The following is a 69,927-nucleotide window of genomic DNA, read 5'->3' as shown; positions in this document are numbered from 1 at the left end:
CGATAACGAGAGTAGACTTGAATTGGATGTGTACTTGTGATAAGGCACGTATGAGATCTTGATTATGATTTATTTGAGGTAACGAAGTTATGCAAGATTTGATACAACTTATGGTGTTTGTGATCTTCATAGCATATTCATTTACATTCATTGAACTGATTCCTCATTCCTGCATTCATACATTCATATATGATGAAAATGGTCTGGAAATGATTGATGCAAGACTTAGTGGTGAGGGGTACTTGCTATATGTGGAAGTAAAGGGTGTCATAGACTCTTATGTTGATCGAGAGAAATTGTATGATTCATTCCGGGGATGAGTTGATTATTCTATGTCTTGATATAGTTATGGCATTGCGACTTGCTCTTTAATTGGTATTGGATTTCATTGATTGATCATGCTTACTTTGAGTTGACATCTCATCTTGAGGTTCTAGACTTGAACCATATTTTGAATACTCATTTTGCATACAACATATGTATAAAGGCACATCTAACAAGGGGTGAAGATGTGGCCTATCCTGATATATGTATATAAGGCACATTTGATAGGGGGTGAGGATATGGCCTGTTTGTGAACTCGTGATCCGAGGTCTGTTCCGAATCGAGGGGTACATGGACTTCGCGGGTCCCCCATGGGTCATGACTATTGGGCAAACAATTCCATTAGCATGTGTGTACAGGTTTGAGGTATTTGGCCAGTGCATTGCATTTCATTGCACATCATTACCTTTTATTTGCATCATCATATAGCTCTTATTTCTGATTTGGTATGGTCTGTTAGTACCATTGTGGTGGCATGGATCGGATTATGGACTAGCTCAGATTGCGGAGTAGTGACTCTGCCCAGGTTCAGGACTTGTATTCGCGATTATCGATTGAGATTATGGAGACTCAACAGACTTGTGGTTAGAGGCTTCCTCTTAGGTTGTGATTTAGCTATAGGATATTTGTGACCTTGGATTGAGTATTATGTGCCTATCTGCTTATCTTGTTGATTTTATGGTTGTATGCGTGGACTAATCTTAGTCGGCCTATGATGCTTAGTACGTGTTGTTTGTACTGATGCTACTCCTGTTGTACTCTTCTTTTGAGTGCAGAGTTTGTTACTAGTTCCGGCTCCTATCGTCGAGAGTGATCCGAGTCTACTTGATAAAGATTCCAGGGTGAGCTTTGGCTAGATCCACAACTCGGAGACTCTTCCTTTGTATATAACTGTCTATTTTGTATTCTTGAGAGAGTATTGTTATACTTGAGATTTTTACTTAATATCAGACTTGTATCTCGAAATAGTGACTCTTGTACTAGTCCAGACCATATTTTGGGGTTATTAGTACTTCCGCACTTATCATTTATATAATTTGAACCTATTAGCTTAATTATTGTTTATTTCCGCTTAATTCTTATAAATGACTAAAATGATTTGGGAATGGTTCGCCTACTTGGGGGGACAGCGTATGTACCATCACGATTCGCGAATTGGGTTGTGACAGTAAGCCTATTCTATGCATCTCAAGTGAATTCTAACATATATTCATGAATATTAAGTACGAGTTCATCATTCCTAACTTAGGGTTTTTCAAGAAAACTCATCTACATGATTCAAGACTAAAGCTTTTGGATTTCTTCTTCAAGTTCAGACATTTTTACAAGTTTTGGAGCGTTAACAGGTATGTAGGGTTTTTATCTACGTGTGGGAACATCATTGTTCTTCCCCACGCCACGTTCTTCCATGATTATACGAAGTTCACCGAAAACTAGGGTTCTAGACATGTTTATGATAACCCGAAGCTCATGCACCATGATATACCATGTGTGTATTGATAATTCGTTATTGTATTCTTGATATTCCATTTTGGTTATTGAGAATCTGTCTGTAATTCATGAAAACCCATACTTTGCATTCCATGGGTTTTTACATGCAAGATATCAACTATTATGCATATTTTCATGAAAATTCTACATGTCTCCATGTTTTCATACAAGTTATATTATGTATCCAAGTTCATGTTAAACTATAATTATATACCATGTTACAAGTCATGTTTATGAGACTCACGGGCTTCTAAGCCAACTATATCCATATTCATATTTTGGGAGTAGTACAGATTACCGAGAAAGCTCAGACAGCCTGAAATTACATTTGCCAGCGTAGGATAAGGATCGCTCCGCCTAGTTAGGACGATACCTTCATGTTTACCCATTGCGAGTTATTGGATCAATTCATGTTCATGTTCATGTCTTGTACCCCGACAAGGTACATAATGGCTTAGCTGGTCGGCCAGAGATCAGACGCCACGTATATACGTGGTGGTTACATGTCAGTTATACTAAGGCTCTCCCTTTTAAAATGATTTACTCATGTGTATACCCTCGTTCATCCTCGAGCCGTACGCTTTAGTTTCGCTCTATCATTTCATGTGCCATGCTTTATTTTATTTAGTTGCTTTACATACCAGTGCAATTCAAGTGTACTGAAGTCCCCCTTTTATTTGCCCGGGGGCATGCATTTCATGATGCAGATTTACAAGACGACAGATGAGCTCGTTTGGACATTGCACGTATCAGCTTTTGGTGAGCCCCATTCTATTTGGGGTGTTATCTCTATTTATGTTTATTTTAGTCATGCAGTTAAGGTATGCCGGGGGTCTTATCCCTGTTAACAGTTTAGCAGTCAGACTCATGTCAGAGAGTTTTATAGACTAGTCAGTCATGTTATGTCAGATGTTTAGAGTCGTATAACTAGCATTGGCTCAGTATTTATTATTATATTTTCAGACTACTTCCGCATCATGTTTAAACAGTATGTTTAGTATTACTATGATGCCATATGTTTTATTCAGATTATCCATGGTTTATATCATATTCTGCATCAGCTCATGCCCCATGTTGATTCAGCAAGCCATGTGGTTCGCTCGGTCACATACAGCAAGACACCGAGTGTCGTGTTATGCCCAGGCCATGGTCCGAGGCGTGACACATATGATGAAAGTAAGACAACGTAGACTTTTGAACATGGGCCTATAGTACACCGATATTAATTTAGATGCAATTTTTGAAGCAAATATATATATTGTGTATGTGCTCACATGTGTTATGTTTTTTATGTGCTTAGAAATTTTTAGAAATGGCTTCAAAGTCTATCATTACTGAATTGAATAAGGGTGAGAAACTGAATGCTAACAATTATGACATTTGGCACCGTAAAATTCAATACGTCCTTGAAGAGCAGGACGTTTTGGAGACTCTTAACGATGACATGGTTGAGCCGTCTAGTGGAAACACAGAGCCGCATAAGAATGAGAAAAAAAAAGACTTTTCAAGCCTGGAAGAAAAAGAATAGTATTGCTCGAATAACGTTGCTGAGCAGTATGGCTGATGATCTGATGTGTGAATTTGAATCGTATCCAACGGTTCAAGCAATGTGGATAGCATTGAAAGATAAGTTTGGTGGCACTTCTACCACAAAACTTAGGAGGTTGACCATAAAGTTTGACACCTATAGATTGCGCCCTAACACATCGATGGGGCAGCACTTAAGAGCTATGTCAAACATGATAAAAGAGCTAAAATCAGTTGGTCACAATCTTTCTGATGAACAACAAGTGCAAGCTGTTATTATATCTTTTCCTGCTAGTTAGGAATATATGAAAGTTCATATGACCCACAATGAAAGCATCAAGTCTTTTGAAGACATTGAACACCATCTTGTTCTTGAAGATGAATGTCGTGACGCTTTTAAAATAAATGAACAATCTTTTCTAGCTGAATCTGCTGGTGCTTCTAATCCTAAGCAAAATAATACGAACAAGAAAGCTTGGAAGAAGAAGGGATCTGGTACGCCAAATCAGAAGGGTAAACCTCAATTTAAGAAGAGAGGAAAATGTGGTGGTAAAAAGGTTGATATGACCAAAGTGGAGTGCTATTCCTGCCACAAGATAAGTCATTTTGCGCGGGATTGCCCGGAGAAACATAAGGTAACACCATATGCTGAAAATCCTCAATTTATTTATGTCTTTAGTACAACATTAATGGCTGATGCTAATTCTTTGTGGACTATAGACTCAGGTGCCACAGACCACATAGCCAGAGACAGAGGGTCGTTTGTTGAGTACCATCGGCTACCTTCAGGAAGTAGATGGATTTATGTAGGAAATAATGCTTCAGTTGAAGTAAAAGGGATTGGTAAATGCAAATTAGATTTGCGTGACGATCGAACCCTACTTCTACATGATGTCTTATATGTTCCAAATATTAAGGAACTTAGTTTCCGCTTGTTTCTTCTTAAATTAGATTTCAGTTTAAATTTTCACAATAATTCCATTGAGATTGTTCATGGCACTAATTATTATGGTTCTCATTATTCATCTGATGGTGTTATTGTATTGGACACAATTTGTGATTTTAATTATATATTTAATAATCGTGGTTGTTTTGCTTTAACAACAACCCCTATTTTAGATGTAAATACTTGGCATGCTAGACTTGGACATATAGGTCATGAAAGAATGAATAGATCAGCAAAAGAAGGATTGTTAGGGTCCTTAACTAAAATTGAAATGCCAATTTGTGAGCATTGTCTAGCAGGAAAAACAACTAGAAAATCATTTGGAAAGGGAACCAGAGCTGAGTTTCCATTGCAACTCATTCATTTTGATACATGTGGTCCTATGAGTGTGAGGGAAAGGCATGGAGCCTCATATTTCATTACATTCATAGATGATTATACATGTTACGGTCATGTTTATTTGATCTCCCATAAGTCAGAAGCATTGGAAAGTTTTAGACAATTTATGAATTTGGTTGAGAATTAATTAAACCTAAGAATAAAATCATTAAGAACTGACCGTTGACGTGAGTATCTATTAGATCAATTTAAGGATCTATGTGATAAAAAAGGAATTTTAAGACAACTAACAACTCCATACACTCCTCAACAAAACGGAGTAGCCGAGCGAAGAAATAGGACTTTGATTGAAATAGTTAGGTCAATGATGGTGCAGGCTAGCTTGCCAAGTTCCTTTTGGGGAGATGCATTGATGTCTGCAGCTTTTGTGCTTAACTGTGTGCCCTCTAAGTCTGTTGCTTCCACACCCTATGAATTATGGACAATTAGAAAACCTGACTTAAATATATTGTGACCTTGGAGGTCTGCAGCATACGTGCATGATTCTTCTTGTAAATATGGGAAGTTAGGCCCGAGGGGCAAGACATACATCTTCATTGGCTATTCAAAGCAATAAAATTATTATATCTTCATAGAAGAAAGTGAAGATGGAAGCATAACAGAACTTGAGTCAGGAGATGCCACATTTATAGAGACATAATTTCCTAGTAAGGGTGATATTGATAGAATTGTATCATTTTATGAAGTTGTGGATCAGAAAGAGAATCTTCAAGACCAAAGAAATGAGGAACACGAAGTTGCACTTTCTCCTGTTGATCCAAGTGGGAGCATTTAGAGCATATTCCCCAAGAGACACAATTACGCAGGAGTACACGAGGAACTATTCCCCAGCATCGCTTTGAGATCGGAGGGGAAGCATTAATTGTTACTCTGTAAGATGATGAAGAGCCTAATTCAGTTCAAGAGGCCCTTTCTGGACTTGCTAAGGATAAGTTGATGAAAGCAATGGAAGAGGAAATGGAGTCTATGAGGACAAACCATGTTTGGGATTTGGTTAATCTTCTGCCAAGCCGAAAGGCAATTGGGAGCAAATGGGTTCTCAAAATTAAAAGAAAGGCGGATGGCTCTATTGAACGCTACAAAGCCCGTTTAGTGGCCAAGGGGTACACACAACAAGAGGGTATTGATTATGAAAATACCTTCTCTCCAGTTGTGAGATTCAATTCTATTAGACTAATTCTAGCTATAGTTGCAAGCATGAACTTGGAGTTACATCAAATAGATGGAAAGACCGCATTTTTCAATAGAGAACTAGATGAAGAAATTTTTATGGAACAACCATTAGGTTTCATCCAAAATGGTCAAGAGCGCAAAATTTGCAAACTCAAAAGGTCCATTTACGGACTTAAACAATCATCTAGGCAATGGTATTTGAGATTTCATCGAACTATTACATCTTATGACTTTAATATGATTGATGAAGATCATTGTATGTATATGAAATGATCTGAAAGTAATTTTGTAATATCATCCCTTTATGTGGATGATATACTCTTAGCTGGAAATAGCCTTAATTTCGTAAACAATATAAAGAGTTGGTTGTCCCTCAATTTTGAAATGAAGGATATGGGTGAAGCAGATTACATCCTTAGGGTTAAAATCCATAGAGATCGCTCAAAGAATCTAATAGTTCTATCACAAGAGTCATATATAGAAAAGGTTCTTGAGCGGTTTAGGATGAAAGACCGCAAACCAATAGACATCTTTCGTAGCTAAAGGTGAAAGTTTGAGCCTTGAAATGTGTCCCACAACTCAAAGTGAAAAAGAAGCCATGAAGAGGGTCCCATATTCAAGTGCAACTGGGAGTATAATATACGCAATGTTGTGTACCACGTCCCAACATTTGTTTTGCAGTTAGTCTTGTAAGCCGTTATCTGTCTAATCCAGGACAAACACATTGGAAAGCTGTTAAGAGAATCTTGAGAGGCACTATTGATTTTAAATTATGTTACCAAGGTAGTGACTTGCAATTGGTAGGCTACTTTGATGCTGACTGGGGCGGAGACTTAAATGAACAAAAGTCCACTTCTGGCTATATATTCTTGCTTAATAATGGTACCATTTCGTGGACTAGCAAGAAACAAACATGCATAGCTTTGTCAACTATGAAAGCAGAGTTTGTCGCATGTTCTGCAGTAGTACAAGAATCCATGTGGCTAAAGAGATTCATCGAACATTTAGGGATCGTTGACAAGCCAATGGATCCAGTGAAACTCTTTCGTGATAGCTAAGCAGCCATAGCTTATATAAAAGATCTTAAGTATCATAGTAAGACTAAGCACATAGATACAAAGTATAACTTTGTTAGATACATCATAGCTTTGTTAGAGACATCATAACACATAAGAAAATCACTCTATAGTACATTTCAACACACAAAATGGTGGTTGATCCCTCGACGAAGTCAATACCTAGGGATGTGTTTATTGAGCATGTGAAATTTCTAGGCTTGCACAAATTGTAGAGTGTTGTATTTCCTAATTCGAATATTTTGAATACAATACCTGAATATTTCTTTTTGGAAGAATATGCATATTTGTTTGTTTCATGAATATTCCAATAATATTTGTTAATTGACACATTCATACAATATGATAAGGTTGGCTTTATCATACGAGCAACCGCCTTGAGTGCTTATGGGGAGCGAGCCAAGATGAGACACTCGTGTTTCTTATAGCTAAAACAATTAACAAACGTTATATTGCCAATAAGAACACATCATTTAATGTCGCCTTAGTGGATGACTAGGATGAGATCCTAAAGAAATGTTAAACAGAAGGATCGAATTATGGATTCCTACCATCCATAATACTAGTAGCCAGATAAGAGATCTCTTCTAGAGGCCATAAGAAGCTAGCAGAGTGGTAGAACTTCGGTAAGGTAAACGGTTTACCTGGACCAAGATCTATACAGTGTAAGCAAAGAAAATCGACATACGCTATGGAAATCAGAGGTACACTCTAGCAGGCATTTCATACTGCATGTGCTTTATAACAACAAATTGGGAGGTAAGTGAATAAACCCTGGTTCACTACTGTGTGAGACCCAGAAAGGAATATACCTTTCATTGGTTTCCTTATGACTTTGACAATATCATGAAGTGATGGGTTAGTGTATGCTACTTTAGTATGCATCCAAAGGTTATGATAATACGACCTAAAGGAGTAATGCTAAGTAAGCAGCTAATCTTGATCTTAATGATATGTGGGCGAAAGGAAGATATGTCAAATGTATACACATTATGCTTGTGTCTTAGACTGGTCCATTATGAAGCCTATTTTAGATGGCTTCATAATTTTGGACACAAGACATATTTGAAATGAGAACGGCATGAGGGTTAGAGAAGCCGTATGTATATAGACATGCCTAGGGCATCTGAGACACTTTATATAACATGATATGATATCATAAGAGATAAAAGGGTTGTAGACTCTTATATTGATCCCGAAAAGAATTTCTAGTTTAAGAGCTCTCAAAATTAGTGTCCAAGCGGTCAGGACAACACACTATGTATGGAAATCTAAAAAGATGTTTACGGAAATCTAAAAAGATGTTTACTTTCGAAAAAAGGTTTATGTGATTTATCCCATTATGTGTGAGTGGGAGATGATAGAATCGGTACACCCAATATATGATGAACATAACTTATCTTCATTCATGATGTTACATTATGACGCCACCACATAACTCCGTATAGTAAAGGAACAATAGTTATGAAACTCTTAATGGAATTGGAGTTATGTCACATTGAGGGAATGTATCTCTTGAACGAAAAAGTTAGCAGATCACATTTTCTTACCTATAAAAGGGAGTGTTTTAGTCATTCTCTAGACACAACAAAAGAAGAGAGAAAACATCGTTTAAAATAGAGTGTGATTGTTGTGAATAATTTACAAGACTCCACAAGTGATTTTGTAAGAAACCGTTTGTCAATTGATGGTATAGTAACACACATCGATCCTAGAGAAAAAGGTATGTATTATTCCGCATAAATCTCTGAGTTCAATTCCTCCAAACAAAAATTATTGAGTTCTCATAGACCTGTAAGTTATACTCTAGATCCTCACTAATTAAAATATTTATTTACTAGAGAAAAACATCAAATTAAAATCTAGAAAATGTAACAATTTAGTGAATTTGAATTTTTAGGAGTTGCTTCCGTTTGGCCATAGATTTTGAAGTTGAAACTTGAAACTTGAAACTTGAAAATTTGAGTTTTTGAAGTTGTGATTTTTTGAATTTGAAGTTCTGTTTGTACATGCATTTTACTTTTAAAAAATTGAATTTTTGTGAGTGGAAGTCCCAAAAATCCCAAAAACTCGTCGAGTCTAGTTTTTAGAACTTGAAAATTTTTTGAAGACAGATTTTCAAAATCTGATCCAAAATCTATAACCAAACAAATATTTAAAAATATAAATTTTCAAAACCTGATCCAAAATCTAGCTACGTATATTTTGAAAAGACTAGATATAGTGTACGCGCTTTGCGTGTGACCAAAGCTTGTACCACAGTTGACAACAGACACTATAAAACAAAAATAGACTTAGCTATGATCGTCGTTTATCCCTTTAGTTGGCTAAATCTATGTACGTGCGTTGCACTTCCTTATCGAATGTTAAAATTTTTATATAAAAGTGATGCTTGTAGACCTAGTGTTTAAATTTAAAATACTTGAATAAATGTTGAATATCCTTTATTTTATAACTCTTTCATATTCGTCCTAACTAATTCGTATTCTTGTCACGTAAGGCACGTTAAAGGGGAAGAGCTCCCATCAAAATATTTTTCATTCCCATAAAGGAATCCATGAATAGTTAACTTAAATTAATTAGATATTTATTGTTTTCACTTCATATTTTAAACGATTTTGAAAATATGAGATCTCATGCGACGGAAATTAAAATTTACATATTTAAAAACTATATGAAAGTTACTATAAGTTCCAATTCTTTTCATGTCCATACGATAAAAAAATTATATTTAAAAATATTGGTCAAAGTTCACAAAGTCTTAATGTCAATAAGCGAAAAGTGTCACATAAATTGAGATAGGGGAAATACATACCTTTCAAAGCTAAATTTTCGTTCGCCCGAGTAACAGTAAAATCCTAAGAAAATAGTGAAATCCCAATTATTAATAAGAAAATAGAAGTACCATAGGATCAATCACCTTTTTGACTTAACAGACCACCAAAGAGATAAAGAAACAATATGAAAGGAGAAAGTGCTCTATAAAATAATTACTCAAGAAGAGACAGCAATCACATGTCTTTCAATGTCGTCACAAAAAATTACATCAAAAGTCTAATTTTAAAGCATTAACTTTAAACATGCTTATACCGACAATAAATTGTAAAATATGACATAAGTATACAATCAACTTTGAAGTTTATTATGTAAATTACGTGTCAGTTTAAAACTTACGCGACAAGAGGTTTTTGCGGCTTTACACACCTAGAAACAACAAAACAGTTACCTAGAACCTAAGCAAACAACAAAAATTCATTAAATAGTTCAAACGCTACGCTATTAAATAATTCAAACGCTACACAACACACTATTAAACCCTAGAAATTTATCATCAAAACATTACTATGTAATGATCATAAATTCTGTAAATATTTATTTAAAAAAAACCACAAAAAACCGCAATAAGTACGATACAAAGAGTTTCAATCAGAAGATTTAATTGAAAACCTTAATAAGAAACCTGAAGTTTCTCCACAGTAACAGGTGTAAGACGATAACAGAGTTATCATCGTTGACAGCCTCGTGTACAATGAGCCTATTCACAGCTTCTTCCGCTTCAGAATCACCGATGAAAAATCCCCCTTAGCATTTTTTCTGCAAAAAGGAAAAAAAAAAAAAAGAGTTAAAAATTGTGAATCGAGTTGCAAATTGATACAAAATTAAAAGCTAAAACAACATGAATAGCATAATTGAGCAAACAAATAGCAAGGCAAGATAAAGCAGTGGATGAGTAGGCAAATAGCTAGGCAGTACGTTTGACCAAAAACAATAATATTAATACTATGTTGGTCTTTACTTCGATTTTATATAGTTCATATATAGTAAGGCTAAGTAAGCATTGATATTTATTTACTTAATATACCTCTATTCGTATGCTCTAAAACTCTAAACCTATAAGGAATCCTAATTGTTAGCAAGAATCCCAAATAAGAAAAACTGAAAGAATCCTAAACCTTTTTTCTTTTCTTTCGTTCCTTTTTTCTAAACCTAAAACATGCACACAACATTTATAATTTCCACACAAAAAGTACTCCTTTTAAACTTCAATGTAATTTTCCTTTGTTATTACTTCTTTTTACAAATATACTATACTGAATAAATCTAAGGAAAGATTTAATAACCGGATTTTTAGTTGATTTCAAAATCCTAAATATTAGAAGAATTATTGAATGACTATTAAAATATTGCCAAAGTTAAAAAGGACTCCAAAATAACGGGTTTTTTTTTACTTTTTTTTAAAAAAATTATAAAAATAATTAGTAATAATTTGAGGAAAATAATAAATGACATTTTTATCTATTGTAGAGTCTTTTAATGAAGGGCAAAGAGTTCAATCAAAAAACCTATAATGAATCCTAATTGGTAACAAGTATCCCAAATAAGAAAAATTGAAAGAATCCTAAACTTTTTTTTTTCTTTCTTTCCTTTTTTCTAAACCTAAAACATGCACACGACATTTATAATTTCCACACAAAAAGTACTCCTTTTAAACTTCAATGTAATTTTCCTTTGTTATTACTTCTTTTTACAAATATACTATACTGAATAAATCAAATACAGAAAGATTTAATAACCTGGTTTGTAGTTGATTTCAAAATCCTAAATATTAGAAGAATTATTGAATGACTATTAAAATATTGCCAAAGTTAAAAAGGACTTCAAAAATAACAGGTTTTTTTTTAAAATATTATAAAAATAATTAATAATAATTTGAGGAAAATAGTAAATGACATTTTTATCTATTGTAAAATTTTTTAATAAATGAAAAAAGTTTAACCAACATTTTTAAGATCCGTCGCGCTTTTAATATATTATAGATTAAACTAAAAAGTGACACATAGGAGTACAATTTATTAGGAAAGAGAAAAAGGAGTTAGTATGTTATATTTTAGTTTTTGTGAATTCAGGCGAACTCAAGAGACAGACAATCTGTAACCCCCAAGAAAAGGTAGGATGGCAACGCCAACGTCGACCGGCAAAGGCGTCAGCAGCAACAGCAGTAGAGATGGGTCAGCGAAAACAATGGTGTCTGATCAAATCTCTCAGTCTATTCAGTCCACTTCCAATCTCCTTCATCTCATGCTTCAATCTTCCCCTTCCCAGGCACTTCCTTTCTCTTTTTCACATCATTCAGTTGTTTGTTTATGGTCTTGTAGCTACTGGTTTAACAGCTAAATTCTCTACATCAATATTGCCCAAAATGCTGAATACACCCCCATACAGAAAAAAGATTAGATTTTTCCCTAATTGGGGGGGGGGGGGGGGGGTTTATTACTTTGGAGAAAAGAAATTCTTGGTTGAAGTTTCATTTAGAAGGGTAGTGAGGAATGTTAAAAATTGCAAAAAAGATTTCTTTACCTGCTTCAGTTTCTAGTGTTAACAATAATTGTAATTAGTATAAGTGAACTTCAAGGCAGTAAGCTGCTATTTTTAGGGATTTTTGCTGAATCACTTCCAGCTTTGCTCTGTGTATCAATGTACATTTTACCTATATTGTATTGCCTCATCCATTTCAATTTGTATGACACTCTTTCCATTTCGAGACGTTCCAAAATGTGTGATACCATTCAACTAATAATATTGTTCTGTACAAATTTTACAACTTTAATGTTTCAAAATTATTAACGTTGATGTGATGTTGTCCCTATCAACTACTGCTTTAATAATTTCATAAGTCAAATTCCAGTTGTAAACTGCTTGCCCCATCCAAATTGCATGTCCAAACAAAACTTCAACTTCAAATCAACCTGATTTCAAATCATTTCCAAACGGGGCCTAAATTTATAATGTTGCTAACGTTGTTTCATGTATTGCTGACACATTTATCAATATGGTTCAGGCCGAACTGATGAAGCTACCAAAGAGTCTTTTTGCTAAGACACCTACTATCAAGAATACTGAGTTGGTATAAAGGTCCTCCTATAGTTATAATTTATGAATTTCAATTAAGATGACCCTGGAGGAAGCCTCATTCGTAATTCTATTGCTTTGATTTTGGTCCTTGCAGGTATTGGAGCAGCTGCCTCGGGTAATTTCAGCACTGGATGCTCATATGGATAACGGGTTACAGAGGTTAGTCCTTTCCCCCATTCTTGGTTTTACAAACTAATGGTTGATGAAATTACCTTGTACTTTACTTTTTTCTTTCAACGTGAACTTCTAATATGCAACTTGATGTTTGGAAACTGTGTCAAAGCTTAAAAGATCCGAGAAATGATAAAAATTAGGATGCTGATCATCTATCTGAATAACACACAGAAAATTATCTTCCGCTAAAATGTATATACTGTCTTTACTTCAGGAAAAGAAGGTAGCTTCGGAGTATGGTTCTAGGTATAAAAGCTCTAATGAAAAATTGTACATCAATCAGCTCTCTTTATAGAGCAAGAGAAAGCGAAAGGAGGAAATATTTGCATCATGTGTAAAAGAAAACGTGGTCGTAATATAAATAAGCATTTATAGTCTTTACTCTTTAGAGTTGCATAGCACCATGAAATTGTGATTTAGAATTTTCTTTCAATAAATTACTCCAAACTTGCGTGGATTTTCACAAGTTTGAGCATTAATGTTAGTGATTAATGAAGCAAAGAATTAGGATAGAGTTGTTGTAGCTTGAAAAGAAATTCAAGACTATTCAATAGATGATCAATTATAAGTCTAATCTAAGATCTGACTTTGACAATTGCAACGGAAGTTGCTTCATTTGAGATTTTAGAATCATTCTATTACTCCTTTTTCAACTGCTCTCACATCAAAGTTAACGTTTGCAGTGTCCCTCAGCTGAAAACTGTAATGCAGCTGCTCTCAAACATAGAAAACTGCCAGCTCAAGCCCTTATCCAGGTCTCAAGCTATTCAACAAGAGGTTATCCTCCCTCTCCTGCAATTCATCATTCAAATATTTATGGGATTTATTTAGTTGCCTTTACAACTGAAAAACTTCCTAGAGTCAACATGATAGTTTCAGCAATACTAACTTTTAGTTTAGAGTCTTTAGAGCATTACTGGCACCTTTTTAGTGATAATTTACTAGGGTGCAAAATCTCATCAACTTAATTTCTTTCAAATTCTTTGTTTAGTGGTTGTGACTTGTGACAATTCTTAACTTCCCAATTGCATGATTATATTTTTATTTGTGATCAGTGCATGACAATAAATTTTCAGTGACAGAAATTGCATATACCATGTAAGTGAGGTCCTTCCAACATTGTAAATTATTATTTTGAAAGTTACATTGCCCGCCTTCTTTTATTCATGACCTATGAGGAACATTTTTTCCACCCTTTTAGTTTGTTTTTACTCTTCTTTTTGTCTTTCCTGTTCTTTTGGAGACCCTTATGGGGATTATATAGTTTCTCAGATATCCTTTTGGGGAGTGGTTCTGTTTAATATTGTATTTTTCTATTTTGGGATTAAGCTTACTTCAGATATTGTCTCTCAAGCATATTCTCTTTAGATGATTTATTTAGAACTAGGACGGTGACTAACTTATCTATCCCACCTATATTTTCAGGAGACTGAATCAGTAGAGCAATCTCCAGAAGCCGGCTAACCTTCTTGGGACAATGCAATAAAATCCCAGAATGCTGGGCAAGGTTATAATCATGGCATCCTAATACTTAACTATCTGATATAAATATAGAATTGGTTAATATCTTTCACTGGAAAGCAAAAGGACTCTTAATGCTTCAGCTCCAGTGATGGTTTGCTTTTAACTTAGAGCTAGAATCGTGTGTATTACAATATAATCCTAGAGTTGAACTGAAATTCACTTGCCTTTAACATGTTGCAAGTAGCCAACTCTTACTTTTTGATTGTAAGCACTGATTATCTACAGTCAGGTTGGGAGACATTGGTTATTTGCTCGTGTATATTCTTGGTGCTACAGATGATTATATAAGAAAAAATAACTTGACTTTCTGTTCGGATAGTAGTTTCTTTAGTTCTTGTCATTCTTTCTTCTCTAAAATGACTTCTCTTACTTGTAATCTATGATTCCTAAATAATTTTGTTTCGCCGTGCTTGTTGTGATCAATGTTTGCTAAGAAGTGACTAGTTTTCTCCTTGGCTTAATGACCGGCATTGAAATTGCTGCATCATTTTTTCTTATATCGGTAATGTCCAACTCAGCTTGTGCTCATTTCAACTATTCCAACGAGTATCTTGAAATCCTCACATCATTGAGACATAAGATCCCATACTACTGTTGGATCAAGCAGAAAAAGATCTTAGCACTGAAATTCCAGCTTAACATTTGATTTTAGAGTTGCATACATGAGATCTTGGCTGTTTATTCTTAATGGTTGAGATAATTGCAGAAGCAAGATCGCTAGCATATTATGGTAGATGAATAAAGTTCTGCATTACCAAAAGGGGAAGATGTAAAGATTGTATCACCACCTTGATTATTTTTATGAGCCAGTGACAAGTTTTTCTGTACCTGGTTGATTTAAAGGAAGCCTTAGTAGGCATTTGGTCATACAATTTGGAGTTAAATTTGAAGTTTTGATCTAAAATCAACGTTTATTTATGATATTAGAACAAAACTTCAACTTCAATTTCAAATCATGATTTTAAATCTCAAATTCTCCTAAAAGTAGCGTTTCAATTCCAAGTGTGTGATTTCAATTTTAAAAAAATTAAAACTTGAACCATAAGTTAATATTATGTAAAAGAAGTAAAAAAGAAGATTCATTTTAAATTTTTTAAATGAAGAGATTTGCATGTGGGAAGATTATTTTAAAAAATGACTATTTACTACATGTAATTGCAAGCATTTATTTATAAAAGGAACATGGAGATATGTGATTTATTAATGCAACGCCTTAGGATATTTCAATACGTGCTTTATGTATTATGATTTGCTCAATTTGAAAAATTGTATAAGAGATAGAGAAATTTTTATAGTTTTCACAAATTATAGGGTTTTCTTGTTTACGAGAAAAGTACAACTTTTGAAATTTAGGTTGCATATCCAAATAAAATTTCAACTTCAAATTAACATGATTTCAGGGCCGTTTGGCCCGTAGCCATTCAGGTTAATTAGATTATGAACCAAAAGAACGTGTTTACCTGATGATGACTTCTTAGAGACGTCTCACTTGCTATTGGTTTGACCGTGTCACATTAAGTCCGACTATTTAGTGTTTATTAGAGATCAGTTGGTGTTTATTTTAACTTTTGAAAAAATCGAGTTTGGATTTTTTTTTTTTCCAGGTTTTTGCAAAAACTGTGTTTGATGGAGTATTTGAAATGGGTAATGCTTTGGGGGAGTTTTTGAGTTTCTTACATGATTTGAAGAATTGAGTTTGGACCCAAATACATCAATTGTCTTATAAGAATGCCAATTTCAATATTGATTAGTCAATTTTGACATCTAAATATTGCTGGACAAAGTTGTGCAGTATTCATGATGAAGGGTAATGGTTAAACAAAGTAATTTAATATTTGTGATGGAGGGAAGTATTAGATATACGAGTCCAAGTTTTACGATGTTGAAAACTGAAAAGTTGGAGGAATCGAATAGATTAGTGGAGGTGAATATAAATTGGTCCCTACACCACCTTTACTTATTAAAAAAAACTCAAATTTTTTAGTAGTAATTAGTATCAGTATTTGCAAATGGGTTATTTTTTTAACGAATAGGTTCTCCCACGAACTGCAAACCCTTGTCTTTGTTGTGGAACATTTGGAAATTGGGCCCCCAAAGTAAATTTTTATTCCACAAAAATGGAATTTGGCTTTGGAATTTGGGGAAGAGGTGACTTCTTTTCCTACAAAGTGACAAACTGAGGTAGTTGAAACTTACCAGTAATGCCACAAATGGATGCGGCGAAACACCTCGTAATATTCCGAAAAAAGAACACGTACTATTGGAGAAAAAAGGGCAAAAACACATTACAATTTTTTGTATTTTTCCGTTGTCTAACTAAATATTTATAACCTTTAATTAACTGAAACCTACACTTTTAATTTCTTAGCTAATGAATATTTATAAATATATCATAATTTTTAACCATTCAATTATCTTGTATTGTTAATTCATATTTAACGATAATATGATTCTAAAATAGTTCAAATATAATATGCTTTCATACATAAATAGATGAAAAAAAAACATCTCAATTAATTAAAAGATCTCACCTTCTATATGGGATAATAATCGCATCATTTGTAGATAAATAATCTTGAGATCAGCTAATATCCCAAACCAAATATGGAATAAAGTTAATCTCAAATTTTATCTCGAGATTATTATTCTTATTTCACGACCCTTAAATACATTTTTTCAAATATTATAAAAATTAAAATCAGAATTTATGTAATCTATGAATTAAAATAAAATTGTTTTAATCCCATTCTTTTTTCCCCCCTACAAGAACCAACATGTAACATGACCCTATTTAGCCACCTGCCCAAGTGACCTAGGAAACAAAATCCTCTGACACAACTAGAAGCCCCACACAAATATATGTACTAGGAGAAGTGAAAACTTTGCCATCATCTTCTACTACTGTGTACTTGCCGACCCATTCTTGATTTTGATGGCTTCTTTGACTTTGCCTTCCTCTTCTTCTACTAAAAACAGTCGTCTTTCTTCTCAAAACAGTCGTCTTTCTTCTCGTTTTTATTCTTCTTGCTCGTCCCTCAGTTGCAGAAACTTCGTTCCTAAACAAACACGGGGTCCCAACTACATCGTAAGTAAATACATTCCTTTCTTTTCTCTCTTTTGTTTGAGTAGTTTCATTCATGTTGCAAAAGTATTGTGGGTTCAAGAATCAAGGGTGGTGGAAGATTGTTATAGGTTGATGATCAGTTGTAAAAATAAATACAAGCTTTGTAAAAGCAGAACTTTAAGGACCACTTTTAGTTGAATTTATTTGGGTTGTATTCTTTAGAATGGAGGAGATGTAATGAAATAACTCTATGTTTTTATCCCTTTTCTCTGCTCTACTCATTCTTTTCGAAAAGAATTAGGGCCTGTTTGGCCATGAAAATGGTGAGTATTTGCAAAAAAGTAGTTACTGTTTTCAAAATGAAAAAAGGTATTTGGAAATTGGAGTTGTGTTGCGACTGATTTGGAGTAAAAAAAAAAAAGTGAAAACAACTTTTTGATGTTTTTCAAATTCCGGAATTTTACGTAATTTTATGGCCAAACATGATTTCCGAAATTCAACTCCGGAAAAAAGTAAAAAATATTCATGGCCAAACGGCCACTTATACTATCAGTCTATCACTACTCTACTTGAAATGTCCAGCATTTTTTCTCTTGTATAGAGAACATTTACCTAAATTGTACCTTTTTATGGAATTTTTAAGTACCTAAAAATATTTCTGATGAATTATGATATACTAATAATTAAATTTCAATGATTTTGTATCTGAATGATTTTACTGAATTGTTCATAGTTATTCACCGTTGTGGAATAAGAGACAAGAGGGCTATCTCTTTGAAAGGAAAAAGACATTCTTTTTCGTCTCTTTTGTTCATGGTCTGTGTTTTTGTTGTCTGAGGTGAAAGAGAAAATCTTTAAAAAAAAGGAGCCCAGGAAAAATGGATTCTTTATCCTAATTATGTATATATTTTCACATCTGGGAATTAGAATTTGCAATATTTTCATTTACTTTTGGAGCCAGTTTCACGAATTCAAACTCTTGTCAAAAGTCCTATTTGGTTGGTTCAAGTTCTTTGGAGCTTTTGCAAAGTTGTTTGTTTTATTAATGCATGTCTATTTCTTGTCTTAGAATTGTGAAATCAATGAACCAGCGAATGAGAAGCCTATTGTGCCAATCATTAATGATGAGACACTTCCAACATTCTTGCAAGCCAAACGCCTACAGAATGCAGTCGACAGAAACTATAACAAGCTGAATCCAAAGCTGAAGATATTTTCTGGAACCGCAAATCCTTCACTTTCTCAGGTAAATACTTCTATATATGAGGACGTGGGGATGCCTAGTTATAAGTACTGTCCTATACTAACATTGTCTGGAATGCCACTGAGGTCTTTCCTTCTATCTTTTGTGATGTCCAGTTTTAATTTTGTGTACCAATCCCTATTCTCTTGGGATCCTCTTTATGTTCTCTGTACACATTCCGAATGATGAAAGGTTGACACTTATGCTCTATATTTAGCAAGATTCTAACTTGATACTTTGATGCATAGTTGATACTCTGATACATAGTTTGGTGGCTTTTACCATTTAGTATTAGTACTCCAACCTCTTCCCCTCCCAAAGAATTGGATATATCATGTGCTGTGACGCTGGAAGTTCTTAAGCACAAGGGTGAAATTATAACACTCACCCCGTTACATTTTATGTGAAGATGTTTGATAGGTCATGTAATTTCACTTATAATAAATTGCTGATGATTGTTGGGACTCCGTGACTACCCACATAACGTTCGTAGTCATATAACAAGAATAAAGTAAAGAAGTAAGGACACTGAGTATTTTTACGTGGAAAACCTTTTTAAACTAAGGGAAAAACCACGACTTAAAAGGAGCAACTAATATCACCGTAGCAAGGAATTTACACTTTGCACTCTCAAGTTAAATACTCAAAGACCACTACACCCTCAAAAGAAAGAATCTTCACTGGGTTATTCCAGTTCATTACAATATCGCTCAGACTCTCTATTTTTCCTCACTGACTATTTCCTTACACTGTCTATAATTTGCTGTCTGCAACTGCTGTGTTGCTTCTCTTGGTCTGTGGTGTCTTCCAACTGAGGAAGAGCCGCCCTATTTATACTTTATGGTGTTAGAGTACCCTACCGATGTCATGAGTGACATAAGGAAAGATAGAAATTTCAAATGTTGTAATATGAAGAGATCTATTGGCCGGTTGGCCAAATCTCATTTACTGCAGTGTTGGCCTGACTTTTTATGCCAAAGGAAAACTTTCTTCCTTTCATCATGGGCTAGACCCCACAATTCTCCCCCTCCAGTCCCATGCACCTGAAAGGGGTATCATTACTTTGTCAGATCGAGCTCATGCTGACAACTTCTTCACATAGCTCAAACTTGTCTCTCGGTATCACCTTAGTCAACATATTTGCAGGATTTCACTCATGTGAATCTTCTTGACCAGCAAAGATTCACTCTCCACTTGATCACGAATGGAATGATACCTGACATGATGTGCTCTGTTTAGTTTATTGCACTTTGGCTGTCACAATAGACAACACATCCTGTTTGCTGCAATCCAAGTTCTTGAAGAAATAGCTTGACCCATATCATCTCCTTGTCTGTCTGCCTGCTTCAGTGGTATTAATGTACTCCGCTTCAGTTGTTCAAAGTGCGATGCAGTTTTGCAACGTAGACTGCCATGATATAGCTCCCCCTGAAAGTGTAAAAGGCTCACTAGTCAGATTTGGGCTTTCTAAATCCCTTTTAAAATCGCAATCGAGTGCCCACTTATTGTATAACAGATTAATCCGTAATTAGAACTAAACTTATGGGTGTCCACCCCTTCATTATAGTGTATTCTTTCTTCTTCATTGTGCTGTCTAGACCCCAGCGCCTTCTCTGTGGTCCTAATTTCCTGGACTCCTATATATTTGGGTGATTGAATTACAAAAAGTAATAGGAATAGTTAAGGTGCGTAAGCTGGTGGGAGGTAGCAGGTACCTGGTGGGATAGTTTAGGTTGCGTGTAAGTTGGCCTGGATACTACATGCATAAAAAAAAATAAAAAAAATAAGTAGCTACAGTATATGATTATTCAAGCTGTGAAATCCATTGAACTTCTGCCCTCTTTTAAGTTATGCTTCTTTTCTCAAAGTGCAGTTCTTTTTCTTTATTCCTTAGGAAATTGCTTGGAACATGGGGCTTGAACTGGGAAAGGTCAAGATCAAGCGCTTTGCTGATGGTGAGATTTATATCCAGTTGCAAGAGAGTGTTCGAGGATGTGATGTTTTCTTGATTCAGCCCACTTGCCCTCCAGCCAATGAAAACCTCATGGAGCTTTTGGTGATGGTAGATGCATGCCGAAGGGCTTCAGCCAAAAATATCACTGCGGTGATTCCATATTTTGGATATGCCAGAGCTGATAGGAAGGTAAGTTTTCCTGCTGTGCAAATTTTACGTTCTGTGCCTTAAGTTTCCATATTTTTTGACTATTCACAAGTTGACAACACAAGGCCATAGGGGTGAGTGACAAGATGATAAAAGCAGACTGGATAAATCTAAGATAATGAGGAAAGTCGTCTCAAAAACTCTTATCTCAGAATCAATGCGGGTTTAACTAACAACAAGACGCAATTGAAGCAAATAATTCATATGGGTGACACCAAGTTGAGATTAAAGCTTGGTTGTTTGTTGTCAACTTATAGTAGTGTCTGCATGTTGTTTAGAGTCTGTCCATTCTGGTCTAAGTTACTCGGACTCTCCTAAAATGTAGTCAGGTCGTGTCGGATCCTTCAAAAGTAGTATAACTTTGAGCCCGTTTGGATTGGCTTATAAGTTGTCTATGTTTCCGTTTTTTTTTTTTTTGAGTGTTTGGTGGCCCGAACTTAAAGCCATTTTGTGCATAAAATAAGCCCAAAAAAATAATTGGGCCCTTTTGGCTTAACTTATCTAAAGCAGTTTATAAGCTGAAAACAGCTTATAAGCCAAAAAAAAATAAGTTAGCCTACCCCAACTTATTTTTTTTTGGCTTATAAGTTGTTTCCAGCTTATAAGCTGCTTATTTTAAGCCCATCCAAACAGGCTCTTTGGAGGATCCGAAACGGGTGTGGCAAAACTTTTGAAGAGTGCGAGTAACTTAGATTCTGGTTAAGACTTGTATATACGTGTTTAAGAATAAATATGAGAGCTAGAGAGCCTCTTTGTTTCATAATGCTCCTAATTCATCTTAAAAGGCAAATGATTTAGTACTGGAATGGGATGGATCTCAATAGAGCCCAATGGATACAAAGGATTCATCTAACCTACCCCAACTAATTTTGGATTGAAATATAGTTGATGGGTTTATTCATAAATTGAGACCAACTTTTTTTAATCTTCTTTCTTGTTGTTCCACAATTTTATGCTCTTTTCTCTTGAGCGTTACTGCAGTAAACTAGGTTTAACTTGGATGCACCTGTCCTATTTATCCTTTTCTCTTGTTCACTTTTCTTGTCGGTCAGGATTTATGTGGTTAACTCCAAGGAGTTATCACTCGATGAGAATTTTTACAGAAAGAATGAGAAAAACAATGTCTCCAACTACTGTTCTTGGACCTAAAGAAATAAGTAATTATAAAAGGACATTTTTGGGTAGGTTTTTATTTATCATATTTTATATCTTTTCTCAGACCCAAAGTCGTCAATCCATTGCTGCCAAATTGGTTGGGAACATTATAACAGAAGCAGGTGCAGATCGTGTTCTAGCTTGTGATCTCCACTCTGGGCAATCCATGGGTTATTTTGACATTCCAGTGGACCATGTATACTGTCAGGTAATCTAGTAAGTGTGTGTGTATCATTAAGAACTGCAAATTTATTAAGCTGATTGGCAGTTTGCCTTCTTGTACATGCCAGCCTGTTATCCTTGATTACCTTGCTAGCAAGAAGATTTCTTCCAATGATCTAGTGGTGGTCTCTCCTGATGTTGGGGGAGTTGCTAGAGCACGTGCTTTTGCAAAAAAGTTAGCTGCACCTTTAGCCATTGTCGATAAAAGACGCCAGGAGCATAATATTGCTGAGGTAGTTTCAGAGCTGTTTTGATTTTTTTTTTTTTAATTTCACACTTAATACAGTTTTATACCCTGTTGCCTTTTACTCAAAAGTATGTAAAGTAGATTCATCCTTGTTAGACTGTCTGCTTGGTATTCCTTTTCCAGGTAAGTATGCGAAAACTTTGGTCTAAAAATAGGTGAGATAAAACCTTTTCTCAGTTCTGATTCGGCTTGAGAAGTTCCACCGGTATATCATCCTTTAGACCCTGGCATCGACCTAGCCCAAGATATGGATGAGCCAAGCAAGTTTCTTTGGGTGGAATTCCTAAGTTGTTCTTGAAGCCCTTTTACACTTAGGGTATTTGGTTGAAAGGAAAATGTTTTCTTGGAAAACAACTGGATTATGTATAGCTTGCCTCTATTTGGGTCTATCTTTTTAAATATGGTTTGCTCATGTGGTGAACCATCCCCCAGATTGCTATTTATATTTTACCACTTTCACCTTCATGAATGACTATCCATGTAAATAGGCAGAAAACCGGTAGCACACATGCTCACACTCTATGAATACAAAAGAACAATGCGAAGAGTTTTTATAGTATTTCACTAAGCAATAAGTTCTACGTTCTGGGAGCAGGTTCCAGCTTTTATTTTTGGGTTGCATTTCATGCATTCTACTTTGTCATTGATTCCATACTTTTGTTGTTGCCTGCAGGTCATGAACCTGATTGGTGATGTTAAAGGAAAAGTTGCAGTCATGGTGGATGACATGATTGACACAGCAGGTGAGCTGAATTGCATATATCAGATACTCATGGCAAGCCAAAAACTGGAAATTTCTGATTTTTTCCCTCCCTTTTCAAAGAGATGAGCATCCATCTTTATTCGTTCCATGGAAATGTCTACATTATGAAGTGTCTCAACGAGTACTTAAATTTCCTTCTTATATTTATGTTGTCCGTGGTCAGCTCCGTTCTTTTGTTATGGGGAGATCAGTTTTGGATAGCATTAGTTAACTTCTTGCTGATGGGTCTTAGGGACTATTTCCAAAGGTGCAGCACTTTTGCACGAGGAGGGAGCAAGGGAAATTTATGCATGTTGTACACATGGTGTTTTCAGGTAACATGTCTATGCATTCTACAAATATGCAAAAGTCTTTATATTTTTGGAGTAAGCATTCAGTTGCATTATATCTGGGTGAATATGGATCCCTTTTTACTCACTTGATTTTTTTTTTTCTTAACGTGCAAAGAGATTATCCAGATTCCAGCTATAGCTAATACAAGAGAAAAACTGGTGTAGCAGGCTTTTTTAGTTTCGAAGAATAGACAAAATGGTTTCTAGATGTAGAGAAGTCCACTTGTGTGTAAAATTCAAATCATCATGTGAATATCTCTTCCTCTCTAGAACATCATCTATTCCACCTTTTCTCCACCATTGGCCCGAAAATTTTAGCTCGTCGAAATTGGATGTTAGGGGAGTTTTGTTCTGTATTAGACTTGTATGAGATCGATGTCAAGTTTATTTCATGCAACTGTTATTGCTCTCTTTCTCTTTACTGTACCTATATGGATTAGCATTTTAGTCATAATGCATATTGCTTGTTGTTGGCTTTATTAATCAAGTGCTGATATCTCGCGATGACAGCCCCCCTGCAGTTGAAAGGTTGTCAAGTGGCCTATTTCAAGAGGTTATCACCACAAACACAATTCCAGTGATGGACAAAAATTATTTCCCTCAGCTGACAGTTCTTTCAGTTGCAAACCTTCTTGGTGAAACAATTTGGCGCGTACATGGTGCTTGTTCTGTGAGTAGCATTTTTCAGTAGGTAGGAGTAAATTTTTCTATGGTATTTTCGACAGGTGTTTTTCCTTATAGCTAAATAGAAACTATAACATTTTCACAGCATTTTACTCTTTAAGTTAAATTAGTAGGATTAAGGTAGCCATGTGCTTGGGACTTGACGTCCTCATTTTGCTGTGTTTTTTTCTTTTAGTGCATGCAAAGAAATTGATCAAATGGGACCAGATAGGTAAGTATTGGGAGAAGATGTTAATGGGACGTGCAATGAATACATTTCAGGAAATTGTTTCTGTTTTTTTTTTTTTTTTGGGTAAACTGGCGCTTTTTTATTACTTTATCCTTCTGCAAATACAGCAACAAAGACATCTAACAAAAACATAACTCAGAACTTCCTATGTATCTCTTCCTTCTTCCTATGCCTCTCCTATTTTATGCTATTCATTTTAAGTATCGTCCTCCCTATACAGATTGACCATCCAATCTTTCCCTTTGTTTGATCTCCCATTTGCCACATTTTCCATAACTTTGATGCTGCATTCCTGTTGTGCCTTTTCAATCAATTTCTGTGCTAGAGTTACTTTATTGTCCCATAGGGCTTCATTTCTAGCTTTCCAGATGTCATATACTAGTGCTGTTAGAACTGCCATGATGAACTCCCTGCATTTTCTACCTTGTGCTTTCCTTATCATCCTCTTCCATAACCCCACTCCTTCCCTGTTGTGTATATTGATCTTCATCCATTGTAGGATCCCATCCAGGCAAGTGCTTGAGAGGTGACATTCAAAAAACAAGTGAGCAGTTGTCTCTACAGCATTGCCACATACTACACAGAGGTAATCTTGGGAGATGCCAAATCTGAACAATCTTTCTTTGATCTGCAGCCTTTGATGGATTGCTAGCCAAGCAGCTATGTTTTGGTATATTCAGCTTACTCCATATCCATCTCCTCCATGCCTGTTCCTCTAGTGTTTTCCTGGGCCATTTGTATCCACTATCTACTGTGTATTTCCCAGCTGCTTCTAACCATCCATTTTGCACGTATCCAGCATTCATCTTGTCCCTTATTGCACAGATCTTCTTCCAATACCAACTGCAGTCTGTAGGGGGTATGTATTCTCTCCATGGTGTCTCTTTCAGATAAATGTGGTTGATCCACTTAACCCATAGGTTATCAGCTTTCATTGCAATATTCCACACGTGCTTGCCTACAGCACCATCATTCCATGTCAATCCATCCAAAATTCCTAGACCACCTCCTTACCTTGTTCTACACACTAGGTCCCATGCTACTAGAGGAACCTTGTTTGTATTTTCTGTACCTCCCCATAAGAAACTTCTACATATGGCATTGATACTCTTCATCACTTTCCTTGGTAGTATGAACATGGAAGCCCAGTATGAATGCATGTGCATCTACACTGAGTTTATCAGCTACACCCTGCCTGCATATGATAAATTCCTTGTGCCCCATGATTTGATCATGATGCTCAGTTTCTGTATTAAAACTTCACAGTCTATGGCATTTAGTTTCTTTGAAGAGATGGGCACTCCTAGGTACTTAAATGGCAAGCTGCCTCTTTTGTAGCCAGTTAAGTCACACAGGTCCTGCACGTCCTGCTGGGTCATGTTTGCAGTATATATATTAGACTCTGAGGCAATTGTAGCTAGTCCTGATGCATTTGTTAATGATTTTGACCCTCTTAACATCCATATCACAGCATTCATCTCCCCTTTACAGAATAGTAACACATCATCAGCAAAAATAGGTGGTTCAACTTGAGGCTCCTACATTTTGTGTGCAATGCAAATCCCTCCTGTTGTGCTACTAATGACATTATCCTGGAAAAATACTTCATACAAACTACAAATATTAATGGAGATACTGGATCTCCTTGCCTCAACCCCCTCTGACCCTTTATTGATCCATGCATTCCCCCATTCTCTGTTGCTATGTAGGCTATGTGCAATTCTTTAATCAGTAATCAGCTTTTGTGTTCGCAAGATAAACTAGAGAATTATCTTTTCAAAATGATTATCAATGCAGGCAAAACTCCCATAAATTTGTGCTTTATATGTTGTACTTCATCAAAAAATGAAATTGAGACCTAACTTAACCCCAGAAGATAGTAAAGTGAGGATTGTTCAAAATCATATAAGGAGATAATTCATTTCCTCAACCAATGTGGGACGTTCTTACATCATCAGCACATCAATGCCAGATATTGTAGCTAAGCAATATAATGTATGGTCCCCAACATTGGGTAAATCAAGCATAGGTTTGGATCTGCTTAAAGAAAATAAAACTCAAGTTTAAATTCAATTCCAAAATTAGATCATGAGGTAAGGATAATCCAAAATCTTTTAAGACAATGGTCCCTGCCCTAAAAACCCTCACATGTAAAAATATATGTTTACAATAGATACATTCATGATCTCATGGTAGTCTAGATTACACAAACAAGCAAAACAAGGGAATCTATTACCAGCACGTAAGATTAGCGGAAGGCATCATTGGTAGGTAAACACAGGTTTTTGGAGGGTCAGCACGAAATATTCAAGTATTGAATAACTCCAATTACACAAACTGACAATTTCTTGTCATCCTGGGCCAAAGTTCTTTTACTCGTAAGTCATAACAATTATTAACACATCCTGTTATCGAGGACAGACTATGACTTGTGCCCTTATCTCGGTGTCGGTACTCGGTTTGGCGTGACTGTGAATTCATGCTGGAAAGTCCCATTTTGAGGGTTAAGTGTTTTCTAGTTTCTACAAAAGACGACTTTATTTTCAAGGCCTGAACTTGAATCTTTTGCTAACGATGAAGGGATACTTACAACCATCACAACCTTTGAAGGTGAATACCAAACACTTCTCCTTCAATGAACTATTTAAAGGTGAATACGAAACACTTCCCCTTAGTGAAAATTATTTGATTTGGACAATTAGAGTCAAACTTGATAAGTTTCTATATGTCTTTTCTACAAAATTGAGAGCTATTACTCGCCAGAAGATTATTGTGAATGTTATGTAAACTATTTGGATGGTTGTCCAACATGTGTATACTTAGAAGCTTCCGTTGTTTATGTACTAATAAGGGGTCGTTTAGGCGAAGGTTTGAAGAACTAATTCCATCATGATATGTCACAAGAGATGCTATAGTGTTTGATTGGTTGCATAAGAAAAAAAATGAGCATTGTATAACCAATCAATGTTTGGTTAGTGCTACTGAAATAATAATTGCATTATGTATAATGCAAGAATTGATATATTATTTTATGTGGGATAGAATGTGAAATAAGCATACATATATTAGCAACAAATAAATTAAGCTTTATTTAAAACATAATTACCTTTTAAAGTAAGTAGTTCATACATAAAAATCTTCTCGTTATTCGCCGCATAACAATTCAGTCATTATTAATTTCCACATAAACAATCTTGGTGTAATAATTTCCGTAGAACTATTACACATAAACCAAACCAGCCTGGAAAAAATTGATAGCTGCACTCCAAATCATGTCTGTCAAGAAAAATTCCTATTGGTCCCCAAAGTTACTCTTCTTTTGTTCTCATCTCAATCCGAACCCACCCACCCTGCCTTTTTAGCACTCAATTAAAGTATTTACTTTTTATGGGATGGCTAAATGTCCAAATTCGAAATTGATGGGTTCTTTTTCTTCTTTTTTCCGAATTATTGAAAAGATGTACTCCCAGAATATAGCCCCACAATAACACTTCCCAAAAATTAACCCAATCCATTATTTCGAACCAAAAGCAAATCAATAATGTCCCAAATCGAGCTGAAAAGGTGAACCTATTCTTCCGTATCTACTACTCCATCCGTTTCAATTTTTTTTTTTTTTTTGGTTGCAATTCTTTAGTTTCAATTTTTCACGTGACATGTTTAAGAACACAAGATTAAAAGGTAATCCGATATATTTTGCATATCTTTCATTTAAGACCATAGCATTCAAAAGTTTTCTCTATTTTCTTAAGGGTGAAAACCCCCAATTTTACTTTAAAAATCAAATTCCCCCCACAAGTATAAACAATAGACATTCTTTCCCCTTTATCCTATGCAATGTCTATTTTACCCTTGACATTTTCAATCCTTCATCTATATAATACCTTTTTATATTATATAATTTTTTTTAACCTAGGTATTTATAGATTTTTATTTAAATTCATATTATAAGTAAAATAATCTTTTTATGAATTTATCACAAAATCTAATGTTACTTTTTATGATTGATATTTTAATATACATACACAAACACACACACACTCACATATTATATATTATATATATATATATATATATATATATATATATATATTTCACTTTTCTCTTATTCTCCATTGTCAATATATAAACAAATTTTAGTTGTCATTAATGAAATATTTTAAATTATAATTTAAAATCCATTTATAATATAAATAGATAATCTTTTAATAATTTGTTATAGAATATACCTTTATTTTTATTAATAATTTTTTCTTACCTGCATTGAAAGATATTTATAAAGTTATTCTTACCTACTAAATTTACTAGTATAAATAGATATCAGAATTTTAATTATTATTAATAAAAAATATATTTTTCCTCTCATTTATGTTGAACAACATTAAGTTATATACTCAAATTAGTATTTTTCACTTTTCTTTTTCTGTCTCGAAAGTAATATTTTTATTTTATAGAAAATTTGTTAGATTAAAAAAATCATGATTTTAAAGAAGTAAAAGTTAAAAAAAAACAAGTTGATAATATAAGGTTAAAATGAAAATTTTAAAAAGTTAATTAGGATAAAAGGGGAGAATGACTATGTTCAAAGTTGAGGGAGGAGTTTAATTTTTAAAGCAAACTTGAAGAGCGAAAATGATTTTCACTCATTTTCTTAAATTTCCTGTCAAGTCAAAACCTGGCAAATATTTCGAAAAGAATATTTACACAGAAAAAAAAAAAACACACAATTCCGCCATTCAACCAAAGACATACACGTGGCTGATTCTGTGCCGCACCAACAGAAAGGAACAGCACACGAACAAGACCTTATGGGAGCAGTATAGGATCTACTTTTTTGTTCTGTGTCAGGTCAAGTCATCGCCACGCGCTTAGTAAATATGCGCCTCCATGTGTGGGACTCAGAGAGGCAATTGCCGTGTCAGTTGGGGCGACGAGAACCGTTGATGTGTGGAGGGACGGTGGAGATGCCTTGTTTGGATAGCGCGTCGAGAACACTCTCCGTTGAAGGAGGCGTTAAGCCCAAAGGCAGAGGCAACCATGGTTTGTTTATTGCTTCCTTCACTACTTTATCTATCACCTCCTCTGCCTGCAAAACCCCACATAACATTTTAGACAATTGGACAATAAAAAAAAAACAAAAGAAAAAAAGAAAACTTCCACATATCATAATAGTGTGTGAAAATATTCAGCACTACTACGTCAAAATTTAATTTGTGGTGTATATTGAAGAATATGCGCAAAGTACTCATCCACTTGTCACATTCGCTTAACACGGTAATACTTTAATTGCATCGGATTTTTACACCAAATCATATCAAATTAAGTGATTTGATGAAGTGAACTTATATATTAGCTGGGACAAACTTACCGGACGAAGATCAACTGATTTCTCTAATATGCTATATCTACTCTGTATTCCCTCAGCTCTGTGAAATCCAGCTGCATTCTGCATTATACAACCAATGTACAGTAATGAACATGGTCCAATTGTGCATTCGCATAGAATTTATAATGCTGAATTGAATATAAACATTCAAAGTAGATAGTAGCACTGATGAATTTTACTTGAGGGTAGGGTAGACATGATCCTAAAGATGGAGGCGTAACGGGGCAACCCCATACATCAGCATACAACTGCAAATCATCAAATAACAGATTCTTTTAATTCTTTGAACTCCGAATTCAGTGGAACACTTAATGTATGTTCTTTCAGCTAAAAAGAAGAGTAATTTAGTCTAAGGACATAAATATTACCCCTGGATGAGGATTCCAGTGCCAAGTCTCAGGCGGTTGCCATCCAGGATAATAAGGCGAACCCCACATATGTGCACCATTCGGGTAACTGCCTGGTGGTATCCAGGCAGGATAGAATTGACCAGCCGTGGGTGCATGATTAGAATGATATGTTGGAAAGGGCATGACAGGTTTATGTGGATAATAGCCCCTCTGTACTGAATCTCTAGGTTGAGGACGAGGCCATCTTTTTTCGTGTTCCTTTGGCAAAATTTGCCTCCGCTGCATCCTGAATTTCTGCCAGGAAAATGGAAATTAAAAAGGGTTGTTGTTTAAGCTGAGCAATATAATAGTCTATTCGTGTTTGCACAACTTGCTTTATAATGTCTTTACTCAATTTAGGTGGTTCGTTGACGATCCTTATTAAATTTACTGCCGGATGATGTTAAGTATCATGCTCCCATTTGTTTTTTCACGTATTGAAATAACTTCAATTGGAAACAAGACTAATAATTATCAAAAAGCAGAAAAAAACTCGACTAACCTGGAGATGGCTAGCGATATTATGTCTCGTCAAGCCTTCTACTTTCATCAGCTCTAGTATTCGAGAAGGAATGGCTTGATCTATACCGAGTTGCTCCACTGCTTTAACAAATTTCTTGTGTAGTTCAGGTGTCCAGTCTACCTGGATCCCAAGTAGAGACAAAAACTTACTCCCACAAATCAGTGATTCAAAAAATGCAAAAGATTCTTCGATCTATGCTGAGTTACGTACATAATACTAAAAAGCACAAGCAAACTCTATTTAGAACCTATTACGATTGTCAAAAATCATCTATTTATTGGTCAAGACATAATCTCATCTACCATTTTGCATGTTGAGCAAAAAAACCAAATGAAAGCTTAATTTCACCTCAAAGTCCACAGGTATGAAAAATTGCTCTCTCTTAAGCAATCGTCCAGAGTGAGAGTCCACCATAATTGATAATGATGGAGCAACAATGGCAAAGATTGTGTTCCATGGATAATGATTGAATATATAAATGGACTAAGTGTTCATAAGGTTAAGTAAAAATACATGCACATTTGACATACTTTCCCATATTACAGAAAGATCCATTAGCTAAAAACAACAATTTATCCAAGAATTAGACAAGTATACTATAAGCTTATTTTTCAGGCCTACACACATAAGATTGGCCAAGGAACTTATGCAACCAGGAAAAAGGTGAACTTAGGCCAGAATGCAACGGTGTTGAAACTATGATGATTTCGGCTTTTAACACTAGCAGTTATGGAAACTCAATATGTTATAAATATTGCCAGTCATTGAATTAGTCAGCACTTGTTCCTTCTTACCTTCATTTTCTTCTTATTAGCTTTTGTCCCACTTGAACTATGGAGACCAGAAGCTTTATTAGTGTCAGCAGAATGAGTACTGTCATTGCCTGGGCAGTCATTACTTTGTGAACAAGTAGCAAGACGACCCTCCATCTTTTGATCAGCAGTAGAATCATGATCCTCTTTTGTGATAGCCTCTTGTAGTTGCCCGGTAGTCTCAGCAAGAGAATTGCAACAAGTAGTTTCGACAGATTTTGTGTCCCCTTCATGCGCCCCACTATCTTGTTCATTTGACAACGTAGTATGATCTTGGAAATCACCATCATCCACTGACCTCACTCCTTGTTTCTGTTGTGGGGTTGAAGGAGCTGGATATTTATCGGAGCACAGTGGTGATTCTTTTTGGTTTTCCACCACTGAGGTCAAGGGTTCAGCTCCATTAGAATTTTCATTATCTGCTTCGCACTTTACTGATTGGAGCTCTAGCATGGATGAAAGAGATTCTTTAACCGGCATAAGAGACTCACAGTCATTCTTTCCTCCAGAATGAAATGCCTATGTTCCGACAAATAAAAGTCAGATTTTCCTCTACATATAATAAGCTCAACAGTCTAAAAGAACATATTTAACCCAGTGAAGTTTAAGTGAAAAAACCTTGTGGACCACATGCTGCCATATATTTCTCAGTTTATCATCTGATAATGGTTTCTGAAGGAACTCAACTGCACCAAGCTGCAAAAAAATTATATAGAGAATTGGTATCGTTCAGCAATATTTCACTTATGAAATTACATCAAATGAAAATTGATCCCCGAGATCTTACCGCTATACACTTCATCATGGTGCTAAAAGAGTGAATGTTTGACACCACTGGAAAAAGGAAGGGATAAAGAAGTTCTATCAGAAATATGTCACTTAGCGAGCAAGATTTCCAAGTTTTATTGTTTCTATGATGTGTCTTAGCAGAGAGTGCTTTTCACAATATTGATAATCTGAATCTAGAATCACTTCAAAAACAAGAAGGAAGGAAGTTAGCACTAGATCGAACTTAATGAAGCAAGTATCAATTCCAGGAACAAGATTTAATTTATGGCAAAGATGTAACTTTACTTATTAACGGTTAGTAACCACAAGGCTAATTAGCAAATCTAGGAGTTTAGCACTTCTGAGTATGCGTCTAATTACAATACGGAAGCACTTACTTATAGTCGGCAGATCTTTAGCACTTTCGAGAAATTTGAGGCTCCCATCGCTGTTGCCAGGACTTACCTGTTGACAATTTACAGACACATCATAAATAGCAAAAATAACATCGGGCCTCTGTTAACTTCCTGGTAATAAAACACTACAAAGTGAAAATCGATGAGGAGAGTTGTAGATGTTTCCGGTGCAGTATATAATAGTTTAACAAAACCTTTCTCGACTACACAATCTAAGATTATTTGTCTAGATGAAAACAACATAAAATTAAAGGGTAAAACTTCATACTGAAGCGAAAAAGAAAAAAACAGTACCTCTACAATGGCAACATGGAATACTTCCAACTTGGTTGAGATTGCAGACAAAGCTTCATTTTCATTGCTGAACGTGTAAACTGCAAGGACATGAATGATTTTGTCACATGTATGAAGATGAACTTTCAGGAAGGTTCAACAAAAGAAGCATTGCACCACATAGAACGTTCCAAACAAGATCCAGCTAATATCATTAAAATCTTTGATCAGATCAATTGAAGCGTCACAACAAATATGAGTGCCAGCAGATTTACACTGGGAAACAGTTTTACAAGGCGGAGGCACTAAGCAGGGTGTCTTACCTATCATGAGGAGAGCAAACGTCCCAAGATACGGACAGTAAGCCCCACAAATTTTAAAAGCAGAATTATCCAAGGCCATAAATAGGACGAGGCCTTTAGGAGTTGCTGCAAGCTTATTCAGAAATGAAAGAAGCCTACTGAAAGCATTTGTTACTACTTAATTTTGTGTAGTTTGGCATTCCACTGGTTTCTAAACTAGTGTAGTATACTATAAGAGGTAACTGTATTAGTCGTCTCTTTTGGAAGTTAAAGAAAAAAGAATTAAGCAAATTAACTTTTCCTCCAATTATTCGGAGCATTTGTGGAAATTATCAATGTTTTGTTCATTTGAAGAAACTATGTAACTCCTGTAACTGGAAACAACATAAATAAATTGGACTTGCAGAGATAATAGATGGAAATTTTGAAACAAAATGCTATTATGACCTTAAATTTCCATCAAAATATAGACAAAGAACAAAGGACAAAGCACAAATCCCCTTAATGCTCTTAACCCCAAAACAAGAAAGATGGATAATGCTTAGATCACTGTATTGCTATTTAGCTTGGATGTGAAAGCTATATAAAGCTTGAAGGGGAGATCAAACAGAAAAAGACCAAGGAATGCAAAATTAAGTTGGAAAAAAAGATTGAAATGAAAAGGAAAAGGAAGTACACAAAAAGAATGAACAAAAAGAAAAGAAGAAAGGAAGGAGAAGTTACCCATATAGTCCATTTCCTCAAGCCTTGATCTCATCTGAGAGGCAGAATTTTGGTCTTGATCAAGAAGAAGGACTCTAAGTCCTTTTGGGAAATCTTTCCACCCCAACAATTCATTCTCAGTGCAAACCATTTCTGAATTGGCATCCTTTTCAGGCAGCTAAATAGCCTCTAATATAATTATGATGGTCACTTGTCATCATCTAATCTATCTGCAGACACCAAATTCTCCTCAAATTACACATCCTCAACTAAAAGCAATAGACTTTTTAGTAGATGTACTCATGACAAAGAGAAATTTTGAAATCCACTTATCAAGAAACTAAAACTAAAACTAAAACAAACAAGTCTTTAGAAATCCACTCTTACACCCCAATAGCAAACATGATTCATATTGCAGACCATTTAATAAAAAGGACATGATGATGCAGCATAAAACAACAAAAACACAAAACCCCGTGTGAGATCTTCAAATATAAGAAAGAAAAGACAACATAGTAGACCATGTGAATACACAAACGTCACAATCCCACTTGATCAGGAAAAGGAAAAAAAGGAGGACCATCTGTGTATATACATACATACTTAGCAGAAAATTGAAAGATCTTTTTTCATACCTTTTGATGCATGGTGGATATGTACTACTTTTATATGATTTCTCTTTTGAGAGAATGCATAAAAAAACTAAAAAAACAAAAAAGAAGCAATAAATATAATCAGAAGTAGTTTTATATTATATATACATTTTGAGTACCTAAGAGAAGTGAAAAGGAAAGTCTCTAGGATTATTGTTTGTTTCTCGATTTGGATGTTTTATTGATTGTATCTACACTATCTAGCTGGAAACTGGACAGGAAAAAATAGTCAGAGAGAGAAAGAAGGGAGACAGTAAGACTGAAAAAGAGAGAAAAGCAGTATGTATATATTCAAGAAGAGAGAAGAGAAGGGCCAACAGGAATTTAAGTGCAGTTGCCCGACTTCTCTTAATCGTTGTTATCTGCTGCTGCGGACCACACTATATGCAATTTGCTAGCTCACCATTGGTCAATAAGTCAATATTTAATGGATGTCTTAGTTTTACTGTGCACGAAAATTTTAAGAATGTACAGAAAAAATTAGGATCTTGTTGTGATCATAACTAAAAGGGTGTATATCATATCAGCAAGGGAAAGATCAAAGGCAGGGTGGGAAATGTCACGCACGAACTATCTGATCAAGTTTTCTTTTTTCTTATAACAGGCAACTAGCAAAGCCGTGTTTGAATTCCTTTTAAATTTTGTGTTTTAAACATATCATGATATTATGAGTGACATTGAGAATAAAAAGGAAATATTATAACAAAAAAAACTTTATTAAATATAGAAAAGCAGTTGGAAAAATGAGATTTTTTTTTAAACATACTAAAAAAGAAAATAAGTTACAGCAATAGAAGTATTGAGTATGATTTAAATTATACATACACATGCAGGGTAAGATTTTTTAATTCATAGTAATAGGTGAGTTACTATTTTTATTTAGTTATCTCTCGATCTTATTTATGTGGCACACTTCCGTTTAAAAAATTCAAGAATCAATAATATTTTTTTATACTTATAAACAATTTAATTAAACTTATCTTTTTACTCTTAATGAGATTATTTATAACCATACAAAAATCTATGATTTTTTTTTTTTTCTATTTGTTTTAGGAGAAAGGCCAGAGAATGAAAATGAGAAGAGATTACAAGGTGGAAAATCAAACTCCCACCAATAAGGTGAAAGTTCATGTAGGAACCAATTGGACTACACTATAAAATTCCACGTGCGTGACTTTTTATACTATAAGTTCTAAAATTTTATATTTCTTTTTAAATCCATATCCAATCAAATATTATCATACAAATTGAGACAAAAAGTAAAATATATAAATTCTAACTCTTGAATATATTGGGTTCACAAAGAAAAAGAACTCTTGATCTTTCTCGGGCAATTTGCACGGATATCCTTCTTTGGGGGTGGTCTTTAATTTTTGTCCCACAAATTGCTAGTCTTTAATTTTTTCCCTTCGCCTAAAATATCCCGAGGTTCTGGGTTCAAACCCTGGCTTAATCATAAAAATAAAATAAAAATTCGCAAGGCAAGGCTTGTGAAAAGTCTGCCTTATGCGACGATTTACTTTGCCTTATAACGCAAACTTTTAGTTATGCCTTAAGGAAAAGTCTGTCTTATGCGGCAGGCTTTGCCTTAAGGCATAACTAAAAGTCTGCCGAATACGGCAGATTTTGCCTTATAACCCATACTTTAGTTATGCCTTATGGCAAATTTTGCCGCATAAGGCAAATTTTTTGCAAAGCTTTGCCTTGCAAAATTATTATAATTTTTTATTGAATAGGGATTCGAACTCAAAATCTTGGAGTATTTTCGGCTACCTTTTTAAGCGAAGGGCAAAAATAAAGGCCAGCAAGTTGAGGGGAAAAAATTAAAGGCCAGTGCCTTTGAAGGACAATCCGCGGAAAAAATTGATCTTTCTCCCATCACCTTTTTAAAGATGGGCAAAAAACATATATGTACATAGTAAGAGGATATATTTACAGAACACGACGATACTTTTCAGTTTACAAAATATATCAATAGATTTGTTACAAAATCTATACGATGTAAATTAAAAAAAAAGGAAATAAAACACATTAAATAAATTATTTTCCTTATTTTATCCACTATTCTCTCTCCATTCAAATTAAGAGATGTTGTTCTTTGATTTTCTCCAACTTTTGTTCTTTTATTTCATCCACTTTTCTCTCCTCATTCAAAATTAAGAGATATTGTTCCCTAATTTTCTCCAACTTTAACTCAAAAAGTCCATTCTAATTGGTAATTTTTATGTACAAAGTTCATACACCAAAAAAACATATATGTATAATTTTTGTATGCAATTATAACTGTATAAATTCGTTATAATTTTTATATATGAAACATGTATAAAAATCATATGTGTATTTTGATTATGATAAATTACATTTAAATTGTATAAAATATAATCAAAGTATGTATAAATTTTGAGAAAACATGTATAATAAATTTGCAATTGATACAAACCAGATTCCATACAAAGTTTATACACCAGAAAATAAATATGTATAAATTTTTGTATGCAATATGTATAACTGCATAAATTCGTTATAATTTTCATGTATGAAATATGTATAAAAGTTATATGTATATTTTGATTATGATAAAGTACATATAAATTGTATAAAATCTTATGAAATATGTATAGATTATGAGAAAGCCTATATGTATAATAAGTTTTCTAATTGATACAAACCAGATTCCATACACATATCAGTTTTCAACATTTTTAAGACTAATTCATATCGAATTTATTCGCATTTCATACACATTGTACCACATATATCTAAATAATATATAGCAGGCTTCATACACATCTCATACATATATTAGTTTTCAACATTATTGAAAACTATAGTTTATATAATATATAAAGATTTCAAACACACAATGATCACACATATCTCAAAACGATTCAAACCAATTTTTGTATAAAATTAATACACAGGTCAGTAATAAAAAATACTTTATAATATTAGTTTGAAAATTTATTTAGAGAGAAGATGAATTTTAGATGCCGGAAATGGTGTATATATATATATATATATATATATATATATATATATATATATATATATATAGAGAGAGAGAGAGAGAGAGAGAGAGAGAGAGAGAGAGAGAAATCTTTTTAAAAAGAAGAAGAATTTGATTGATAACTATCCTAAAATTAAGCCCACATTTAAAATTAGATTCTTTTCCTAAAAAAAAATCCTAAAATTGTGGGTATCCCATTAAAATCAACTCTGGTATACTTTGTAATTTTATTGATATATTTTATAAATAAAAAAAAATATTCTTATATTTTATAATATAGAGTCTTTAACTAGTATTATAAGGTCATTATCCCTTTAAAGATTGCGCTTAACTTTTGGGCTGTGTAGCGAATAATGCAACTATTCTTGCCTCCAAATTATCGTAAAAGACACACACCTTTAACCAACTTTTCAACTCAATCATGCAACACCACTTATGATCAAATCAAGCTTTTTCAGTCATTTCTTGTTGCTTTTGTTGTTTATAAAGCTCATTAAGTATATATATACTGCGCTCAAATTTTAATGCTGTTTGTATGTGATTTCAAAAGCTACAAAACATGGAAAAAGTAAGGGGAAAAAAGATTATATATTGTTCTTTTTTTCATAAACTTAATAAATTTAGATTGAATGTTCTGGCTCACCTTTGTTTTTTAATTTTTATTTTTCTACTAATAAAATTGTATAAACCTGAATCCAAGAATATACTTAAACCAGAAATTGAAATTTTTAGAAGAACGGTAACTGAAAATGTATAAGAATTAAATCAAGCCCACTGAATACAAAGAGTGTCTTTAAGGGAATTATTCCCCTCAATGTATCCGAGGTTGTGGAATATATCCTCCTAGGATAGAACGATTTACTCACTGTTGTAGCGGTACTGCAAACTCCGGCGACAGCGAACTCACTCGATGGATGTAAATCACACGAAAATTTAATGTGCAAGAAAAGAAAAGAGGAGAAGATCAGAAAATTCGTAAGAAATATTCTGAAGATCATCAGAATATATATAGCCATGGAAGCGTTGGTTTAGAAAGGTGCAACTCAGATAGACTGTGTTCTAACAGATGGGCAGGAATAATTTAAATTGTTCCAAAAAGATTATCAAACAATCAGATCATTTGACCAAATCCAGTTTCGAGCGACGAGCGACAACAACGGTACTTGGTATATGCCCTTTTCAACTCTTTATGCTTTCGCATATAAAGACTTAACTTTCCTTTCCACAACCAACGTGGGAGAAATGCTTCATCCAAAAAGCAACAAAAAAACAATTCAAAATTTTCATTTTCCCTGCATATTTCTTTCCTCTATTTCCCATTCATCTAACATTAAGCCCAACAAAAATCCCGTCACCTTAGTAGCTTTTCGTTTTTGAAAGAAAAAAAAAAAAGCTGTTTTCTACGACAAAAGTTCTTGATAAACTTGAATTTCGTATTTATAATCAGAATTTCCGACAAAGTGTCTGATGATTCCTGTTTGGTGCAACAAAGTAAGAGATTGATTTCAAATTCTCTGTCCTTTTAATTTGTACCAAAAATGGGAAGAAAAATAAAGGTTAAACCATATTGTCTGATCAGTTTTATTCTGATTGATTGTGATGAGTTACCAAATATTTGATAATGAAACTAGATACTAAGGCAGTGATTCATGATGGAAGCGATGAATGTATGAAAGATTAAGATTTTCAGGGGTTCAAAAATATGAAGAAGTAAATACACCATAAGAAATGAAGAAATCTAACATCTTTATATATATACATAAAAAAATAATTTTAATCTTGTATATACACTGAAGCCTACCTAGCTCCGCCCCTGATGGTTCGTTGGAAAAAATTCCAACATGATATAAGTGCTTCGTTATTAGCTAAAACTTTCGACGAAACATGCATTTTAAGTGTTTTCCTGGTCGTACTTAAAAGTGGATGCGAATAAATAGTGGACCACTCACCAACCAAGTAATGAACATGCAGTAAACTTCAAGATTAATTTGTTGATCCTGGAGACTGGCAAGACAAAAAATCTCTTTCTAATTTATCATATAAAACATAATTATCCGAAGTAAATTAGAAATTACATATTTTGTGCATTTTAAGGATTTGTATTTCCCTTTTGTTATACTAAGATAAATATTTTTTCATGCATATATCAATGACTTAGTTATGCATGAGTCACTTGTGCATTTATTAATTCCCCTATTGATATTATCAAAAACTCACGAGGTAAATAAGATAAGAAAGAGGCGTCTAAACATGGGTTGTTGCCCCAGGAAGTTAGCCCGTTTTCTTTTCTTTTTCCACATTTAGTTTTTAGCCAATCTACATAGAGTACGTTATCGTCATTCATTTTTTTGTGCGGATTGCTCTTCAAACGCACTAGTCTTTAATTTTTGTCCCTCAAATTAGTAATTTTTAATTTTTTTCGGCTTACATTTCAGGCATTCTCGTTCAAACATTCGATAAAAAAAAAAAATTTGTGAGAAGTTTATATGAAAGTTAGCCTATTCTAATGAATGGCGCTTTCTGGCAAACTTTTACCCAAAATTAGACTTTAAGGCCTAACTTTTGCCCAAAATTAGGCCCATTAGGACAAAAGCTAGGCCTTAAGATAGAGGTTTGTAAAATTTCAACTAAGAGAAAAAAAAAAAAAATGTAGGCAAACCTGCATTTCGAGGTAGAGAGCGCAAAACTCTTTGCGATTTTTTTAATTTTTGATCGAGGATTAATTAACCCAAACCAAGCAAATTTTTAAGAAAAGAAAATTGCCAAAAAAATTGGAGGACAAAACTAAAGACCAGTGCCTTGGAAAGGCAATCGCGCAAATGACCCTAGGTTATTTAGACCGTCGTAATTCGGTCCTTATGATGTTGTATTTAATTTGATACGTGTAACTTGTTTGTCATGTGCGCTTTCTTAATTTGATACAACTAACTTTGGCAGTGCCTTAACATCGCGCAAATGACCCTAGGTTATTTAGACCGTCGTAATTCGGTCCTTATGATGTTGTATTTAATTTGATACGTGTAACTTGTTTGTCATGTGCGCTTTCTTAATTTGATACAACTAACTTTGGCAGTGCCTTAACATCTGACATCTGAAATTGCCTCGTGTAGGGTCCTATCTTTACTTCAATTCAAACAAGAGTTTGGTCCAGGAGGGATTGGGGAAGAGTTCAAAAGGATTTAATGTATATACGCTAGCAGTATAGATAATTTATTACATTATCGGTATAATTTTAGGGAAAACTATATATATATATATATATATATATATACATGTTAAGGAGAAATATTTATAAAACGTGACGATGAATTTCCTTATTTACAAAATATAACGATATTTTACGAAACATGATGGATTTTCATATATTTTTCGTTTTTTAATTTATTTTCAGAAAATAATAATTTTAAAAAAAATTATTTAAAAGAAAATTATATTTTTTAAAAAGATTTTTTTTTTTTTGCTCAAAGGCTTAAAAGATTACATCAAATTTTTGTGTACGAAAGCTGTATGAAATGTGTATGTGTGAGCGAAATTTTTAATATAATTTTCATACACAAAATTATGAGCGAAAACTTTAAGCCTTGAATTTTGTATGAAAGTTGTTACAATGTAGTTGTAGTTGTATTAATTTCTTTGAAACCTAATATGAACTTTAAATACGAAAAATGTGAATAAAATTCTAAGTCTTGAGTGAGATATACACATTTCATATCATTCTCATGCATAAAATTTTGAGCGTAATGTTTAAGCCTTGATCTAGATATACACATTTCATACGTTCTTCATACATAAAATTTGAGCGAACTTTTTAAGCCTTGAGCAGATACACACATTTCATACACAAAATTTGAGCGATTATTTTAAGTCTTGAATGTTGTATCAAAGTTGTATACAATGTTGTTGTGGTTGTATTAATTTTACAGAAATCTAACATGAACTTTATACACGAAAATGTGAGCGAAATGATTCCCATTCAAGCATTCTCATTCAATGTCAATGCTGCCTTTTTTTTTTCCCCCCCAAATTCCTTTCCTTACGCCTCAAGTGGCTTTCGGCCCTCTTTCTTTCTACTAGTTCTTACATAAGCAATTTGCGAAGAAGTAAACGAAGTCTTTCCTTCCGAAATCCACTCGAAGTCACATCTTTCAAGATCTTGGGGACCGAAGTAAAGTACTTTCGAGTTGCTCTTTGCCCAAAACCCTCCTTCCGACTTAGTTAGAAATACCAACTCTAAATAGGTTTAGGATTTCTTGAGTGGAAAAGGTATTTATAGATTCTAGAGCTCGGGGGAAGGTTTGGAACCCTAGTAGCGAGAATGGAATCGGTTCGGTCGACTTCCATGCCAACACGAGTAGTTTAGTTCATCACTACCTCGTAAGGGCGTTGAGAATTGTTTTTGCTTTTTTTGCTAAAAACTTTTTCAAAAGTATTCAAAGAGCCTTTGCATAGTTTACGAATTTTGCTTAGTAGGGACCTAAACACAGGAATTTCTTTTCTCGAGTCGAGACCACGCCTTATGATGAAAGGGGGAGAAAGGACGGATCACCTGTCGATCTGTGATCAAAGAAAACTATACCTGAAGAATGGGATACAAATTTCTGTATTAATTTTACAGAAATCCAACATGAACTTTATACACGAAAATGTGAGCGAAATTTTAAGACTTGAGCGAGATACAAATTTCATATTGTTTTCATACACACAATTTTGAGCGGATTTTTTAAGCCTTGAACGAGATATACACATTTCATACATTTTTCATACCGTTTTCATATACTAAATTTTGAGCGAACTTTTTAAGCCTTGAGCGAGATATACACATTTCATACAACTTTCATACATAAATTTTTGAGCAAAAAAAATATTTTAAAAAAAACAAAATATTTTTTAAAAAAAGCATGTTTTGTATAGGGTTTGTAATGTTATATTTTGTAAATATAAAACTATCGTCAAGTTTCGTAAATATTTCTCCTTACGATATATATATATATATATACACGTAGTTGTCTCATAATTTTATCTATTATCTGTCATTTGCCATCTTTTTTTTGTAAGTCATAAGTCTATATCACTAAGGGTGGTGGTGTGATATATAGAATCCCTCCATCTTTAATCGCAAGTTTCAAGCTAAGTTCGAAACTTAAATATAGAAAAAAATTCAGGTAGGATACACTTCTGCCTTAATGGGCCTAATGTGATACAAATTTGCAATTAATCAAGACTATGAAGCGAATACTGAACATCGATCAGAGAACACAAAAGGATTATCTCAGTCTATCCACATGCTAGCAAAAGTTGCATGTAACTAGTTTTTAAGCAACACACACGATGTGAAAGCTCTTTAATAGAAAAGCAAAGTTTTCTGTCATTTTGCAGCTTCCAAAACTCGTGTGAAAGGAGACCAAAATGTCAAACAGTGAGGATGTAAATGTCACGACTCAAACTTATCCAGATAAATTAATGCAAGTATAATTAATGAATGAATCTACAGAATGAAAGGTTATATCCATGAGTGGATAAGAGTAGAAAAGGTCACTAGCGCAATTCACGAGACCACTATGACTGACACCTCTGTCGCGAACTTTTGGCCAATATGTATAGTTTGGTCAAACTTATAATATTGGCCGAAACATATAAAATTTATACATTGATTATATACTTTTTTTTTATTTTTACTTGTTACGTTTCGCTTCTTGAGAGTCAAACTATATGGACTTTGACCAACATTGTAAGATGCTTTTTTGTCATCATATTAATATGGGAAGAATTGCAACATATAATATTTTTTTGTATAATTTTTTAAAAATATTTGAATTTTAAAATATCTAACCAAATTTAATTTAGCTTCGAAGATTAGTCACATTGACTCTCGAGGAGGAAAAGTGACAAGTTAAAGCGAATGGAGGGAGTATATTATATCTATATCCATGTATATATGTATATTGAATGTATATTATATATACTATGTACAAATATACAAAACCTATACATTTAATCATATTTTGTCAATTAGATCACCCCAAAGGCATTGGCTGTAGTTTTCCCAAGTTTTTCTTTACCTTCTGAGTGGTCTCTTTTTCTTCAAACCCTGGAGAGAGGGAGAGAGAGTATGAAGGTTGATGCTCTTCTCATGAATGAAAACCTATGGTTTAATTAGTAGCCGCCTTATTTGCATAGTGATTCACTTGACTTATGGGAATGACATTAACACAAATATTATATTACCCTTGTTGGCAAATTAACAAGCGATGAGTATAACTTCAAAAATTAACACATTAAATAAATTATTCAACACCATATAAATTGATCATTTTTTCATGTCACAACTGATGTGGGACTTCAACACAAATAACTTCCATGCATGTAATTGTAGGAAATGATTCAAGCTTGTCGCGACATAAAGTATGATATGGCTGAATATTCCTTAAAGAGTTTATGAACATTGTAACTAATATTTATATAATGAGATTACTTAAAAAATAATTGAATATTGATTGGTAACCTACAATAAGTAATAAGTAGCGATTCACTTGTTATGATAACTAAATTACATGATGGTAGGAAAAAAGTTAAATAACATATTTTTTTCTTCTCATAGCTGTAGCTAGGGGTGTACATGGACTGGGTTGGTTCGAATTTTTTAAACGCCAAACCAAATTAATTGCGCCGGGTTTTTAAATTTATACACCAAACCAAACCAATAAAAATCGGGTTTTTCAACCTCGGGTTTTCTCGGATTATTCGGTTTTCTCGGGTTTTTCGAGTTTTTTTTTCAGAATAGTCTTGATACAAAACATATAACTTTTACTTCAAATATTTCTTTAGTTCTAGTAAGATACAACTATATAATTAAGGTATTTCTTAAGAAAATAACACAAAATGTGAGAAGAGTGATGACGTTGTATTAAAATATTCAGCAAAAGCTAATAAATTCAGTTAAAATAAATATTGGTAATTAACGAGCCATAAGGAAAATGACCATAATCTAAAAATACTAAGTCATGCTAAAATAAGTACAGCTAATAAGTATTAATTACATGACAAAGAAATAAAACTTAAGTTATGTTTTTTCACTCTCTAAATAAATTATGCAAAACTGAAGAATAGATATCCAACATTATTGTCATTCCTAGTGGTAAATTGAATTTATTTAGTTAGCATTAGTGTTGAGTTAGTTTTGGTTTGGACTTTATTTGAGGTGGACTTTATTTGAGTTACTAACATCCATAGGATATAAAACTTATTGACATTCAAAATTCGAAGTTCAAGCTTGAATAATATGATAATAGTTAAAGAACTACGAAAAAATTTAAGAAATATTTATAAATGACATTACAAATAAATATTTTTATGTATAAAATATTTTAAAATTTGAATACATGTGATGTCGGGTTGGTTTGGTTCGGTTTGACTTTTTTTAGTTAAAACTAAACCAAATCAATTATGGTCGGGTTTTTTTTTTTCAACACCAAACCAAGTCAAAACAAACCACTAGTCGGATTTTTTTCTCGGTTTGACTCGATTTATCAATTTGGTGCGATTTGTCGGTTTACGAATTTTTTTCTCGGTTTAACTTGATTTATCAATTTGGTGCGATTTATCGGTTTACTTTTCAGACACCCCTAGCTGTAGCTATATTATAGCGCATGAGTTACATCTGGTTGTCAATAGCATTCACAAATCCCAATTCATATCATATACACTTTTACGAGTTCGAATTCAGTAAGTTTTTAGTTAGTCTCACAGATACCCAATTGGGTTTCCTCTTCCCTTGAAATTGTATTAAAATATTAATATAAAAAAGCAAAACTGAAGGGAAAAAAAAGTGACATTAGCAGAAGGCCATCTGGTCGTATGTTCCCGTGAACAAAATTTTCACTATTTTTCGTGATAAATGTCAACATTAGTTGGTTAGGAAAATTAATATAGGTGGACCATACATAATGTTTACACCAAGATATAAGATTATTATCTACATGCTATAATCAGGTTACTATGCTTAATTCTATCCGTATCTTTGATTTTTGAACTGTTACATCAATCTCAACTTAGAAGTTAGAACTGGTCTTTGCTAATTCTAAATAAATTTTCAAATAAAAGGAAGGAAAGCAACCCAATTTAGCAGAGGTAAATTCAGAATTTGAGGTTTATGAATTCTCGGCTATCTCAAATTATTAGTTCCAAAAGCTTTCCAAACACCCTACGTTTTATCTTACATACGACACTATTTTTCCAAAATACTTATATGATATAAAATGGAAGGCTTCAATAGTAACTTTTTATTGTTAAACACAGTCCCAAGACATTTTTAGAAAAAACTTTTTGAGAACATAATAAGGTGTTTTTTTTTTTTTTTTTTTGAAAAAGTAACTATTCAAACCCGTTTATTTGTTAGATTTTTAAAACTTCTCTGAAAAACCTTTTTACAAAATCTGTCCCATCACGAACTGCGTATATTATTCCCAAGGGATAATGAAGTTTCAGGAATGAAACAAAATCGGCCTAATTGAGGGTCTCCATTGTTCCCTCCTTGTTTTCTAGCGGCTGCCTCAAAGTGTCGGTCAATGCCACAAAAATATATATATGCATACGTGCCACGTTATTCATCACAAGTTTTGAATAACTTTGACAAAATGTCTTGTTCCCAAAATCCTACAAGAACTTTGCATGTTTTGAGAATGCAACTGACATGTGTTTGAGGCGTACTTCCAACAGATTCTGAGAAAAAATCTGTATGTATATCTTTTTGATTTATCACCCGATAATTGATGCCCGTTTTTTCAAAATGACCCAAGTTTTTCAAACTTTGGGAAATCATTTCCGTGTTGTTGAATTTTTATAAATTGGAGACATTTGGAGTCAGTGCTTTTGATTTTTGATCTGTGATATATAAAATTGCCAAACTTGAGAGTGATTGTTGAGTAGTACTTATTATATATATTTCACTTAATTCTTTATTTATTTATGTTTGTAAACGAAGATTAAAATAGTTGGTTAAGCTAAAATAAGTTAGAATTATTCTTTTGAGAGAGAAATCATGAGTGAAAAGTAACATTAATTATAACAGAACATTAGAATAAGGAAATCAAATTTAAATTCGCACAACATTATTTCCTTTTTTACAAGCTAAATTGTCCTCGCACCATCTATTTTGAATGCAATTTCATACGATTTATATACCCTAAGTCAACATCATTCATCTTCCATGATATAAAACAAATATTGAAATGTGACATTGATTAGTCTTTTTCTCCTCTGGAGTTTATCAGTTTTTGAAGAGTCAAGAACAAGATTTGTCCTGATTGATAATTGATTAAAGCTTATCAGTACCTTTTAATCTCGTCTTTATGAATAATTAGTGGAAGCCCCACTCTTCAATCCTTAAGATCTTAGTCCTCTCATTTCTAACCATATTTCTCAAAACATTCATTCATTTTCAAGGATATCTTGCAATTATTCAACATATAGAACTCTTTTGTCAGATTTGGCCTAACATGGAGTATGCTATTATTCACGAATGAGAATACATGTAGTAGGTTCTTTTAGTTAATACCGTTTTAGAGCTAATCGATCATGCATATTAGCAGATAATCTGCGTTATCTTCAAGATTACAAGTCCATAATCTAAGAGTATCCGTAAATATTCTTTGATTTGACTTGATGATGTTAAAAAAATTATACTAAAAGTTTATCACTTCATATAACTTGAATTACATTAAATTAAAATTGTCGATAATAATGATAACTTAATTGTATATATAATGTAAAGAATACCATTTTTTTTTAGCATCGAATACCATTATGTCATTTAAAGGTCACTCAAAAAAAAAAAAAATTATGTCATTTAAAATGTAATCACAAGTGGTTCCATAGTAAGAGGGATTTGTGATCTGAAAAATAAGAATTGCTATAAGTATTATTGTACAATATGTTAAATACAACGCCAGTGTAAAAAAAAAAAATTTTAAAAAAAATTATCAGCAGGGGCGGAGCCAGGAAGGGCCAGGGGGTTCATTCGAACCCTTTGAAAAAAATTACACTGTATCTACAAGGTTAAAATAATTTTTTATGTATATGTAGTAGATGTTGAACCCCCTTGGCGCTTAGCTTCTTCGCATGTCTACTTCTTTGCATTTTTTAACCCCCTTCAGAAATCCTGACTCTGCCACTGATTATCAGTATACAAAAGTTAAATCCCAAATTAAACCAGGGTTAAAGGCAAACCTCTTCTCAATTATGATTGGATGATTATCCCCCCCTTTTTTTTTTTTTTTTTTTTTTTTTCTGGGACTCAAATTCTAGTGAGTACAACCCCTGTTATAAGGAAACTATTTTTTTTGTTTTTTTTAAAGAAAACATAGAAAGTAAACAACCCATTAACAATTAAATTATAATATTCGATATCGATACTTTTAATTTTTTGGAAAATCTAAACTCATGCAAAGCAAATGATGCCCTCTTATATTTTTTTTTAAATGAAAAAGGAACTTTTTCATGCAACAAATTTATGTAGACACCAATTACCCCTACTAGGAATTGTTTTTATGTTTATATTTATTTTTACTCTTGCACCGCCGACATCAAACCCTAAGAGTGTGAGATTTTTTTTTTTTGAAAAGCAACTATTCAAACCCGTTTATTTGTTAGATTTTTAAAACTTCTCTGAAAAACCTTTTTACAAAATCTGTCCCATCACGAACTGCTGATGAGCCTGTTTGGATGGGCTTAAAAAAAGTAGCTTATAAGCCCAAAAAAAATAAGTTGAGTTAATCCAACTTATTTTACCCTAACTTATTTTTTTTTTTTAGCTTATGTTCGCTTTTCAAACTTATAAACTCGCTTTTTAGATAAAAATTTAAACGGATCCAATTAATTTTTTGGGCTTATTTTAAGCACATAATGGCTTTAAACTGGCCATCCAAACACTCAAAAAAACTGAAAACAACTTATGCGCAGTAACTTATAAGCCAATCCACACGAGCTCTATATTATTCCCAAAGGGTATTGAAGTTTCAGGAGGCCTAATTGAGGGTCTCCATTGTTCCCTCCTTGTTTTCTAGCAGCTGCCTCAAAGCGTCGGCCAATGCCACAAAAATATATATATCTATATATATATATATATATGCATTGCCACGTTATGCATACGTGCCACGTTATTCATCACAAGTTTTGAATAACTTCGTCAAAATGTCTTTTTCCCAAAATCCTACAAGAACTTTGCATGTTTTGAGATTGCAACTGACATGTTTTGGAACGTACTTCAAACAGATGCTGAAAAAAAAATCTACATCTATATCTTTTTGATTTATCACCCGATAATTGATGCTCGTTTTTTCAAAATGACCAAGTTTTTCAAACTTTGGGAAATCATTTCCGTGTTGTTGAATTTTTATAATTCTGGTGCTATTTAGTCTTTAATTGGTTCTGTATAGACCATTCCCTAAATTGGAGACATTTGGAGTCAGTACTCTTTGATTTTTGATCTGTGATATATAAAATTGCTAAACTTGAGAGTGATTGTTAAGTAGTACTTATTATATATATAAATTTCACTTCATTCTTTAATTATTTATGTTTGTAAACGAAGACTAAAATAGTTGGTTAATCTAAAATAAGTTAGAATTATTCTTTTGAGAGAAAAATCATGAGTAAAAAGTAACATTAATTATAACAGAACATTAGAATAAGGAAATCAAATTTAAATTCACGCAACATTATTTCCTTTTTTACAAGCTAAACTGTCCTTGCACCATCTATTTTTTAAATGCAATTTCATACGATTTATATACCCTAAGTCAACATCATTCATCTTCCATGATATAAAACAAATATTGAAATGTGACATTGATTAGTCTTTTTCTCCTCTGGAGTTTATCAGTTTTTGAAGAGTCAAGAACAAGATTTGTCCTGATTGATAATTGATTAAAGCTTATATTTACCTTTTAATCTTTTCTTTATGAATTAGTGGAAGCCCCACTCTTCAATCCTTAGGATCTTTGTCCTCTCATTTCTAACCATCTCAAACATTCATTCGTTTTCAAGGATATCTTGCAATTATTCAACATATAGAATTTTTTTGTCAGATTTGGCCTAACACAGAGTATGTTATTATTCACGAATAAGAATACATGTAGTAGTTTCTTTTATTTAATACCGTTTTAGAGTTAATCGATCATGCATACCGGGGCGGATCCACACCATTGGGTGTGGGTTCGGGGGAACCCACAACTTTTATCCGAACCTTGTATTTATAATAACCCCTTCAAATATATAAGAAATTTGCTCTGAACCCAAAGAATAACAATGTGACACTACTTTGTGAACCCACAAGCTTCAAATCCTAGATCCGCCTCTGCATGCATATATGCATGAAGATTTGCGTTATCTTCAAGATTACAAGTCCATACTCTAAGAAAGCTTATCTGTAAATATTCTTTTATTTGACCTCATGATTAAAAAAAAAAAAAAAAAAAGATTATACTAAAAAAAATAATATATATATATATATACTAAAAAAAAAAAAAGATTATACTAAAAAAAAAGATTATACTAAAAATATATATATATATATATAACTTGAATTACATTAAATTAAACTTGCTGATAATAAATGATCAATGTTATAAATAATGAGTTTAACTTAATTCTCTATATAATGTAAAGTAACACCATTATGTCATTTAAAATGTAATCACAAGTAGTTACTATAGGGATTAGTGATCTGGAAATTAAGAACCGTGTATCGTACGTACAATACGTTAAAATACAATGTCAGTGTAAAAAATTAATGTATATCAATATATATAAGTTAAATCCAAAATTAAACCAGGTTTAAAGCCAAATCTTCTAAATTACGATTGGATGATTATCCTTTTTTTTATTCCTGGGACTGAAATTCGAGTAAGAACCTGTTATTAGGAAACTATTCTTTTCAAACAAATAATAGAAACTAAACGATCCATTAACAATTAAATGATAATATTCGATATCGATACATTTTATTTTTCTGGAAAATCTACACTCATGTCAAGCAAATGATGCATATTATTTTTTTTTTTTTAATGAATAAGGCTAACCTTTTCTTGCAAAGTTGCAATAAATTTATGTAGACACCAATGACTCCTACTAGGAATTGTTTTTATGTTAATATTTATTTTTACTCTTTCACCGCCGACATCAAACCCTAGGGGTGTGAGAAACAGTCTGAAGTGTCAATTTTGTTGTCTTACTAAAGGCAATTGGCGAGATTGTCCTTCGCTGGGGGTGGTCTTTAATTTTTGCCCCTCAAATTGGTGATATTTAATTTTTGCCTTCGTTAAAATTTTTTTAATTTTGGATTCAAACCTCTGCTCAGTCAAAAATTTTAAAAAATTCGCAAGGTAAAATTTGAATTCGCAAGATAGAGTTTTACATGAGCAGAATTTTGCAAAATTCTGCCTTAAAGGCAGAGTTGTGAGACAGAACCTCTCTAGAAGTCCTCGTCTCCTCCACAACTATGGAAAGCTAAACAAAACTCTTGAAAACCAAGTGGCAAACTGATATCTCATTCTTCCTGCAACACACGCAACAAGATGATTCTTGCTGCATTCATGGGTTAAAATCGGCTTCTGTAGTGGAGAAAGAATCATCCTCAGCGATGCAATATGTCCTTTTCTTCTCTTCCTCCCACATTAGAACTTCCCGTACTTCTATCTTATAAAACTAATTTAAGTCCTTAACATAGACGAAGTATTTTAAGGCAGAATTTTAAAGGCAAAACTCTGCCTTGCGATAATTTCTTTTTTATTTTTTTATTTTTCTTGAACTGTAGTCGAACCTTAACTTGTATTAATTAAGCGCAAAAATTAAAGACCACCAATTTGAAGGACAAAAATTAAAGACCACCCCAAATGCGGGCAAAAAAAAAAAAAAAATTACTAGATATGAAAGGGCCCGTTTACTGGCCCAACATTGTAATCTTAAGTAGTATTTGACTATTTGTAGGCGTTCAATTATTTTTTCAAAAAATAAATTGATCATCAAAATTTTCAGCTAAGAATGGTAGAGAATTATAATGGAGACCACTCTTTAGAACAATTGTCTCTTCTATTTCTATGAAATCAAACAATATCTTATAATTTATCTAAGTTACCACAATTAACATCAAAAGACTATGTGCTTTAATACTCATTTGAATAATATATAAAAAATATACATCAAATTAAATAATTAATCTCAACAATATCCTTTCTCAAATAAAGAGAACTAAAGGCATTAACAAAGATTAACGTGATATAAATTATAGTAACTTAATGAGGTAGTAAAATTATACTTTATATAACTTGTTCAAAAATGACATTAACTGGTGATAAAATAATAAACATTTGGATGTATTCCATATGTATTATACATATTCTAAATTCTTTTTCAATAAGAAAAAAAGTATAGTCTTCTTTACCTAATACTATAGTATATGAGTAAAAGTATGTATTTTTTTTAAGGAGATAAGATAGTCACTTTTATTTATATAGATATATCATATGTTAATTTCATAATGAAACAATCTAATAATTAATATAAAAATAATTCTAAGACAATTTATTAATAGCTAAAAATTACTCATTAAAATCAAGTACATACAATACATATTAAACAAGTTTATGTCATATATATCGTTAGTGTAAAGAAATTTTACACTATCAAAATTCATTTATCTATTGTAACATGTAATCTGCCATATTTTAGGATTGCAACTTTCACTTTTTATGAAGACTTACCTACATATATTTATGTGACATGATAGTAAAAGTTCTTTATTTATATTGTATATTACTTAAATTATATTCTCACGTTAATTAAGCATAGAAATCATACCCTCCGTCCTATTTTATATGAGGGTGGTTGATTGGGAATGAAGTTTAAGAAATAAAAGAAGATTTTTTTTTAAACTTATGGTCTAAAATAAATCATAGGAATTTGTGTGGCTATAAATTATTTTATTTAGAGTAAAAAAATAAATTTAAAGTTGAATTGTTACTAAATACAGAAAGGGTGTATTTCTTTTTGGGACTGACTAAAAAGGAAAAATGGTTACATAAATTGAAACAGTGAGAGTAGTATAAACAAAACTCATCACCTATTAATTTTTGAGGTTTGACAAATTTTAATTTTAAAATTACCTTTAAACATATGAAAGTTTTCAATTAGAAATTGCTTTAAGATAATGTGGATAGATGAATACCTTTTACATATTTATAGTACTTTTTATTATTCTATTACAATAATAATCAAATGTGCAAATAACAATTAATTCTTGCTTTCGTATGGACATTCGAATAAAATAAAACTGAACATTTCACCTCATAAAAAGGGAACAGAAAAGTGCAATTCTCTAAAAAAAATAAAAATAAAAATAAAAATAGACTAAACATTAATGAATTTAGACACAAAACATTTAAGGGAACTTGTAGTGGGGACATGTAGGGTCCACGTAAGATGCGGACATCGCTAGGGACAACAATTGTCATTCAGAAAAAAGGGCTTGGTTTTTTTGTCATTGGGTGTTTATGATCAAGCTTTAAAGCTTGAGGCACAAGCAAACAATGCAGGAATCTTGAAATGACTATGATGTCCTTGGTCGCCCCACTTGTTCATCCTTCTATATAGTAGAAAAATATTGGAGTAGGTATTTCATTTATATGAAGATCTTTTGTTGTCTATTAAAAAAACTAATTTTTTAATATTTTTTTTGTAAAAATAAAAATAAGAATAATATGATGAATCTCTTCTCAGTTCTCATTAAGCATAAATTATTAACAACTTCATGAGGCAACCAAACAAATATTGGACCTTGTGGAGCATACATAGTTTGATTTAAAGCGTAATAATTTGTTTTCCGCCCCTCAAAGATCTCTCTTTATTGTCTTGTCAAACTTCTACCCCCACAGTCTCAGTTCCTTTTTAATTCTCCATCATTATTTAAGGGTGAACTAACTTGTTCCTACCTCGAAAAAAAATTGGTCAATCTATTTCAGGAGTAATTCTTTTTATCAATGATCTCTAGTTGTTAAATTTTGATGTGTTAGGCTAAAAGATATTTGTCAAATAATTTTATATATAGTCCTAAGTTTCCCTTGTATTGGAAGATCAGTGCTGTATGTGAAGATATATCGGCTTCAAGAAAAGCTCCTTTAAGTGCTATCTTCAGTAAGTGGACAATGGACTATGTAGCGATAATTTGGCTCATCTAGTATTGGTTTAACTGATTGAAAGCAATTGATATAAATATTTAATGTTAAAGTGTTAAATTTGACCTTACAAATAAGCAGTTATAAGCGCACTGATACTTTATAAACAATTACGTTATGATAAACTAACATAACTAAAGATGTTTTATGAATTTTTATCAGCTTATGAGCATTTTTGTACTTACTGAACACGGTACGTGAGAACCAACTTTAGAAACTTACCCAAACACCCTCAGAGAGGTCTTGTGGTTAAGACGACTTTTCTGTATTGTGTAATGGGACCTGTCTCATACTCTCATTTAACCGCCAAACTACTTAACATAGTTCTTCTCTTTTGTGTTAAAAAAGGAAAAGCAAGAAAGGTCTTGGATTCAAATCTCTCAAACCCATGTGCCATGTTATGAAGTCAAGATTCTAATGTCCTAATCGAAACATATGAAGTCAAGATTCTAATGTCCTATTCAAAACATAGGTTGGGGGAATTGTCTGATATATTTCTACCACTTAACGTGTAGAAATGATGGCCCATATAGGCAGGGTGTGCACTATAACCATAACCTACAGGCTTAGGGTCAATAAAAGTTAGTGACGGGTGATCCTTTTAATTGATGATGACCCCTTTTTTTTGGTACTTTGGTACACAATCGAGGGGCTGCACATAGATTTTACTGCACATAGTTTTTGGATTTTAGTTTCTGGTTTGCTTGCCGTAGCTGAATTTACTTCAAAATTGTACCATTAGAAACCACCAATTCTACTTTCAATGGAATAGCAGTACACTATTATTAAGGTTTCGGCTTGTACCACTAGAATTTATTCTTTGCCTGTGAAGTCATTATTCTTTTACTTTCTTGAGTATTATTCTGTCTGTCCAATTTCGTGTAATACTTTCATAGCTTATTGAATGATCAATTTTACCAAGTTTCATGATTTAAATCGGAATACATTTATTCCTTTTGTTGATTCAAAATACTTGGTTTATAGTTGGGACTATATATGTTAGGTTTTTGAAGAGGTGTGAATGGGAAATGGAAGAGGCACCTTTTGAATTGCATCTCTTCATCTCACCCTTTCACTTCTCATAATTTTATGAGGTCTTGACTCAGATTTTAAAAAAAAAAAAAAAAAAATGAAATTTCCCCTCTTTTTTGCATTGTTTTTCCAAAACAAAACGTAAGTGTCGTGTGATTTGCTGCCACCATTTGAGTCGTAAAGTTTACATTTGCGATTGCGCTTATTGTGCGAATAGTTTTTCGCCTATCCGAGAGGAATTAATCTATTAACCCGCAGAATCGTGAGGGGATTATATTTCTTAAGGACACACAAGAAACTTGTGAGCTCGGAAATATTCTGATTCTTCTACATTTCTGTCCTTAACGTTTTTCCTATTTTTTGGATTCTTAAAACAGAAACTGTTTTTGTTAAATTACTGCTTTGAACACAGAAATCTAACAAGCTTAACAAATCTAACTTTATTTTATGTGTTCTTCTTCACAACTGTTTGGTAGAGACCAAACGAGAAACAGAAACTGAGAAGCGAACATTGTCGGTTGATTCTCGTCTGAATCTGCTTATTGGTTATTTTTTGTTGGAAAATATGGTCCATAATCTAAGAGAAATTTGCGGCACTTCAAGACAACAATACAAATGGTGTGTGCGTCTTTGCTGTTGTGTGCATTATACTTTTGCAATGAAAAGAAAAAAGAAAAAGAAAAGGAACCAGAGGATGGCTTATGTGTCAAAGGAGAAGTAATGCTTAATGACTTGATCTTAGTTGTTGTGGCTGTTGAAACAAACACCGTCTGTCACGTTGGTTCAAAGTTGGGGGCATATTGACGCGACCAATAAGAGATAAAAAAGTACTTTTTTAAGGAAAAAAAAATACTCTTTTCAGAATAAAATTATTTTTTCTTGAGATAAAAAAAAAAGTACTCCTTTCAAAAATAAAAAAGTTTCTTTTTTTTTTTTAGACTAAAACCTTTATGATTTTCTACTTCACTGTTTGGAGATTAAAATCTGCGTAATTTTCTACTCCAAGTTACTACTCGGTTTAAAGAACATAAAAACTTCACCGATTTAGTAACGTTCGTTGGTTTGAAGATATAAAATCTTCGCTGATTGTTTATTCGGTTTGAAGGGGTAAAAACTTTACCGATTTATTAAATCTATTTGTATCAGAAATTATTCAGTTTGAAGATATAAAAACTTCACCGTTTTATTCTCTAGTTAACAGAAGAGAAAGATTATGACCGTAAGGATGTTCATTGCATTCTGTGGTACGAATGACTGATAGAGATGAAAATTAAAGGAAAATATCATTTGGAGTTTTTAAACTTCAACGGACACGTCTTTTTTTCAACTCCGGAAAGAAAAGAAACCCATTGATACGTTCTCTGGACAATGAAATAAGGGTGTTTCTGTTATTTGTTTTGGAAACTAAGGATGAGACGTTCTAGCAGATAATAGAAAATGCAAAAACAACTTCTTGAAGTACGGTACTATTCGTGTTGGCATATCCGTGCCATTTTGGATCGTAATTACTGCAAAAAAAAAAAAAAAAAAAAAAAAAAAAAAAAGGATGTTCCTCATCAAGAAATTAGACTGTGTTTTTCCTTCGAGCAACACCTTGATTTCGATTTGAAAAAAACATGGTGAATTCAAAGCAACTCACAGGGAGAAAGTGCCAAAAATCGGTTTCTATTTTTTTTTTTTTACTCTGTTCATGTTTTAACTTTCTACCCTTTATGATTTATGAAATTTAGTTTTATAAATGTTAAGGTAGACAATTATTAGTTGATGATCTCAAAACATATTTTATTTGTCTACCGTAAAATAAAATAAAATTGGCATATGATTTGGTAGCATGCATAAAATACGTGGAAGATTATTTTCAAGGTTGTAAGGCATGCTTTAGACTTATATTATTACTTGAAAATTATTCTTGGGATCATGCTTAATAATATGTATATATCATTTTTGGATCAAGAATATGCTAAATTTTGGTCACGTTGGATCTCTACATATGGTGGTCTGTGTAAGTGATCTTATTTTATTCCTAATAAAATGACACGTAAATGATTTAGGAAGATGCATGTTTGACATCTTCGTGAGAATGCTTCCACTAATATTAAAATTTATATTCCTGTATTATAGTGTTGCCTTTTGAAATCCTATAATTTGCAAATGGGATATATAATTGTGGAGGAATAGGTTGAATATTATTGGCGAAGAGAAGGAAGTCGTATGTTTGACCTCTTCAATTTCATCAACGGAAATTGATAGCAACATTGAATTTGATATGGCGAAAGTCATCGCATCAAAGCAATGGAATACAAAGCAGAAAGTAATAAATTCGGGTTATACTTTCTCTACTCCTTTTAATTCTAGCCTTTGTGATTTGTTGAAATTTTGGTAAAATATGAGGGTGTAGGTAGAAAGTTAAAGGAGATGTTTAATGCTTTGTTGATAAGTTCTGGTTTATCCCAGAAATGTCGGGGGACGTTATTCTTACGGCTAGCCGAATACTCAATTGAGTGCCCCATAGAAAAAACACAATCAATTTCATATGAAATATGGAAAGAAAGAAAGTCCAACTTGAATTAGTTCAAAGTGTGTGGGTGTTTGGCGAAAGTGCAAGTTCCTAGACCTAAAAGGGTTAAAATAGGACCGAATAACGTTGATCCTGTTTTTATAGAATATGCCACCAATAGCAAAGGATATCAGTTTCTGGTAGAATCAGAAAATGCTGATTTATTGACATTATTCTATTATGTCAACCCCACGATGTATGTCCTTGGTGGATATTGGTATGATAGTTAGTGAAATTTGTCACATAACTTACTTCGTCTTGGTGAGGACTAGTTGATCGAACTACTATGATGGTTGATCATCTGACTTTTTTATTACGGTCGTATTCTTTAATTTCTTGAAGGGATGTCACTTGAAAGTTAATGTTATGTTCTTTTATGAGCGGATGTCACTTGAAAGGTTGTGACTTTTCGTGAGAAAATATGTTTGTTGAAAGACAACTTTACAAAGACAAGACAGTTCGTTGGTCTATAAATCGAAGAACCAATTGACGATAATGATAAACGTTGACAATAGCTTGTATTTTCACATCAGTGAATGTGTTATGAGTTGGATATTTGAAGAATTAATTTGCAGAATTAGACTTACAAAAAGTGGAATGGTTGAAATATATATATATATATATATATATATATATATATATATATATATATATATATATATATATATATATATACTGTTGAAAGGTTGTGGCCACAACTGATGCCAACCATCCACAGGTATTATGATCTATGATATATCCTATTTTCTAAGTTGTGCTTTGCTTTTAATAAATATCCCACGATTCGAGGGGTATATTGATGCAAATTGAGTCACCGGATCAAATGAAATTAAATCCACAAAAGGATACGTTTTTACCATTGGTGGAGGAGCACTGTCTTGAAAATCTTCCAAACAGAAGACGTTCCATTATGGCTCAAAACATTGGCCTCTATATGCATACATTGCGATAGCCTAGCGGCGATAAGAAGGGCGGGGAGCATATTATGTATAACGGAGAATATCGTCACATACGACGAAGACATAATACTGTTAGCCAACTACTCTCTAGTGGGAATATCATAATTGACTATGTAAGGTCAAAGGATAATGTGTCGGATGCGCTTGCAAAAGGCCTAACTATAGAGGCGGTTGAGAAATCATCTCAACATGGAGGTAACTCTACCTACAAGGTTGGAGATCCCAAGATCTAGGTTCAAGGAGATCCAACAAAGTTATGATAGACGGTTCAATATAGTCAAACAAAAAATTTTGTCCATTCTCATGATGAAGACAATGTTCAGTAACAAGGATAAAACATTAAGACTTTTCTAATGGTTTCTAAGTTTGATACGGGGTATGTCAAATAGTGTATATCTATAGGATAACACATTTAGGAATCACCTATGTACGTGTGAAGTGTAAGCCGCTTCAAGGAGAATTATGTAAGGCCAATTCTCTACGCACTTATGAGACCAGGCAGTGTTCATGACTGAAACGAACCAAACAATGAGAATCAAAGACGGTTAAAGGGTTAATTGTGTGATATGTGGTTGTCTAGGTATACACCAAAGCTCGACGATTCAAAGATAACCATGCTATCGATTGACCGAGTATATCCGAGATATGTTCACTACGGAAAGTTCAAAGGGAAACCTACTTATCCAGATTCGATTAATCCTTGCTTGCAAATCACGCAGTTTTTCATGCATGTTTCTAAACATATGGTCATTCCCCATTCATGTGGGGAATTTTTGATTTTTTTAAAGGTGTGAATGAGAAATGAAAGAGGCACCTTTTGAATTGCACCTCTTCATCTCACCCTTTCACTTCTTATAAATTCAGAGGCCTTGCCTAAGATTTTAAGAAAACTGAAAAATCTTTGAAATTTCCCCTATTTTCTGCATTGTTTTTCCAAAACAAAATGTAAGTGTCTTATGATTTGCTGTCGCCATTTGAGTTCGCTGAAGTTCTGCAATTTGTATTGCCGCTATTGAAGAATAGTTTTCCGTTCTATCTTGGGAGGAATTAATCCATTAACCTTGATAACTATGAGGGGATTAGATTTCTTGAGGGCACACAAGAAACTTGTGGGCTCGGAAATATTATGATTCTTCTACATTTATGTCCTTAACATTTTCTCTTATTTTTTGAATTCTTAAAACAGAAACTGTTTTTGTTAAATTACTTGCTTTGAACACAGAAAGATAATAATATATTCAAACACTATTAGAAATAGGGATCCAATATACTTAATCATTGTTTGATGTGCCAGCAACCTAGTATTGTTTGACTGTAAACGGAATTTTCTCAGGCACCAAGATCTGAGGTGAATTAAATCCAATACAAACATTGATTTATGTTACGAATACTAGATTTCAAATTACAACTGAAAATGGAAGTAATACGAATACTAACAGACTACAACTAATGAGAAAATCTGAAAATAACAGGGATAGAAAAGTAACCAAAAAGGGATGAGATACTACAACAGAGACCGGAGATGGGGGCTGACTAACAAATGTAGTAGCTACAACATAATTTGCATACCCTTCCCCTTATAGATTCTAGAGAAGATTTAATTGAAGGGACCTTTTAAGTTGACCTGAAAAAAGTGATTTTGACCAAGTTAAATATAATTAAGTGAATTGAGGTATGATTTAAAACTTTGAGGGTGAAAATTAAAGACTCCACCAATTTTTAAAAGAACCCATTACCCATTTTAGTTTTCAAATTATAAATTTGAAGTTTTCCTCTACTCTCCCCCTATTCATCTTCTTCTTTCTTCTTTCTTCTTTCTACTATTTTTTCTTCTTCTTCCTCCTCTTCTTCGACAGACAAATTTTGCTTTGATCGTAAATATGTATAGGGAAATTTTGAAGAATTTCTTTTTTAAACCCATTGAAGAAAATTCAATAAATTTAGACATTGTTGCAATAAATTTCAAATTTTTATTACAACAAATTCAATAATTATTTCAACAACTATTAGTTGTTGCAACAAATTATGATAACTGCCGAAGTTGTTGCATGCAACAACTAATGAAATTGTAGTTGTGGATTTGAAAGAGGTGTTCTTGTAGTTGAGGAGGATAATGGAGGAGGAGGAGGTGGTGACGGAAGAGGCAGAGGTAGGGGGAGGAGGAGTAGAGGAGCAGATAGGGCTTTATCTAAATAAGAAAATTTGTGGCCCTTTTAAAATTAGTGTCAGTAAAACTAATCTCAAGAGTCCAATAAAAAGGAATCATGTATACCTGTGTGTATATCACATTGTACATCGTGAATCCTTCCGACTCTTCCTCTTTTCTTCAAGAAACTGATTTCATGTGAATTCTATGTAAACAAAATATACAACGTGATAACATTATCGGAAAATGTACAGAAAATGAAATTTTCAGCCGACCTGGCACTTTTTCCGACAAAAGGCAACCTAGAACATTTTATGAGAATTGTGTGAGGTGTTGGAGAAAAGATATTTATCTTTTTTTTTTCATTTTTTTGAGAATATTTTCTTATTTGGTGCAAAAAAATAAATGTTTCTTGGGCCATATTGATATCATTCAATGTAAAAATTTTGGTCTTTAAATGGCTGACAATTGCTCTTTATGGATCATTTGTATTATAGTTTTCATATATTTTTGTAAGATTTTCCTCATATTATTCAAATTATAACTTTAAGCATGAAAAGTATGAGTTAACATGAAATGTTGGGGTTTCTAGCTCCGTAATGAAAAATGCAGTGGAGGTTTCTTTCTCTTAAACTTCATGATTTTTTTATTTATCCATCTTCATGACCTACAAAACATACTTTCATTTTTTTAATCTCGTTTGGTCATGTTAAATTATTATCAACTTGTTTATCTAAAAATAATATTTTGTCTAATATGGCAGTTACCATTTACCACTAACCAATCTATTTAGAGACATATTTCTTCTTGCACTATATTCTGTATTAATGCAGGAAAAATCCTTTTAAGTCTCAATTATTTATATTTTTCTTAAATTTCTTTACCTTTTGTGCGTATATGCTGTTATAATTCTTCAAATTTATATGTTTTTGTTTTAGATCTTGAGGAACAAAAAGTTTTAAGACTAATTAACCACACAAAATAGGGATAAAAGTGCAAATTTCCCCCTGTTGGGTTTTGCATTTGCTTCTCCTTCTTTTAATATTTCAAAAACACCTTGATAGATCTTTTCATGTCAAGACAGTACGCCTTCACCATTTCTAGCAGTATGTCCTCAAATGTTTCACAACTGTTTACGGTAAATGCAGAATTAGATTGTGTGTGTTAATTGGGATCAAGTAATATTGGCCTCATATCTTTACTCTTTTGCTTTGTAGGGCATTTTATCTTCTAGTAATATGTCGCACTAGACATCTATGAATGGATTGATTTGTTTTATGGAGAAAGGATTGTACAAATATATATTAACAAAATGGTTGAGGTATTCTTTTATATATTTTATTCAACTATGAATGGATTGATTTGTTTTAGGGGGCGGAGAAAGGAGTGTACAAATATATATTAACAAAATGGTTGAGGTATTCTTTTATATATTTTATTCAACATTTTTTTATTCATTTTCTCTGAAACTATGATATATAACACTTCTTTTTCGATTTTAATTCACGGATTAATAACCTTTATTTTTTTACAAAAAATCAATCCACCGACCTATATACGACAAGTCCCAGTGACCCTTTTTTTTTTTTATTTTTTTATTTTTTTTAATAGAGTATTATAATTCATATACCAACGAAAAATAAGGTCAAAATACATAGTATTATACAACATTATAATCCTAAAATAACCATCATACAATATTATGAATGCTCTCATGGGTAAATACATCTTGAATTATCAACAAGTATGTTATATGTTCATTTTTAAAATTATGAACGATGGTCATGAATTGGTTAACTGCTAATATCATAATATTATACACACATATAGGAGTTTTCGATGATATATGAAGTCTTTGAAATATCCATATACTAAAGGAATGTTTAAATACAAAATAGGATGAAAAATAATGAAAAAAATTGAAATGAAACATGTCATGACGAGACGAGAATAATGTGAATTAGTATAACGATTGATAAAATAATTATAACTCATATATCCTTTATTATTCATATCTGTCATATAGAAATTTAAATTTTGCTTTAATATCTTTTTTCTCCTTCCCTTTTTACCTTTTCTCTGAGTAAAAGTGTTTTTTATACAATGTTTATTATTTTTTCTTAATATCATCTATGTACACCCATGTACAGGATATTATACACCCATATACATTATATATTAGTACCCATATATAGAATCATCTTTGTGCTAATATTTGATGGTCCAATAATGTAGGTAACAAATATTCTTCTCTATATAAATGACAATTAAAGAAAGATGGCTATTTTGGGGACACTCATATATAGCCATATAAGACGACAATTCACAAGACAAATGCAAGTCTACAGCTAATGGCAAAAGACTACACATATCTTTTCTCTATGTTTCTAATTACAGATTTAATCATGTTCTACCTTATTTATTGAGATTCAAATGTAATGGTTCCTTGCTAAGTGGAAATAGAATAGGAAGAATAAAAAAAAATTAATTGATACATTATTGTCTAAAGAGATGGGAAATTAAAAAAAAACTAAAAAACAAAAAAACTAAAAAAATAATAATAAAAAATTTAAAATTAAAATTAAAAAAGAAAAGAAAAGGAGGTAGTGGAGAACTCCAAAAAAAAAGCTTTGAGGCACTGTTTCTCTCCCATTTTATGCTTAAAATTCAACATTTCTCACTTTTCTATTTAAAATTCGACATTTCTCACTTTTCTTTTTTCTGTTAAAGAATTTTGTTTAAATTAATAGAAATATGAAACAGAAATATAATAGGTAAAGATTTATGCATATTGGAGAGAGGGGTGGGCAAGAACACTAGTTTTATGAGAATTGTGTGAGGTGTTGGAGAAAAGATATGGGGCGGAGTTGAGGAGGAGTTATATGTGTTATTTGGTGCCAATTTTCTTGGGCCATAGGAATCATTCAATTGTTGGCTAGATGGCTGACAATTGCTCTTTAGAATTGTATATAGTTTTCAATATTTTTTGGATTTTCCTCTCTATAACTTTAAGCCCAAGTATCTTTTCGAATCCGTTTCTAGCCCGATAACGTAATAAAAATGGGCCTCTTCACAACAGGATCCATCTTCATGACCTACCAACTTTGTTTTCCATCTCGTACGGTTTATCCTTCAAATGTGTTGGTCTTTAATTTTTGTCGTTGAAAAAAACATAAGTAGACATATATTCTTTACATGTCTTAGCATAACTTTGGGATGTTATTAAAAATATAAATGACAAGAAAAAATTATTTGTCTTGAGAAATAAAAATTAAAGACCCACACAAAATAGGGATAAAAGTGCAAATGACCCCCTGTTATTGGCCTGAACTTGTTCAAGACTTCAAAATCCATCTCGAATGTTGGCCTGATCAGGTAGAAGAATACGGTCCATTTCTAGGAGGAGGTCCTCAAATTCACAACTGTTTACGGTGCACAATAGTTTTAAGGATCAAGTAATATTGGCCTCATATCTTTATTGTTTGTAGGGCATTTTACTAGTAATATGTCGCACTAGACACTAGTCGCTTTCATTGTTATAAAAAAATAACAATCTGATCACTTACATTTCCAAAACACTATAGGATATTTCTAACCCAAAACTAATAATCTCTCTGAGTGTTGAGTTTTATTATATATTTATAATAAAAATGTTATACATAGCTCCTTTTTATTTTATTTTTAATTTTTTAATATATTTTTTTCAATTATTATAATAAATTATAATTCATAACTCACATAATTTGATTATACACTATATAAACATTTTATATACCTACAATATGATCATTTATTATACGTTATTGTATAATACATTATATATATTGTTATATACCCATATACAATATATTATCTTGTATCCATGTGGATGACAATATTATACAGTCATAACACATTCAAACATATTATAACTCATATATCCATATACATCCATATACAATCATACAATAAAAATAAATAAATGGACAGATATTATTGCTAAAAAAAACCATATATATCCATATACAATATTATACACCGAATACACACTCATATACACCCATATATAACCGAACCGAACCGATACACCCATATACACCGACATGCAATATTATACACTCTGTCCACCTATATCAAAAACCGAAACCGAAAAATCGAACCGAACTTTGAAAAAACCGAACCGAAAAACATCAAAGACCCCTAGTGGAGAGAGAGGGGGAAATTAAAAAAAAAAAAAACTAAAAAACTAAAAAATTAAAAAAATAATAAAAAAATTAAAATAAAATTAAAAAAAGAAAAGAAAAGAAAAGGAGGCAGTGGCGAACTCCAAAAAAAAAAAAAAAAATAATAATAATAAAAAAAATTCAATTTTTTTTTTTTAAAAGGAGGTAGTGGTGAACTCCAACAAAATTAAAAAAAAAAAATTAAAAAATTTTAAAAAAATTTAAAACGAAAAAGAAGGAGGTAGTGGAGAGAGAGGGGAGAAGAGGAGAGTTTTACCCCAATTATGCTCGTAATTGCAATGTGAAAAATGAGAGCTTTTAATTTCTAACGTCCAAAACAGTGGAAACGCCAGCTAACTATAGAACAAATTCCACAACTAAATTTGGATTAAATATTCTAAGTTAAATATTTCAGCTAAGATGTTAACTTTATTATATATATATATATATATATATATATATATATATATATATATATCCCAATTGAAAGCTAATGGGTATCTCGTCCAAAGTCTTCTACTATTCACACTAATAATGTAATGCCGCTTATTTGATAATCAAGAAAATAACTTCATATATGAGTTGAGGCAGCTCAAACTTTCATGAATTCGAATTCTCAAAGTTTGAACTTTGGTATGAGGTTCTTCGTACAAAACTAAAACTTTCAAATCACAGCTTTAATAATTTTTTACTTTCAAAATATTAGTTTTAAATCAAATTAACACATAAAATTTTATTTTTAGTCAAATGCAAGCTTACAACTATAAAAATAAAACAACGAGAATACTATGATTACTAGCCTGTTTGGCCAAGCTTCTGGTAAGCCAAAAATGCTCATTTTTTCGAAGTGTGTACTTTAAAAAGTGAAGTGTTTGGTCAAATTTTTTAGAGAAAATAAGTACTTCTGGGGAGTAGCAGAGGTTATTTTTCAAAAGCTAAAAAAATAGTTTTTTCTCCAAAAGCACTATTTGAAAAACACTTTTGGAAAAATACACTTAGAAACACTTTTTAAAAGCTTGGCCAAACACTAATTGTTGCTCAAAAGTGCCCTTTGAATTGACTAAACACAAACTGCTTTTCACCAAAAGTATTTTCTTGAAAAGCACTTTTTAAAATAAGCTAATTTTAGAATCTTGATCAAACGCTAATTGCTGCTCAAAAATGACTTTTGAATTAGTTGACTAAACACAAACTGCTTTTTACCAAAAATATTTTTCTTGGGCAATTTGCACGATTGCCCTTCATTGGGGTTGGTCTTTCATTTTTGCCCCTCAAATTCTTTGGTCTTTAATTTTTGCCCTTCGCCTAAAATACCTCGTGGTTCTGAGTTCGAACCCCGGCTTAGTCATAAAAATAAAATAAAAATCGCAAGACAAGGCTTTGCAGACTTTGGTTAATCCGCGTAAAAGAGTGAATTTTCTTAGCCCGTTTGAATGGGCTTATGGCTTTTGACTTATAAGCCAAAAGTCATAAGTTAGAAATTCTAGCTTATAGCTTATTTTTGTCATTTTGACTTAAAAACAAGTGCTTAAAATCACTTTCTTATTTTACAAAAACATTACAAAAGTATTTAAAAGCTATTTTGGCTTAAAAGCACCTAAAATAAGCCAATCCAAACAGGCTAAAAAACACTTTTCAAAATAAGCTAATTTTAGAATCTTGACCAACCAGGCTATACAACACTAGCAAAACAAGATCCACAAGTTGAGGCAAGGGAGTCGGCGATGTCCAACAATTAAAATTTCGAATTGATCGAGTGATTAATCATTAGATTAAGTAGTTTTGGCTATCTGATTCCCAAAAAAAAAAAAGGTACAAGGGTTGCTTATGTATTGAGTACATTAATTAGTTGCAACTTGCCAGAGAATCTCTTAGCTGTCTGTAGTTGCACGTTTAACTTTAGGGAAAATTTCAGAAATTTTTCTCCTCGTTGTTTCATAACGCTAACATCTTTTGTGGTTTTCTGATTACAAGATTACCCTTATATAGTTATATACCTTCATTAATTTAGTTTCTTGTAATAATTCTTTTACCTATTTATATTAATGTAAGAAAAATTTATTGTTTAACTAATATTATAAATCAACAAGGAAGTTAATGTTACGAAGCAAAACCTAGAAGGAGGTATCTGAAATTATCCCTTAATTAAATTTATTAATACAATATATATATAAAATGATTGTTAACCCTCCATTTAATATTCCAAATTGCATAACTATTCAGACATTAGCTTTAATTTTTTAAGCTCCACTTACCAGCTAAGATGAAATTCTTCTGCCTATATAAACCTCTGCATGAAATCCATAGGTCATATCGCCTCATAAAACTCTATAAGAACAATAGTGATAAATATTTGCTACTATCAATGGCCATTATGAAACAAACACCAGTCCATTTGATTGCTGTGGTCCTAATTCTCGTGCTTTATTGCTGCTTTGCCAATGCTGAGTCTGTCACAATATCGAAGGATAAAAAGTCTGGAGAAGCAAAACTTGAGAGCACAAATTTTAAATCTGCAGAGATAATATGGAGGCCAAAGTTGAGAAAACTTCAAGGGGAATGTCCCTGTGTTCATTGCCTCAACCCTTGTTGCGATCATTGCGAAACTTGCTGCGGATTGACAAATTAGTTCATGCAAGAAATCGATTCGCTCTTTTTCATGATACTGCTTGGCTACTTCTTTGAAGTACGTTGTTGTATGCATCGTCGCATCCTAGTAAATCTTTTACTATGATGTTGTGGTAGTTACTATGCTCATTAAAGGGTTTAAAAAATAAAACTTGCGTTGTATCCTGTCATTTTATTAAGTATTGTAGTATTTCTTTTCCCAGTATGAAGTGGATTTATTGTGTCATTTAATTATAAGCTAAAAAATACAAGTATTTTTTCATTTTATTATAAGCTAAAAAAATGAAGATTTTGGTTTATTATAAGCACTTTTAGATTGACCAAATTTTGACTATTTTATCTTAAATATTTTCTTAAAATATTTTATCAAAAAAAAAACTCCTAACTTCCCCTCCAATCTTCATTCATCCTTTTTCTTAGGAGAAACTAAGGTATTTAGTCATTTAGCATTTTTATCAAACACATTAACCGCTTATTATCAACTTCAACATCTTTACTTAAGCACGTAAATACTTATTTACAAAATTAATTTCAACATTTAAAAATGTTTATCAGCTATATATTTACAATCAACTAACTCAAACGGGCTTTAATTATTATTTTCATGTAAAATTCATGTCCAACCAAAACTAAATTAAATATTCTCGTTGTCCCAATTTACGTGATACACTTTCCTTTTTTAGTCTGTGCGAAGAAGAATGTCACCTTTCTATATTTAAAAACAATTTAACTTTATAAGATGATTTACAACCATGCAAATATCTAAAGCTTGTTTTGGACAATAAATTTTAGAAATCTTCCTTTATTTCTTAAATTTCGTACCTAGTCAAATGGTTTTACATAAATTGGGACGGATGAGTATTTGTAGGGGTGACAATATCAATCCAAACCCGCACAACCCGTTCGATGTTTATACGGGTTGGGTCATGACCCGTTTGATGAGTTGACCCAACGGGTTGAAACTAAAATGACCCATCATTCAATCAGGTCAAAATAGTATAACCCCTGGGTCAAAATGTAACCCAAACGAACAAAGAATATTAGAAAAAGAAACCGTTCGTTTCAAATTCAATAGAATAGTTTTTTTTTTTTTTTTTCCCTTTTGCTGAAAACAATAGAATAGTATTGAAATTACTAAAATACTAAGTTAGTTTGTAACGATAGGATAAAGATGTTAAATTCGTTATACTATTCTGAAAATATAGTCTCTCTCCAGTTAAATCTTCTAAAAGTATTTCCTTTTCGGCTTTTTAAAATAAAATGATCCGCATCATTTGATACGAACTAAAAAATAAAAGATAGAGGATTTAACCCATGATTGTTAAATCCAAGAATTAAATGCTCAAAAATTCTATATATTAGCATGAAGAAAAAGTACAAGGGGGTACACCTTCATAAGAAAAATCAACATCTATTATATATACATAACAAAATAATTTTAACTTTGAAAATGATGAACCCCTAGAGCCAATGTGGCTCCGCCCCTGATTTGATACCTACAAACTAAAAAATAAAGATAGAGACATGATAGACAACCAAAAGAATATACAGAAACCCATGCATAATGTTAAACTCATTCTAACCAATTGAATTAAATGTTCTGATAATTTCAACTTAATTTATATATATTAGCATGATAGAAAATCAGAACTACAAGAAAGATACACCTTCATGAGAAAAATCAATAATATAGTAATAACTAATAAGAATGAGTTGATTGCAATAACTCTAAAATGTTTCGAAGGAGGGGAGGGACATTTTTTTTGCGTGGATTGCCCTTCTTTTGGGGTGGGTCTTAAATTTTTCATATTTTGGACTTTAAGTTTTGTAAAAACGCCTGAAATAACATGGGACTGAAGTATAAAGACGGGAAACTGGTTATGAGCATACGACATGAATACGAGGTAAAAATATCGGAGCAATTCGAACCTGCGTCCGCATAAACTAAAAAAATAATTTCGCGCAAGAACGGGGGCGGGGGCATGTATGCGGACCGTAATTCCCGGATACACGCCTAATTAAAAACTAAAGTTATGCCGGATCCGGCATAACTAAAAGTTTGCTTGCATGAACCATAAGTATTTTATTTGCGAAAACTTATCCTTAAGGCATAGTTTCGTTATGCGCTTGGGGCAAACTTTTAGTTAATGGGTATAACCAATAAGTATGCCCATAAAGCGAGCTTTTCCTCGTAATTTATGGAGAGAACTTTTCCACACGTAGATAGACTTTGTCTTATAAGGCAAACTTTTGGGCTTTATCTTGAAAACCCTGTTAAAAGTTCCGCCTTATGTTGACA

The 69,927-nt window shown here is 32.8% G+C and overlaps 3 protein-coding genes across 6 annotated transcripts; 2 read left to right on the top strand and 1 right to left on the bottom strand.

Annotated features, from left to right (window-relative positions):
- Positions 1-11,889: 11,889 nt before the first annotated feature.
- LOC132051946 (tobamovirus multiplication protein 2B) lies at positions 11,890-14,855 on the top strand. The gene is made up of 5 exons (XM_059443231.1): positions 11,890-12,039; positions 12,776-12,841; positions 12,944-13,008; positions 13,707-13,800; positions 14,449-14,855. The coding sequence occupies exons 1-5, from the start codon at positions 11,890-11,892 to the stop codon at positions 14,485-14,487; spliced, it is 414 nt and encodes a 137-aa protein (XP_059299214.1). The 3' UTR covers positions 14,488-14,855.
- Positions 14,856-17,389: 2,534 nt separating this feature from the next.
- Positions 17,390-24,569, top strand: LOC132051945 (ribose-phosphate pyrophosphokinase 1-like). Its single transcript, XM_059443230.1, has 8 exons — positions 17,390-17,632; positions 18,681-18,857; positions 20,749-20,997; positions 22,235-22,378; positions 22,461-22,625; positions 23,313-23,382; positions 23,635-23,716; positions 24,245-24,569. The coding sequence occupies exons 1-8, from the start codon at positions 17,480-17,482 to the stop codon at positions 24,423-24,425; spliced, it is 1,221 nt and encodes a 406-aa protein (XP_059299213.1). The 5' UTR covers positions 17,390-17,479; the 3' UTR covers positions 24,426-24,569.
- Positions 24,570-29,247: 4,678 nt separating this feature from the next.
- On the bottom strand, positions 29,248-35,445 carry LOC132051944 (two-component response regulator-like APRR2). 4 transcript variants are annotated; one of them, XM_059443228.1, is made up of 12 exons: positions 35,190-35,445; positions 34,240-34,448; positions 33,236-33,315; positions 32,924-32,990; positions 32,545-32,591; positions 32,376-32,453; positions 31,740-32,276; positions 30,925-31,065; positions 30,402-30,677; positions 30,213-30,281; positions 30,016-30,093; positions 29,248-29,733 (listed from the first exon to the last, which is right to left on the bottom strand). In XM_059443228.1, the coding sequence occupies exons 2-12, from the start codon at positions 34,367-34,369 to the stop codon at positions 29,566-29,568; spliced, it is 1,671 nt and encodes a 556-aa protein (XP_059299211.1). In that variant the 5' UTR covers positions 34,370-34,448; positions 35,190-35,445; the 3' UTR covers positions 29,248-29,565. The 4 variants fall into 4 exon arrangements, with proteins under 4 accessions (XP_059299211.1, XP_059299212.1, XP_059299208.1 ...); XM_059443229.1 differs by lacking the exon at positions 35,190-35,445 and adding an exon at positions 35,155-35,170; XM_059443225.1 differs by lacking the exon at positions 35,190-35,445 and adding an exon at positions 34,991-35,148.
- Positions 35,446-69,927: the final 34,482 nt, after the last annotated feature.

Source organism: Lycium ferocissimum, chromosome 4 (genome assembly GCF_029784015.1).
Source record: "Lycium ferocissimum isolate CSIRO_LF1 chromosome 4, AGI_CSIRO_Lferr_CH_V1, whole genome shotgun sequence".
In the NCBI taxonomy this organism is placed as follows: domain Eukaryota; kingdom Viridiplantae; phylum Streptophyta; class Magnoliopsida; order Solanales; family Solanaceae; genus Lycium; species Lycium ferocissimum.
Note: the sequence above shows the minus strand (reverse complement) of the source record. Positions and strands in the feature narration are given on the sequence as shown.

Coding starts and splice junctions, on each gene's coding strand:
- LOC132051946 (XM_059443231.1), top strand. CDS start 11,890: ATGGCAACGCCAACGTCGACCGGCAAAGGCGTCAGCAGCAACAGCAGT. Junction 12,040..12,775: donor TTCAATCTTCCCCTTCCCAG/GCACTTCCTTTC, acceptor AATATGGTTCAG/GCCGAACTGATGAAGCTACC. Junction 13,801..14,448: donor CTCAAGCTATTCAACAAGAG/GTTATCCTCCCT, acceptor CTATATTTTCAG/GAGACTGAATCAGTAGAGCA.
- LOC132051945 (XM_059443230.1), top strand. CDS start 17,480: ATGGCTTCTTTGACTTTGCCTTCCTCTTCTTCTACTAAAAACAGTCGT. Junction 23,383..23,634: donor TGACATGATTGACACAGCAG/GTGAGCTGAATT, acceptor GATGGGTCTTAG/GGACTATTTCCAAAGGTGCA. Junction 23,717..24,244: donor TGTACACATGGTGTTTTCAG/GTAACATGTCTA, acceptor TCGCGATGACAG/CCCCCCTGCAGTTGAAAGGT.
- LOC132051944 (XM_059443228.1), bottom strand. CDS start 34,369: ATGGTTTGCACTGAGAATGAATTGTTGGGGTGGAAAGATTTCCCAAAA. Junction 32,277..32,375: donor GGCAGCATGTGGTCCACAAG/GTTTTTTCACTT, acceptor GTCGGAACATAG/GCATTTCATTCTGGAGGAAA. Junction 30,678..30,924: donor ATATCGCTAGCCATCTCCAG/GTTAGTCGAGTT, acceptor TTTTCCTGGCAG/AAATTCAGGATGCAGCGGAG.